The sequence below is a fragment of the Abramis brama genome (genome assembly GCF_963993115.1).
Source record: "Abramis brama genome assembly, chromosome: 3".
Lineage (NCBI taxonomy): Eukaryota > Metazoa > Chordata > Actinopteri > Cypriniformes > Leuciscidae > Abramis > Abramis brama.
Window position 1 is genome coordinate 62,041,093 of NC_139965.1, and position 72,089 is coordinate 62,113,181.

The 72,089-nt window shown below is 39.3% G+C and overlaps 6 protein-coding genes across 10 annotated transcripts in view; 3 read left to right on the plus strand and 3 right to left on the minus strand.

Annotated features, from left to right (window-relative positions):
• Nucleotides 1-1,959: 1,959 nt before the first annotated feature.
• On the minus strand, nucleotides 1,960-8,644 carry mrpl15 (mitochondrial ribosomal protein L15). Its single transcript, XM_084108779.1, has 5 exons — nucleotides 8,464-8,644; nucleotides 7,267-7,424; nucleotides 6,198-6,363; nucleotides 3,024-3,147; nucleotides 1,960-2,379 (listed from the first exon to the last, which is right to left on the minus strand). The coding sequence occupies exons 1-5, from the start codon at nucleotides 8,569-8,571 to the stop codon at nucleotides 2,042-2,044; spliced, it is 894 nt and encodes a 297-aa protein (XP_083964905.1). The 5' UTR covers nucleotides 8,572-8,644; the 3' UTR covers nucleotides 1,960-2,041.
• Nucleotides 8,645-9,480: 836 nt separating this feature from the next.
• Nucleotides 9,481-17,113, plus strand: lypla1 (lysophospholipase 1). 4 transcript variants are annotated; one of them, XR_014605402.1, is made up of 9 exons: nucleotides 9,481-9,703; nucleotides 9,793-9,824; nucleotides 9,901-9,966; nucleotides 12,342-12,389; nucleotides 13,317-13,387; nucleotides 13,465-13,538; nucleotides 14,256-14,357; nucleotides 15,181-16,381; nucleotides 16,600-17,113. XR_014605402.1 is itself a non-coding variant. In XM_084108785.1 (9 exons), the coding sequence occupies exons 1-9, from the start codon at nucleotides 9,662-9,664 to the stop codon at nucleotides 16,928-16,930; spliced, it is 666 nt and encodes a 221-aa protein (XP_083964911.1). In that variant the 5' UTR covers nucleotides 9,481-9,661; the 3' UTR covers nucleotides 16,931-17,113. The 4 variants fall into 4 exon arrangements, 2 of the variants coding, with proteins under 2 accessions (XP_083964911.1, XP_083964912.1); XR_014605403.1 differs by having other exon boundaries at nucleotides 15,181-16,122; nucleotides 16,874-17,113; XM_084108785.1 differs by having other exon boundaries at nucleotides 15,181-15,354; nucleotides 16,874-17,113.
• Nucleotides 17,114-17,779: 666 nt separating this feature from the next.
• Nucleotides 17,780-27,680, minus strand: LOC311079947 (regulator of G-protein signaling 20-like; the record flags this gene model as incomplete). Its single annotated transcript, XM_084109673.1, has 4 exons — nucleotides 17,780-21,813; nucleotides 23,149-23,383; nucleotides 25,344-25,424; nucleotides 27,550-27,680. Coding segments are annotated over 4 exons (633 nt in total), but the record flags the coding sequence as incomplete, so codon positions are not given.
• A 4,234-nt stretch (nucleotides 27,681-31,914) lies between these two features.
• Nucleotides 31,915-48,013, minus strand: hacd1 (3-hydroxyacyl-CoA dehydratase 1). 2 transcript variants are annotated; one of them, XM_084108782.1, is made up of 8 exons: nucleotides 47,859-48,013; nucleotides 44,280-44,397; nucleotides 42,975-42,993; nucleotides 42,796-42,884; nucleotides 42,539-42,660; nucleotides 35,371-35,549; nucleotides 33,320-33,415; nucleotides 31,915-33,196 (listed from the first exon to the last, which is right to left on the minus strand). In XM_084108782.1, exons 1-7 carry the CDS (start codon nucleotides 47,975-47,977, stop codon nucleotides 33,333-33,335), a joined length of 729 nt encoding a protein of 242 aa, XP_083964908.1. In that variant the 5' UTR covers nucleotides 47,978-48,013; the 3' UTR covers nucleotides 31,915-33,196; nucleotides 33,320-33,332. The 2 variants fall into 2 exon arrangements, with proteins under 2 accessions (XP_083964908.1, XP_083964907.1); XM_084108781.1 differs by having other exon boundaries at nucleotides 31,915-33,415.
• An 8,374-nt stretch (nucleotides 48,014-56,387) lies between these two features.
• LOC311079387 (transmembrane protein 236) lies at nucleotides 56,388-62,885 on the plus strand (the record flags this gene model as incomplete). The annotated part of the gene is made up of 4 exons (XM_084108776.1): nucleotides 56,388-56,887; nucleotides 58,203-58,275; nucleotides 58,594-58,717; nucleotides 62,080-62,885. Exons 1-4 carry the CDS (start codon nucleotides 56,625-56,627, stop codon nucleotides 62,883-62,885), a joined length of 1,266 nt encoding a protein of 421 aa, XP_083964902.1. The 5' UTR covers nucleotides 56,388-56,624.
• Nucleotides 62,886-71,400: 8,515 nt separating this feature from the next.
• The window catches only part of mrc1a (mannose receptor, C type 1a), a 32,510-nt gene continuing 31,821 nt past the window's right edge, over nucleotides 71,401-72,089 (plus strand). Inside the window, exon 1 of the mRNA XM_084108755.1 lies at nucleotides 71,401-71,559. Coding sequence (XP_083964881.1) covers nucleotides 71,487-71,559 — 73 coding nt within the window. The 5' untranslated portion in view covers nucleotides 71,401-71,486. The remainder of the gene's footprint in view (nucleotides 71,560-72,089) is intronic.

Here is a 72,089-nt window from a genome sequence, read left to right on the forward strand (position 1 = left end):
GGTTCTGACGTCAATCAGATGCAGGGTTCTGACGTCAACCCGACTTTCATTTCCAACCAAAATGCAACCCCTGCAACTAAAATCATCCTCTGACTGATGTTACTTTCTACTCAAGGACCTTGACAGAATTGTAGTGGAGTAAAAAGTACGATATTTATCTTTCAAATGTAGTGAAGTTAAAGTAAAAAGTTTCCAGAAAAAATAATACTCAAGTAAAGTACAGATACTCAAAAAGTGTACTTAAGTACAGTACTCAAGTAAATGTACTTTGTTACTGTCCACCTCTGATTAAAAACGGAATAAAACTTCTCTTTAATAACATAGTGCAAACTCAAAACTGAAATCAGTGTTAGCTAAATTAAACAAATAACAGGCAGGCCTAAGTCAAACAATGATGAGGCATGCCCATCTCCTTACTTCTCAAGATTATCCCCTGTGAGTATGTAGGTCTAGGTGGTCTGGATCTGGCACAACTTAACCCAGGCCCTTTGGCACAAATCACCCCGGACCCACAAGTTTGAAAAACTAGCATGATCCAGCAGTTAAGAGCTAACATCATGCTAACTGTATAGACTCATTGTGTAGCCTACTAAAGCACTAAAACATGTGTGAAATGTTTTCAAACTTGTCTATAATTGTTCAGACACTACAATCAAAAAACCTTAATCATAGAAATTTTACTTTGAAAGGGAAAAAAGTTTTTTGCACTAAAATATGCTCAACTCTCATGCCATGTGTCTCTCTTCTTTGGAGGACGAGTAAAAGTGATTGCTTTTCAAAATGATGTGGTCACATGACCAATTTCTTATATGGTTTTCCAGAAACAAGGGTGGAACTACTTCCCCCCCCTGGCACAAATCACCCCACTCTCCCCTACAGAAATTACAGAAAGTAAGCTAATGTAAAAAAAAAAAAAAAAAAAAAACAACAACAAAAAAATGCATATTTTTTACTTTATAAACTAAACATCCTTATCAATTAATCCTTATTAAAGATATTCAGTCAAGAGTAATGAGTGATTTTTTCTTTGTCCATTAGTGTTTAATTAAGTCCCCCTGTAGTCAATTATTTTATTCCTTAAAACTAATCTTTAATCACCAAAATGTCATATTGGAATGTTTTTTCCTTAAAATATCTTGAATGTAACTCGACACATCATTTAGTATGCGCAGTTCTATGAATATGCAAATGAGCCCCGCCTCCACTCACTCGCTCAGCTCAGAGATCCACTGGTTGACGATCACACGTTGATCTGATTGGTTACAAGGTAGTTTGTGACGTCAGAAACACCAGCGATTTCAAAGCGTGTTTTTGAGACTGTCTTTGGTTCACTGCAGTTTTAAGGAGGAAATACTCAGCAATGGAGTCGACTTATGAATTTACACATGGTTTGTCTTAAAGCACATTAAAAACACCACATAGACACATAAACAACATTAAACGCTGTAGTTTCACCACAGGGGGACTTTAACATTAAACACACAGACAGTAGCAGGAATATTAGGCTGCTGTCACTTTAAGACCGAATGCACGGATCTTCTGACACACATGCGTTTACTTTCTCAACCGTTTACGTTCACTTAAGACATAACCTGGGTTTACTAGGCAACTCACTATTCTTTTACATTATTCTTTACATTCTTTTACAACTTAATGTGAATTTGTCCGCTCAAGTGCAAGAAGACGTGCAGTAGTTTAGTTCAGTTTTGTGCGCACAGCTTTCCTCCCCACGCGAGTAACGAAACGAGCCCTTTCGCGTCTTCTTGCGCTCGAATATTTAAATTGTCAAGGCTTAACCTGTCCTGAGCGTCGTTCACGTTTGTTCACGTTCATGCATTGTCAGAGTTCATAAAAATAAAAACGTTTCATATACTCATTCATTGCACTCGCATATGGCGCTTGACGAGTGTTCACTTTAGGTCACGCCGGTTTACAGACGTTTCAAACTGAATACATTCATGAGGACAGAACACTTTTTATTACAGAAATTTAATTTAATCAGTTCTTCAACATTGACTTTATACACACAGACACGCAAGACTCAAGAGCCGTAATAGCGCAGGACTTTATCATCCGTGGGTTTGAGGATCTTCTTGTCCGCCATGTTGACGACCCACCCCGGAGACAAGCCGAAGAAGATCTGCCGCGGGTCCTTCCTCTGCGCCAGCATCTCGAGGCGCTCGTCCGCGCTGACGTCCGGGAGCCTGTAGCCGTACTTCTGCGCCAGACTCGCGCGCGCGCACCGCACCTGAGCCGGGTCCGCCAGGTAGCCGCGGTTATTAGCGTCGGTGTAATACGGCAGAAGCTCTTCACCGGGGAGCAGGCGCTTGGGGATGGGTTCGCCAGACATGAGGAAGGGCACGGGTTTGATGAGGACTTCTGCAACACACACACATTCACAAACACACACAGAAATCTTATCAGTACCACAGATTTGATCTATTACCACGATGATCCCATGAGCCAGTGGATTGTAAAGCTGGGCGATAAACATATCATATCAAAATGTCGATAACAATGATAAGATCTGGACTTTTGTACTCAACATGGATTCATCTAAAGCCAATCACACAGCAAATAAATAACACTTAAAAACAGCTTTTCACTGTTTCATCTGAGAAAAACTACCATTATATTCACCCTGAAACTCAGATCTTCACGACAAACCGGCAAGATAAAAGTTCGGTTTAACTTGAAGAGATTATGACAGAAATATATCACTACCGTATTATAAAATATACTTCTCAAAGTAATAATAATAATAATATTATTAAGTAATATCATACGTCATGCATTGGTAAATTAATTATATTTTCACTTGATTACATTTTAAAAGCTTAACTAAATTGTTTAAGTTTATGTAAAAAGTGTTCCAGAGATCGACTTGCGCTACCAGTCAAACGGGTTAGTGTATGTTTCATTGCGGTCTCGATATGATGTTGTTTATCGCCCTCTTGGACTGTAATGGATCTGTGTTGCTCTAAATCAGGGTTAGCGTGGGGTTAGCGTTAGCGTATACTGACGGAGGCTGCGCGGGTCATAGTAGCTAGTCGTGATCACACCGCCGTTCCTCTCGATCGCAGCGATGGCTTTCTCTGACGCCACCTGCACCTCCAGGTTCACCTTCGCACAGAATATATCAGCACCCTGAAACGCACACACACACACACACACACGCTTCAATGAAAACCACCTGGATGAATAAACAGTGTTTTACAGAAGTCCACAGAAGTCCACAGATCTTAAACCCGAGATCTTCCACCGTGCTCCTGTCCGGCGAGCTTGGTTCCAGACGGCTTCAGCACAGTGAGATTGTTTTAATGATCAGAAGAGTGTGATTAGCTGGTTCAGGTGTGTTTGATCAGGTGACATGAGCTGCGTCCCAATCCAGAGGCTACAAAAGCATTCTTCATTTTAAAGCTGTTCAAAAGCGATTTAAAGCGGTTTAAAAGCGGTTTAAAAGCGATTTAAAGCTGTTCAAAAGTGGTTCAAAAGCAATTTAAAGCGGTTTAAAAGCGGTTTAAAAGCGATTTAAAGCGGTTTAAAGCTGTTCAAAAGTGGTTCAAAAGCAATTTAAAATGGTTCAAAAGCAGTTTAAAGCAGTTTAAAAGCGATTTAAAGCTGTTCAAAAGCGGTTCAAAAGTGATTTAAAGTGGTTTAAAGCTGTTCAAAAGCGGTTCAAAAGCGATTTAAAGCGGTTTAAAGCTGTTCAAAAGTGGTTCAAAAGCGATTTAAAGCGGTTTAAAGCTGTTCAAAAGTGGTTCAAAAGCAATTTAAAATGGTTCAAAAGCGATTTAAAGCGGTTCAAAAGCAATTTAAAATGGTTCAAAAGCAGGTTAAAGCAGTTTAAAAGCGGTTCAAAAGCGATTTAAAGCAGTTTAAAAGCGGTTCAAAAGCGATTTAAAAAGGTTTAAAGCTGTTCAAAAGCTGTTCAAAAGCTGTTCAAAAGCGATTTAAAGCTGTTCAAAAGTGGTTGAAAAGCAATTTAAAATGGTTCAAAAGCAGTTTAAAGCAGTTTAAAAGCGATTTAAAGCTGTTCAAAAGCGGTTCAAAAGCGATTTAAAGCGGTTTAAAGCTGTTCAAAAGTGGTTGAAAAGCAATTTAAAATGGTTCAAAAGCAGTTTAAAGCAGTTTAAAAGCGATTTAAAGCTGTTCAAAAGCGGTTCAAAAGCGATTTAAAGCGGTTTAAAGCTGTTCAAAAGTGGTTCAAAAGCGATTTAAAAAGGTTTAAAGCTGTTCAAAAGTGGTTCAAAAGCTGTTCAAAAGTGGTTCAAAAGCAATTTAAAGCGGTTCAAAAGCAGTTTAAAGCAGTTTAAAAGCAGTTCAAAAGTGGTTCAAAAGCGATTTAAAGCGGTTCAAAAGCAGCTCAAAAGTGGTTCAAAAGCGATTTAAAGCGGTTCAAAAGCAGTTTAAAAGCGGTTCGAAGCGATTTAAAGCGGTTTAAAGCTGTTCAAAAGAGGTTCAAAAGCTGTTCAAAAGTGGTTCAAAAGCGATTTAAAACGGTTCAAAAGCAGTTTAAAGCAGTTTAAAAGCGGTTCAAAAGCAGTTTAAAAGCGGTTCAAAAGCAGTTTAAAGCAGTTTAAAAGTGGTTCAAAAGCAGTTTAAAAGCGGTTCAAAAGCGTTTTAAAACGGTTCAAAAGCAGTTTAAAGCAGTTTAAAAGCAGTTTAAAGCAGTTTAAAAGTGGTTCAAAAGCAGTTTAAAAGCAGTTCAAAAGCGATTTAAAACGGTTCAAAAGCGATTTAAAGCGGTTCAAAAGCAGTTTAAAAGTGGTTCAAAAGCGATTTAAAACGGTTCAAAAGCAGTTTAAAGCAGTTTAAAAGTGGTTCAAAAGCAGTTTAAAAGCAGTTCAAAACCGATTTAAAACGGTTCAAAAGCAGTTTAAAAGTGGTTCAAAAGCGATTTAAAGCGGTTCAAAAGCAGTTTAATGCAGTTTAAAAGCGGTTCAAAAGCGATTTAAAGCGGTTCAAAAGCAGTTTAAAAGTGGTTCAAAAGCGATTTAAAACGGTTCAAAAGCAGTTTAAAGCAGTTTAAAAGTGGTTCAAAAGCAGTTTAAAGCAGTTTAAAAGTGGTTCAAAAGCAGTTTAAAAGCAGTTCAAAAGCGATTTAAAGCGGTTCAAAAGCAGTTTAAAGCAGTTTAAAAGTGGTTCAAAAGCAGTTTAAAAGTGGTTCAAAAGCAGTTTAAAAGCAGTTCAAAAGCGATTTAAAACGGTTCAAAAGCGATTTAAAAGCAGTTTAAAAGTGGTTCAAAAGCGATTTAAAGCGGTTCAAAAGCAGTTTAAAGCTGTTCAAAAGCGGTTCAAAAGCAGTTTAAAGTGGTTTAAAGCAGTTCAAGAGTCGACTACTTACTAAGCTGCAATTTTATAGATAGTTTATACTCTTTATACAGTGCATTAGTGACGCCCACTTTCTCAGCGACGTTCTGTACGTTTTTTTCCCATTCATTTCTCCCATAGGGATTTTTTAAAAGTCTTGGTCAAAGCATTATAAGCCATGAACTGAACCAATCAGCTACAAAGAGAATCACAACATTACAAACTTTGATTTGAAGCAAAAATGTCTTTTTTTGCTGAACTTAACAGCTACAATCCCATGAAGCATTGCGAACAGTGTAATCCATGGAGAAATATAAAACTACTCATTGATTATATTTATATAAAAACAATACATTAAGTTTATTGGAAAATAGGCATATATATATTTAAGTATTTTGAGTGTAAAGCAATAGTCTTGATTACTCATTCGCAGGGAGTGGGCGGAGCTAAAGAGCTCTTGGCGTGTTTAGCCTGTTTCGACTCTCTGATTGGTGGAGTTTTCTGTACAGCATCATGGGTAATGTAGTTTTTCACCATTAATTGTGCTATTAAACATGATTATTTTAAAACTAAGTTGAAGTAATACAAATACCATCGATTAACAACCTCATAGCTCAGACTTTAACAGTTTATAATTGATCAATTTCCGCATCTAGAAAATGAATTAGCGTCCTGCGAAGGAAGCAGCCTCTGAATCGGGACGCAGGTTAAGATCCTCTGGCTGAAAAGATTGACTTCCCATGAATTAAGAAATGCTTAAACAATAAATGAATGTGCAAATGTAACAGGCTTCAACAAACACACACTCAATCACTCACTCAAACACACTCTCTCGCTCCAACACACTCTCTCTCACACACACACACACACACACACACACACACCTCGTCAGTGAGCTGAACGCCGTGGTCTCTCTTCAGAGGCTGGATGGTGACTCCGCGGCCGTTGACCAGTTGGGTCAGATCGATGGGCAGTGTTGGGTCGAGGCGACCCAGATCGATGAGGTACTGGAGCCTCCGCAGGGACAGAGGGGGATACTGCGGCCGGCGGCTGGAACACACACACACACACACACACACACACACACACACACACACACACACACACACACACACATCAGATCAGCCTACGGAAGAGTGTGTGTGTGCAGCGGTTCACAGCATCACTGTTATTAGTGGTGGAACGTATCACAAAATTCATGGTTCGGATCATTTTTCGGATCAGCAAAAAATGAATGAATGAATAAATAAATAAATAAATCTATCTATATATATATATATATATTGGGGGGGGGGGGGGGGGGGGTATATTTTAATTTATTACGTAAATCTCACTTGAAGTTCTTCGATAAAATATCAAAAACTACTAGCCTAACTGATAAAGTTGAACATTTGTGAACAGTCAGTGATAAAATAAGAACAAATACACGAATTACAAGCAGAGATGAACACTTAATAAAGTTACAAAGTCTAATAGTAATAGTCAGGTATTAATAATTAAGTCTAAATGTAAAATACTTGTTCAATGAAGATATTAAATATAGTTTAATCTTTGTTAAGCTGTATTTTGTTGTTTTATTAACATTAATGACAGACGACAGTGGAATATTAGACTACTGTCACTTTAAGACCGAATAAACCGACACACATCCGGTTTCGACAGAACCGAGAGAACACTCGCCGAGGCGGTGTTTAGACATCATTGTGTGTTTATGTGTCTGTTAAAGGGCACGGATCAAGCTCTCTCTCTCTCTCTCTCTGTGTGTGTGTGTGTGTGTGTGTGCGCACAGATAATGTGCGAGACCCAATTTTCGCCTCTTCTTCCGCGTTTAAAATTGTTTGAATGTGTAAATTGGCGAGACAAAACACGTACAAATGATAAACTTTCACTCTATAATGGTTAAATTTAGCAGTTAATCCACGAATCACAACCGTTAACCGCTAGCCGTTATACCTGTGATCGGCGTTGTATCCGTATTTGGGGATGATGAGGTAGAACGGGGTCTGTCCGCCCTCAAAGCCCAGTCGCGGGCGGTTCCCTCGCTGCCGCTCCCCCTTATGCCCCCGACCGCTGCGGTTCCCTCCGTGCAGCCCTCGACCTCTGCGCTTCTCCTGTGCCGGAACAACACCCTCAGATCAACACCGTCTCAAGACCGAGCTCAGAAAACGAGGAATAAAGCGAAGGGAACGCGATGTTCTCAAGTAGAGCTGCACGATTTTAATAGATTTAACATTTAGAAGGTTTTAAGTCGCCCTGTAGTCTATAACTGTATCCCTGAAAACTCACCTTTAATCACCAAAATTACATATTTAAATGTTTTTTCCTTAACATCTTGAATGTAACTCGACACCCTTGCCTCATTTAGTATGCGCGGTTCTATGAATATGCAAATGAGCCCCGCCTCCACTCACTCACTCAGCTCAGAGATCCACTGGTTGACGATCACACGTTGATCTGATTGGTTACAAGGTAGTTTGTGACGTCAGAAACACCAGCGATTTCAAAGCGTGTTTTTGAGACTGTCTTTGGTTCACTGCAGTTTTAAGGAGGAAATACTCAGCAATGGAGTCGACTTATGAATTTACACATGGTTTGTCTTAAAGCACATTAAAAACACCACATAGACACATAAACTACATTAAACGCTGGATTTTCACCACAGTGGGACTTAATAGACAGAGATCGTCAAAAGATTAATAAATCAAGATAATTTAATGGACATACAAAATATGAAGTCTTGTTTACTGTGAAACTGATCAAAATAAAGTGACTTTGTGGTTAAAATGAGAAGAACGGGCTCAGAATACACTTCACAGGGAAGTTTCCATATCTCAGATATTTGTTTTTGCTCGTTTTGTTCTGCATTTTAGCATCTCAAGTAACTGTATCTTGATTAAAAGAGGTTTGTATATTTATATTGGACAAAAATACTGATATTAAAGAGATATTAATTTTTATTTCACAACTTTCTTACTAAATAAGTATAATTAATCCTTCATAAATGTCCTACCTACAACGACTACTTTAATTATAAAACTTATAATGTAATTTTAGAATATTATAAGAACGTGTCGCTACAGTTTTGAGCATCTGATCATGCTAGCACGCTAATCAGCTCCATGATAACGCCTCGCGGAAGAGTAAACTCACATCTTTCGTCGCACCGGGATTCGGTCGCAGGTTTGCGAGTGTAATGCGAGGCAGATTCTTCACGATGTCGATGGTTTTCCCCGCTGTTGTCTTGCTCACAGACATCATAGAGCAGGAGAAATGCTAGTCAAGGGCAGGTGACATGGGGAGGCTCACGTGGTGCGATAAACCGGAAGCACATGCGGGAAAGAACAATAATAAAAGTCACATGACATATTTGGATTCACTGAAACATCGGTTAAAATGAAGTTACAAATCAGTAGTGAACAGAACTGTGAAAAATAATTATTAACCGTTAATTGTGACGCATCCTCAGTAAATCATTATGTCATAATTATGGTTGAGGTGCATTAATAATGTTAAAAAACAGAACTTACAATACAAATTTTAATGTTTCAATATTGCTGCAATCCTTCACGGACTCAATTCTAAATAACTATAACAACCGAATCATCACATGAATAGTATAAAATTTCGATTTCCAATACCAATAAAACGGACAGCATTTACACTAGGGTTGCAGGTTCTGACCTTAAACCTGTAGTAGTGGGAGAAACGAAGCGTTTTGAAGCTTTGAATCAATTGATTCGCCAAATGATTCACTGTTCCGCTGATACGCTGGCGACCCCTGCTGGTCAGAACAGTGTAAATACAGCGAAAACTCATGCAGAAAAACACCTTTTACAAACCAACTGCAATGTTTCATTGAAGCTATCATCTATTAAATGCAATTAACATATATATATATATGAAGTATCTCTATTTATTTTATTATATTATAGGGCTTGTTTCGTTTGTTGTATGGTGAGTTTGGCTAATCAAAACAGACTTTTAACTATAACTCTTCCTTTTTGTTATATTATTTGTCATTAAATGTGTCATTAAATGTCTACAAATGTATAAAACTGATCAGAGATCAGGTAAAATCATATACAGAGACTGGTTCATGGGTTCACGGAGATCATCGCCCCCCCCCCAGACGAAGACTCTGGAATCACGTGACTTTGCTCCGACTCCGAGTCACCGGTTCAGAACAAATGATTCACACAGGATTCGAAGCTTTGAAGCGTGTTTCGAAAGCGCCCGTCAGTGAGTGAGTGCGAGGCAGAATCATAAGTCGCTGTGAGTGTGAGCTGATGACATTGAAGCTTTCTGTTCATGAATATAAAGCTGAAGGACTCTTACGCGCGCTAATAACATGTCAGCGATCGTTCCCGCCGCTGGTAAAGCAACGGCTGCTGTAAGTGACGTCATCGGCGCTATATTGCCCTCAGATTTTGGGGTTTAAATGTTATATACTTTTAGCTTGTTGTGTGTTTCCCCCTCCAGGTGATATTCCTCCACGGCCTGGGAGACACAGGGTAAACCGTATCACGATTATGTGTCATGATTGAATGAAGTCTGATGAAGTGTTTGACCAGGTTGTGCTCTCCTCAGACACGGCTGGGCTCAAGCTCTGGCGGCCATCAGGGCTCCTCATGTCAAGTACATCTGCCCTCATGCGTATGTAATAAACATACATACATTTATATTTATTTAGCACATTGTCATATGGGTCATCCCTGTTATGCTGTACCACGTGACCTGATATTTGTAATCTGTGTTATTTTTATTATGCCTTTGCTGAAAAATGCTTGGCCCCGTGAAATCATAATTATTACATTCAACTAACAAGTTGCAGTATTAAGGAAAAACTGTTAATAATGATGAAGGCATATTAAGAAAGAATATTAACCCTCTGGTGCTCTTCGCGTGGCGGTCAAAAATGACAGAATTTTTGTTTGTTTTTTTCAATGAAAGGATATTTTAGTTTGATGTTTTTTTATTGAATATTTTGTATTTTTAGGGAATTTTATGGTACTACATTATATTTACGCTTTATTTATAATCCATTTATTCACGTTTTGCGCATAGACCTGAAAATTAATTTTCCAACTTAAACTGTCATAAATCTGAAGTTTGATCTCTTTTCAAAGACGACACCTGGCAGATTATTGCTGAAGTTAAAAAAGTTTACTTAAAAAAAGTTACAGAATTTTGTTTATTGTTATGATTTTTTTTACATTTTCATATGAAATCTATATTTTCAAAAACACGTTTTACTCTAAAACTGCAAGAAAATCAAAGCCATGAATCTAAACAAGTTGTGTTCCAAATTTGAGGTTGATATCTCAGTAAATGATCTTTCAGTGAGATTGTGTTCGGCTGCAGTACCAAACGCTTCCACTAGAGGAAACTCGTCTCATTCATTTCCAATGCGCTCATGTTTGACCGCGAGGAGCACGAGTGACTGTTGTTTACAGACCATTTAACCTGTTCGAATCATGTCCATGACTTTTTTGTGTTCACACAGCAAGTGCCAAAACCTTGCTTATTAATAGACATTAACAAGATTACTTAAAGGGGACCTGTAATGCCCCTCATTACAAGATGTTATAAAAGTCTCATGTGTCCCCAGAATGTTTCAGATCATTTATTACACCGTTTTTTGAGTAGAAGGAAAAACATGCTGATTTCTTGCATGTATCTTTAAATGCAAATGAGCTGCTGCTCCCCGCCCCCTTTCCAGAAGAGGGCGGAGCCTGTATGAATCAAACAACAAAAGAAACACAGAAAACCACTCGCTGCTCTTGACTGAATAACTTTAGTAGTTTTAATAAGAATTAATTTCTTACTTGAATGCTGCTGTGAAACGCTCTGGCGAGGAGATAAACATGGCGGACTCACTCAGGGCGGGTCTATGCTAATAGGGCGGAGTCCGACAGAAGTTGTGGGCGGGGCCTTAGCATTTATGACGTCACAAAAGCTACAATCTTCAAACAACTTTTTCTGAGACCCTGCTTATGATTTATGGGGATTAAGAAAAGAGGAGCGTGTGGATTTTCACCATCATCGCGTGGTTGTGTTCACACACTGCTGACACATTTATGTTCAAACTACTTCATTTCGCATAATAATTCAATTCTTGCTTGAAGATGTTAAAGTGGGGTTTATTTTTTAGTGTATTTACATTTATGAATGTAAACAATATATCTAAACTTGCTTCGGACATATTTTAGTCATTAATATAAAACCCCACAAAAGAATATGTGTATAAGATTAAAGCAAAATCACATAATACATTTAGGATAATTAAATCATTTTTATTATGATTTAAATAAGATTGAGTTAAGGGACACATGAGTTTTGGACAAAGCTTCACGAAGTGAGCAGGATCTGTCAGTGACGGGAACATCTGTAAATAATTTGTAAGATTTGTCTTTAACTTTATTCGTTACGAAAAAAGCAAGTGCAGCCAATTAATCGTGACCAGAGAAACGAAGTGTTTTTTAATCAATTGATTGGCTAAATGATCAGTTTCGCTGGCGACCCCTGCTGGTCTAACAGTGTACATGCAGCGGCAGCTCAGACAAGACATGCAGAGAAACAGCTTTTACAAACCAGCAATGTTTCATTGAAGCTGTCATCTATTAGATGTAATTAACAAATCACCTGATTACAGTAAATATGGCTTTGGCAGTTCGATACGCACTGATCACTGTGTTTCGAGTCCATCCATTAATCTCACCAGAAACATTATTCCAGATGTGGTGAAGGAGTTGCAGAATAGAGGGATCGTGCCCTTCATCACTCTCTACCCTGCACATTATAGAGGCACTGCAGCGACTCGTGCACTTACTGTGTCTCTCTCTCTCTCTCTCTCTCTCTCTCTCTCTCTCTCTCTCTCTCTCTCTCGCTCTCTCTCTCTCGCTCTCTCTCTCTCTCTTTCTCTCTCTCTCTCTCTCTCTCTCTCTCTCTCTTTCTCTCTCTCTTTCTCTCTTTCTTTCTTTCTCTCTTTCTTTCTCATGTTGTTGTTTTCCTGTTACTGACCATGAAAGTCCAGTCATGCCGGTGTCCCTCAACATGAACATGGCGATGCCTTCCTGGTGAGACACACACAACTCTACAACTACACACACTCCTCCTCTACAACTACACACACTCCTCCTCTACAACTACACAACTCTACAGCTACACACACTCCTCTACAACTACACACACTCCTCCTCTACAACTACACAACTCTACAACTACACAACTACACACACTCCTCTACAACTACACAACTACACACACTCCTCCTCTACAACTACACAACTCTACAACTACACAACTACACACACTCCTCTACAACTACACAACTACACACACAACTCTACAACTACACACAACTCTACAGCTACACACACACAACTCTACAACCACACAAAACTCTACAACTACACACACTCCTCTACAACTACACACACTCCTCTACACACTCCTCTACAACTACACACACAACTCTACAACTACACACACTCCTCTACAACTACACACACTCCTCTACACACTCCTCTACAACTACACACACAACTCTACAACTACACACACTCCTCTACAACTCCACACACTCCTCTACACACTCCTCTACAACTACACACACAACTCTACAACTACACACACTCCTCTACAACTACACACACTCCTCTACAACTACACACACAACTCTACAACTACACACACTTCTCTACAACTACACACACTCCTCTACAACTACACACACTCCTCTACACACCTCTACAACTACACACACAACTCTACAACTACACACACTCCTCCTCTACACACACAACTCTACAACTACACACACTCCTCTACAACTACACACACTCCTCTACAACTACACACACAACTCTACAACTACACACACTCCTCTACAACAACACACACTTCTCTACAACTACACACACTCCTCTACAACTACACACACTCCTCTACAACTACACACACAACTCTTCACTTACTACACACTTCCCTGATGTGCTTCTTAGGTTTGACATAATTAGCCTCCGTCCTGATGCCGAGGAAGATGAATCTGGAATCAGAAGAGCCGCTGAGAGCAGTTGAGTATAATATAAACTAGCGAAGGAACAACTGAATGCTGAATCTGCCAGTGTGAACGACTGAGTTTGTCCGCAGTCAAAGAACTGATCGATGAAGAAGTGAAGAACGGGATTCCGTCTCACAGGATTGTGTTGGGAGGCTTTTCTCAGGTTAGGACAATCTCCTAAAAATCCCATAGACAAAAATCCCAAAGACTTACATTGACGAAAAATTCAAACTCCAACTGACAAAAATGTTAGCAAGATGCTTAAACATGCTAGTGATGTTTTAATTTATGTTAAAATATGCTATCAAGATGTTAAATCATGCTAGAAACATGATGGCAATGTGTTAAATCATGCTAGCAACATATTAAATTGTGATAGCAGTGTGCCGATTCATGCTAGAAACATGTTAACGTGCTAAATCGTTAGCAAAGTGCTATAACACGTTAGCTAATGCTAAAACATACAAGCAATATGTTAAATCATGTTAGAAACATGCTAGCAACATGTTAGCACCATACTAAATTATACTAGAAACATGCTAATAATATATTAAATCATATTAGCAATGACTTAATTTCTGCTATAAACATGTTAATGTGCCAATTTATGTTTAGAAACATGCTAGCAATGTGCTAAAGAATACTAGCAACACGTTAAAACTTGATAGCAATGAGCTGATTTGTGTTAGCAAAATGCTAAATCATGGTAACAGTGTGTTAATTCTAAAAAACATGCTAGCAACAATCTAAAACATGTTAGCAACATGCTAAAACACCACAGCAACACCATATTTTATTTTTGATGGACTTTATTGCCTTCAAAACGGTTAAACTTCAATCTTTTAAAGCTTCTTCACACTGTGTGTGTGTGTGTGTGTAGGGTGGAGCGCTCTCTCTCTACAGCGCGCTGACGGCGCGGCAGAAGCTAGCGGGTGTCGTAGCTCTTAGCTGCTGGCTGCCCCTCAGGAACTCACTCTCACAGGTCGGGGAATAATATCAGCAAGGAGTCGTTCACTCCAGAATTAAAATGTCCTGATAATTTACTCTCCTCCTCGTCATCCAAGATGTTCATGACTTTCTTTCTTCAGTCGAAAAGAAATGAAGGTTTTTGAGGAAAACATTCCAGGCCATTTTATAACAAATAAACATTTACATACTTTTAACCACAGATGCTGGTCTTGCACTAGCTGTGATGCGACACACATTACGTGATCAGGTTGAAAGGTCAAGCGTGACGTAGGGGGAAGAACAGACCCAGTGTTTACAAAGAGAACATGCAAAGACTGAGTCAAACGTTTACAAATAAAAAAATAAATAAAAGATAAAACAATGATGTCGGACGATTTTGAAGTTGGAGGAGAAGATTAGATGGAGTTTTTCACCCTATCCTACATTCCTGAACCGCAACACGCTTGACCTTTCACCCTTATTATGTAATGTGTGTCGCATCACAGCTAGTGCAAGACCAGCATTTGTGGTTAATAAGTATTTTTGCTATAAAATGTCGGCTGGTTTGTCTAGATAAGACTCTTATTCCTCGGCTGGATCATGTCGAGACTTTGAAGCTGCGCTGAAACTCACATCTGGACCTTCGACCCGTTGGACCCCATTGAAGACACTATATGGAGAAACATCCTGGAGTGTTTTCCTCAAAAACCTTCATTTCTTTTCCACTGAAGAAAGAAAGACATGAACATCTTGGATGACGAGGGGGAGAGTGAATCATCAGGAGATTTAAATTCTGAAGTGAACTTCTCCTTTAATGTTGCTGTTATGTGTGTGTTTCTCCTCTCTCACACACTCAGTCAGTGATCATCAGTAATAAGGAGATCTCGGTGCTGCAGTGTCACGGTGAAGCAGATCCTCTCGTTCCTCCTATCTTAGGCAGTCTCACTGTGGAGAAACTCAAGATGATGCTCAACCCCTCCAATATCACCTTTAAAACCTATCCTGGGATGCCTCACAGCGCCTGTCCCGAGGTTCGAGGAAACCAGGATCTCTTTATACTGGAGTTAGAGCGGCACGATTCATCAGAGATCATGATCTCGATTCAAACACACACATGATCTTATTCCTGAATGACACACACACACACAACGTTCTGATCCGGAGAGAGCAGTTGTCATGTACAGATATGCTTCACAAACAGTCTTTTCAACCACACGGTATCATTATTTTTCTCTTACAAATATTCATATTATGACAGAAGAACTGGGATAAAAGTTAATAGTTCGGATATAAACACTGATGTTTACAGTAGTGATCAAAATAGAGCAAATCACCTTTTGAAAGTACTGTAACTGGACGCTTCAAATAACGATTGCATTGATTACTCTGTTACACCAGTAGGTGGCGACAAGAGACCGTTAAAGTATGTGTTATAATTCTTTTAAAAGATTCATTCAAAAAACACTGATTCATCCAGTAATGAAACAATGGCGTATTTATGAGTGAGTCATTGAATCATTCACTCAACCCGATTTGTTATTAATATTTCAAATATTTTGAATAGACATTTTGTCAGAACCTCTTGGATATTACGTTATTTTGTTAAGTTTGTTTAAAACTTAAAATAATCATGATTCTCAGTTCATCCAGAATCGTGCAGCTCTACCTGAAATACATCATCTCTGTTCCTAATCTATCGAGTCGCCTCACTAGCAACGGCATCAGAAGCTCATCAAGGCCGTTCTGGGATTCTTCATAACGAGGAACAGCCTTCATTTGCTCCCTGTGTGCTCGTTAAGGTTCGGAACAGAGCAGTTTGAATGCATTATTGGACCCTTTTCACATTTCCGAGGTTCGCAGAAGCCGTCATGCTTCGGGAACTTCTATAGCGATGAACGGGAGATTATTTTTCTATTCCCATTTTTTGTATTCTATGGAAGCTTGTTTCAGCCACAAAATAAAACATTTTAAAAGATAATTGCGACTTTTTATCTCACAATTGCGAGTTTACATCTCGCAATTCTGACTTTATTTCTCGCAATTGCAACTTTATATCACGCAATTCTGACTTTATAACACATAATTGCGAGTTTATATCTCACAATTCTGACATCTTTTCTCAAAATTGTGAGATATAAAGTCCAATTCGAAGGAAAAAAAATGACTTTTTTGTTGTTGTTTTTTTTTTTACCTCAGAATAGTTTTTATCTCACAATTCTGACTTTATAACACGCAATTGCGACTTTATATCATGCAATTCTGACTTTATATCTCAGAATTGTGACATTATATCTCTCAATCCATGATATACGGAGAGATTGAATTCAGCCGTCAGAAGAGAGAATGATGTGAAATGTGCCGTCACTCCCTCAACTATTATTAGAAACATTTTTGCTTTTTAGGTCATATAACAGTAAGTATAGTGTTATAAGTGTCTATAAAACTTTTTTTAATAGATTTTCAGTTGATAAGTGTTGAACAGTTTGTGAAAAGGGTCCATTTTAACATGAAACGTTTTCAACTGATTCTCTTCTCCGTTTCTCACAACAGGAAATGATGGACATCAAACAGTTCATTGAGCGGCAGCTTCCCCCAATCAGTCCATGAATCATCATTCTCCAATCAGACGTGCGACTCGATCTGACATGAACCGAACACTTCCAAACTCCACATGAACTGAAAAGAGTGTTTATAATGGAAATAATGTACTTTCAAAAAAATTATGATTAAGTGCAAACTGAATGTAATGTTTTGTAAATGTTATTTACAATTAAATGAAAATCTATTATAGTTTGATTTATTTGAGGCTCTATTTAAGGGTGTTTGATCAGGGTTGGAGAAAATCTGCAGGAAAGTGGATCTCGAGGGCCGGATTTGCCAAGCCCTGAATAATTATCTTTATATAGTTAAAATGCACTAATATGTATAGACAAGCATTTATGATAAACTAAAATATACTATTTTACTATGTGATTGCATACAGGAAGTCATGACATCACTTCCTGATCACTACGGTGAACTTAAACACACCATATGAATGGGAACATCCTTCAGTTTGACTTTTACTCTAGAATTTGAAGGGGTGCCAATCATTATTTTTGTTTTGGAGAAAACCATATTTATTCCACATTTATATTTTGAGTACATTAACTTCAATTAAAAGTTAGATTTTTGTGAATATTTTGAATGAAAGGTTAGAGGAGAAATGGCACAAACCATTTTTTAGTCAGTTTTGCTCATATTTACCAAGCGAGCCCACTGTATATATAATTTTGACTGCCAGCATTGTTTAATTGTGTTTGTAATTATGTTTGTTATGAGCAGATATCTTACATCCTACAACTTCCAGTCCATAGTGTTAAAATTAGGTTACATTTAGATGTAGGATTAATTCTGGATTAGTTTTTAATTCTGTTTTTAAATCAAGGATTGCACATGGGACATTAAAAACAGGGTTTTTTTTGTACTTTATTGTTACTTTTCTCTTTTTGTACAGTTTATACAGTATACATAAGTTTATAAAATGCATTAATTGCATCCAGTCATAAACAGATGAGATGGTGATCTCCACAGATCGATGTCAGTCCTGCTTTGGTGTGAGGAGGTGCAAGATCTCATTATCTCATTTCACATATAAATGGTAAATCCTCTAGACTGAGACTAATAGAAGCACCAGTGTTTCATGACTCCTGTTTAAGCCTATCCTAGTGTGTGAGGCAAGGCACAATCACGGTTCTGCCATTTTAAGTGTATATCCGAGCACAGATAGAATATCTTACATTGAACTATGAGTAATGCAACAACTTTTTAAATAGCGTGAATGACTTACAAGTGTGTCTAAGGCTTCATCTACACCTGGACCCAGTTGTTCAAAAGGAATCTGATAGGATTTTGGCAAAAAAGTATTCTGAAATAAGATTAGATCACAAAATCCAATCTTGGCTTTGATCTGGATCAAATCATCAGTTTGTGTTGATCAGATTGGGATACCTTTGATCCAAAAAATAAGTCATGACTGCATGGCTGGAGCTTTAAAAAAGCATCAACAACGAGCATTTTAAGATGATTTAATCATAAATACAGTCACTAGTAATGATTTAATGGTTTATCACTTTAAACCAATAGGTGGCGCTGTGACCAAACTGATGTGTGTTCAGAGTGAAGTGACAATGACACAAGCAAAGTTTGGTGTCGATATGCCAAAGCGTTGAGAGATAAAGCCTCAGAGCCGGTTTGGCATCATGCCATTAAATATGTCGATGCGGAATTCGACAACCGTTTCGTCTAGCGACGTGAAATCCGTAACATTTTGCCAGCATGGTCTGAAGATGATACGATTCAATTTTGGTGAAATTCGGACCAACAGTCTAAGATTTCGAAAAAGTATTTTTAAAAATAAAATCAAAATGGTGGACAGAAAGTTTGGCAGACTGGGGCAAAATTGGTATTAATGTTCTCAGCGTGACCCAAGGAATCAATTAAGACCAGTTTCATAGCATAATTTAATCAAAAGTTCTTAGCCTTTTTGGAAATTTCATTATAACTTATGATCACAGGGTGGTGCTGTCTCAAAACTTTTTGTGTACCTTCAGGGCATGGTGCCAAAGACACGTATAGAGTTTCGTTACGCTTTCGTAAAATATAGCATTTTAAGATCAAAATGGCTGATGCTCAAACTTCTGCACCGAATCTAAAGAGACAAATTTTGTGATTTTTTTGGCCAAACAAATAAGCAAACCTGTAAGTTTTCATATCTCCTGACCACTAGGTGGCACTGCCCTGAAACTGTCAATTCGAATCAACTTAAATTCATAACTTTTTGTTGGCATGGTCTGAAGTTGATCTGGTTAAATTTTTGTGAAAATCAGAGCAACGGTCTAGGAAGAGTTAGAAAAAGGTTTTTCAGGAAAATTCAAAATGGCGGAAGAATTTCCCAGACTGAAAATGACGTCATAGGCAATAGAGTCGCCTTGAGCCAAAGAATCGTTTCTAGCCCTTATGGTTCAAAAGTGTTTAGTTCAGACTGTCCTCTATCAGTGTGCCAAATTTCATAACTTTCCTGCAAGCGCTTCAATGGGCTGCCATAGACTCCCAGAGCGGAGGAAGAATAAGAATAAAAACGCCAACGATTACACACCTTCAGTGTTTGGCCCCTAATTAGCAGTAGACATTAAGCTTATCGGTAGCATACAGTAGAATAAAAAAACAGATTTTGGTGCCATGAAATAATCCCCAAACAGCTGTAGATATCAAACAAAATGTGTGTTTAATTTAAAGTGGGGTTTTTTGTGTATTTTTTTACAATCATAAGAGATGAACCAGTCAAAAGTTCTTTGTGAGCGAACGCAAAGTTTCGCGGGTGAACGCTACACAAAACTTTTCTGGGAGAACGCAAAAGCATTTAAAACTATTTTTTATCCCCCATCTCAAATTTTTTCCTATCACCATGTCGTAGAGCGTGATTTGGTAATCTGAAAAGGTGTGTTTCTGGATCAGGCGGATCCAATCCAAATTTGCTTTGAAAAACCGGAACAAATATCAAATGGATTCCCTGATCCTGGATAGCAAAACGTGGGATTTTCAAATCCAAAACCTGGTAGTAAATCCATTACTTTTTGCCAGCATGGTCTGAAGATGATACGATTCGATTTTGGTGAAATTTGGACCAACAGTCTAGGAATTTTGTACTAGGAGTATTTTTTTTTTTAAAAGGCACGAATATCAAATGGATTCCCTGATCCTGGATAGCAAAACGTGGGATTTTCAAATCCAGATCATTCTGATCCAGATGAATCTTTTTGAACAACTGGGCCCTGGTATGTAATCTATTCACAAGTTTAAATAGGGCCAAAGATATACGTATGTGACTGGATCACTCAAACCACATCTGAAGTTCAAAACTTCAATGGAAACATTGGGAGTTCATTTTGAGTCCAGGAATTCACTCCCTGGGGTCACGATCCTGGGGAATATCGATGCTCGATTGGACTGAGATCTGGGGAATATCGATGCTCGATTGGATTGAGATCTGGGGAATATCGATGCTCAGTAGTTTCTCAAAGCGTCCCTGAACGACACGTTCAGAGGTCTTGTGGAGTTCATGCTTCGGTTTCTGGGGACCTACATGAATATTAGGCGTGTGTTTTGCAGTACTATGACGTATGTAGCACGAAATCTGAGACCCTTCGGTCAACAAAATGCAATAAAAGTAGATGCATTTGAGAATCGTGTAAATACCTGGGGTCTCATTTATAAAACCGTGCGTACGCCAGAACCTGCGCAAAATCCCCTTTATAATCCCAGTCAGCGGAAGATTGTGAACATGCGTCTCCTCCCCGAAATAACCACATATGAGCTTACAACGCCTTGTTTTACTATACTTATCCTCATCTGCATATCATTTGCATATGCTTATTCATCCACGTGATACCACGTTTAACGGTACAAGACATTGGGAAAATATGAGATACGGATGTGCGTCACATTACATCGCTTAAAAGCATTTATTATCCTATCCTTGCCTTGTTTTTGAATAAATAAATCAAATAGTATAAAACACATTTCAGAGAAAGTTTTTCTCAATCTTTTCCACTGGCCGAATAGTATTTTTAATTTGCTTTATATTTGTAATGGAAACAGATAGGCCTTATTGTGCATTATTGATCATTATTTGCGTGAAAATATTTTCTCAGAGCACGAGTTCTGCTGTTATCAAGCGCTGAGCAAACATTAAAACTCAGCATGCGACAGGAAAAGTGTTCAAAAGCAGCGCATACACTACAAATACTTCTATTTATTAGAATTTAACATTTTTTATAACTTCTCGGTAATGATTTCATCTTATTTAAGTGCTTAACTCCATTAATGAGAATGGCATATTTAATCTAAATGTGTATATTAGATAGTTTAAATCTAGTTGATGTATTTAAACTGTTATTGTGAACATCACTGTATTTATGATCAGGACTCATAATGAATATTAAAGTGGTTTTCCTTCATCAGTCCCTCAGATCTCCATTGGTGTCGCCAAACTGCTCCGTCTCCAGAATGTTCGTACGCATGTCTCAGAGTTTACTTACAGATGTACTTGCACATTCTCCCGTCAAGTTTGTTTTTATAAATCACACCGTATGTGTGGGAAGTGGCGTACGGCTCTTTCTGTTTTGTGCGACGCAACGGTTATAAATGAGACCCCAGATGGGTCTTGTCTGACCTGATCACCTGGGATGAAAGGTACGTGCAAACAGGGATCTAAGAGGTCTACAGGGAAGCGTGTCTGAAGTGTGTATGTGCATAAGTGTGTGTTAGGACTCGCTGGGCGTCTGAAGGCTCTGAAGGAGGTCTGCGTACATGCTGGAGTTCATGAACCGAGGGAAGGAGTCTCTCTGCATGAGCACGTAGATCTGCTGCTGCGCCTCGTCAAACGTGCAGGAGGACGGCTGCTGCATGTTGCTGTGGATCACTTCACGCACACGCGAGTCCAGGCTCACCTGGATACACAAACACAGGTAATCATGAGCCGTGTTTCCACTGCAGGAATTTTCCCCGGGAACTAGGGACTTTAGGTGTGTTTCGACTGCAGGAATCAAGGTCTAAATGAAGTTCCAGGTAAGAACTTCCCCCTCAGAAAGTCCCTGCATGCGAGGTACTACTTTTTCAGGAGCTTTCAGGGGCGGGACTTGGGCTCTGAACATGCTGATTGGTTGAATTAATGCCGCATTTTGATTGGCTGACACCACGCAGTTTGACTCTTTCATTTCAACCGCCATTTTTAAAAATCTTTTTTGCGATGCGTGCAGTAAGAAGGAGCTTTCGCACCGGGTAGATCTAGGGTGGTTCCCCGACAACTAATGGTTCCTTTAGGAACGTTTTCCTGGTTGCATTCGCACCACCAGTAGGAACTCTGAAGTGATGTAAGACACGCTTGTTGTTGTGACCTTTATTTTGACGGCACTGAGAACGCCAGAGCCTGAGCTCAGTGTTTGCATTCTCTGTGTTCATCTGTCTAACAGCCCTGTCTAATACGTTATCAGATAGAACTGTTATACAAACAAAGTAGACAGTATATGAAAAGGTATTAGCGTTTGCCGTGTGTTTGATGTCCAGTGTTGCTAGTCGAACAGAAACACACATAATCATGTTTCTCTTGGTCTCCTCAAAGTTGTGTTGGATTTTCTCCTCAGCGTAAAGGTTGAGAGCTCCATCTATCACTATTTTACATGTTCGTAGAGTTAGTTTCTGGAGTAAATATATAGGCTATAATCTGTGTCTTTTTTTAAAATGGCGTGTGCTGGTGTTTCACGTGCGTTCGGCCAATCAGCGAACACTAACGTCACGGATAGTTCCTATAGAGCTGGTTCAGACCCGACTCTGAAGTAGGAACTAAATTAGTTCCTCCAAAAGGAGATCCTAGAACTAAAATCGTTAGTTCCTGCGGTGCGAACACGCCAATACCCGGGTACTTCCGCCAATAGTTCTAGAAACTATGAAAAGGTTCCTCCGGTGCGAACGCCCCTTGAGTTGTTTGCTATTCGAATCAACAATGGAGTTTAAAAGATATAACCGATGATGAGGTTCAGGCTTTATTACGCTTAAATTCTGAGGATGAAATCCACCGGGGACTGGAAAGTAGTCCTACGTCACTGGACTATTTGCCTAATCTTCACGGTACTTTACACCGCAACAGGTCTGGAGAAAAAGTTCCTGGGACAAATTGTTCGGGGTAATTTCAGTGGAAACGCGTCTATAGATATTCATGTTTAACAACAAAAGTTTAAGCAAAAGCACAGCATAGAGTTATCATGTGGAAATGAGCTTATATATACCTCTTTTGGTGACTTTACAGAGACGTAGTCCTCGTATATTTGTTTCACAGTCTGTTCAACCGTGGTTTTGTTGGTCTCTTTCTTTAGATCCTCACAGATGAGCCAGAATTTCAGGTTTTCTTCACTAAACTCAGACTTGAGAAACTGTTGGAAGTGCGAACGACCTTGAGCACTTTTTATCAAGCGCTCGAATGACTCTCCCCAGGACTGGACCTCCTCCAGAGTGAGCGGAGGCCTAGAGGAGACGGGACATCAGGACATGTGGAACAGATCTTTAACTCTTACCCATCGGTGCTCTTTAAGAAGTTGCCAGCCAGCGCCAGCATTGTTCATCATTTTCACAAAACTTTCATGGCTCCCAGAATATTGTGTTGTATGAATATCTGAACATGCTATATATACAGCAGGGGAAATAAGTATTGAACACGTCAACTCTTCTGATTATTCTTTTCACTCCTCTATCAGAAATCTTGCGAGGAGCACTGGTTGAGGCAAATTTATGGTGGAATGATTGTCTTTCCACTTCCGTATTATGGCCCCAAAAGTGCTCACTGGACCATTCAGAAGCTTAGAATGGCACCTATAACCAATGCCATCATTATGTTTCGCAACAATTAGGTTGCGAAGGTCTTGAGACAGCTCTTTGCTTTTACCCATCATGAGATGTGTCTTGTGTGACACCTTGGCAATGAGACCTTTTTGTAGGCCATCATTTGGGACTGAACCAGCTGCTATTAATTTCCACTGACAGGGGGCTGGATTGCTTTTTAATTACTGTAAGTTTTCAGCAGTTGTCTTGGCTTTCCATGCCTTTTTGCGCCTCCCTTTCTTCATGTGTTCAATACTTTTTCCCTGTGTCATTTCACATTATTACACATAACTTAATTTCTGAACTTATTTTTGTTTGTTTCTTTGTATGTATGGCTTACTTGGGTTGTTACCAACATCTGGTGAAAATTTCATGTCAATAGCACCTTTGGAAATATATTTACTGAGAAAAATGATGACGTGTTCAATACTTATTTCCCCCGCTGTATATATATAAAAAAAGAAAGAACAGATCATCTGCTTTTAAACAATAAAACAAACATTTTATTCTAGCTTCATGCATGAAAAAAGCTGAGAAGACTTCGTCCGGATGGGATTCAGAGCGATGATCAAACACAGATGGAGTCGATCGAGTCCATCAACACCTCAAAGCTTCAGTCGCTAACCCTTCACGGGTTCCACATTTCATTCAGGAACGTTACGCAGTTTTTATTTATACGCTGTTGAAAGTTTGATGATCGTGTTATTTTACTTCTATCGCTTTTTCTGCTTCTTCTTCGCTTGTTTTTGGATCTGGGGATTCTGTACTCTATCAGAAGATGTGTAATAACTCCCCCTCCCGTATAACAGTGAAAACACGGATCGCCGGAAAACACACTATCTCTGCTTTAGAACATAACACACCATCGATACATGTTCATGACTTTATTGAACACACAGTGTAAACATTCACCACACAGAGAGGAAAAAGGCTAATGGATTCTCTAAAGGAGAACAGGTGTCAAATTAATGAGCCGAGATTAGAGGTGTTGCCCTATAAAACACTGGTGAACACTGTAAACTGTTGGACAAGGTTTCTCTAAAGGTCCACAGCTGTACAGATTGTTCATCACTGTTGCTACTTTGCATCCTGGTAACAGTGCCGAACACACTTGAAGAACGTCATGAATCACTTTCTGACGCCATATACGTCTGTAGGTCCTCAATTCCTTTGGGAAGATTCCTGTGCCGGAGTGCATGTTCACACTGTGTCCAATAAAGACAAGGTCTTGTGTGTTATTTGCTATACAGGTGGAGCTGGGGAGGGAGGAGGGTTTCTGAAAGCGCTGCACAGCTAAAGCTAATGCTAAACAGTATTTGAAGGTTGAGCAGCGAGCTCATTCTCTGTAGATCTGCTGTGTTGTCATTCAAGAGACTCCCGTAACTGGGATGAATCACAATTCCAACCATTAGGCAAAATGAGGGTTGAAAATATTTTCATCTTCATGTTCAATATATATTTGTTTGTTCAAAACAAACTTTACTAACATTAAAAATAAACCTCAAGGAACATTAAATAAATAAAAAGGCATGTCATGACCCATTTAAAATTCCCAAGAGGGATGTACTTAAAAGCGACTACTTTTTTAACTTATAACACAACTCACATCTGTTCGATATCAGCCTCCTCTTGTTCTTCTGAGATCGTCGTCATAGTTCTTTCCTCCTTAGCAGAGCGTACTGTCAGACTACACACACACACACACACACACACACATTATAAAAACATGTTTTCTGTGACGCCTGAATGTCTCCGGAGAGGCTCCTAATGAATACGAGATGTACTCCTAAGCTCAGTCTGCATTAGCCTTAATGAAGTTCTCTAGCACACAGTGAAATATCTCAACCACACTAGACTTATTCTTCAGTGCGCTTAAAATCCGCTGCAAAAAAATGTTTCACCTGAATTGTACAGAGAATATTATGTATTATATCAAAGTTTACCTAAAGTTGTAAAAACAATGTTTTACAAAATATTAATCTTCAACGAACATTCACAAAACAATGTCTGCTCTTGCGTCAACACAACACCCGTGTCGTCGTTCTCTCATGAACACACGTTGGAGATTAAAGGGATAGTTCACCTAAAAATTAAAATTAGCCCCTGCTTTACTCTCCCTCAAGCATCCTAGGTGTGTATGACATTCTTCTTTCAGACAAATACAGTCGGAGTTATATAAAAAAAATTCCTGGCACTTCCAAGCTTTATAATGGCAGTGAATGGCCGGTTTCTGTTTTGAAGTCCATAAAAGTGCTAGCCTGGATGCTAGGTCTGGACTTGATCCGTTGTGGAGCAATTATGCTCGAACCAGAGCTGTTTGGACCAATCAAATTGTCAGGGCGGGCTTTATACGATGATGGACAGATGATCAACAGTAACGTAATCATCCACGTCACCAACGAGCGCTTGGGTTGAATTCGTTTACAACAAAGATGGTTGCCGCTGGAGAATTGAGATTTCACGAGTTCACACTTACAAATAAGTCAGATATAATAAATGCATATTTGGCGTGCTGTCCGAGGAGAGGGCGGGATCGGTATTCGGCCCGAACCCAAAGTTCTCCCCCCCGTATTCCTGGCTGTGGAAGAACAAGCCGAGAGTGAGTGGAGGGATGCTGAAAACTGTCAAGGAATGTTAGGTGAGTTGACAGAGTAAATATATATATGCTTCCTCTCATGCTGATAGGGTAGACATGGTAATTGTTTGATGACAAGCTGATTGGATTGATTATTTGAACGTGCTCCTCCTGAACTTTGTTTATGAAACATCATGTGTAGATTCTGCCATCGCATCTGTTATGAAGATATCGACCGCGCATTCATTTTAAAAGAGGAACAGAGAACCGCGATCAAGGCATTTGTCGATCGGAAACATGAATGAAGAACACACGTCACTTACTCTATTGGCTGTAGGTCTATCCCATTGAGTGCAGAGGCATTTTCTTTCCTGGTTCAGTTGAAACACGCTCCTTAATCACAGCCCAATGGAGCAGATCAGACTCACATTCTGACTAGAGTCTGAGTATGACGACGTCAGGCTATAAAAGTGCATCTATTCATGATAAAAGTGCATCTATCCATCATCTATCCTTCATAAAAGTGCATCCGTCCATCATAAAAGTGCATCCGTCCATGATAAAAGTGCATCTATCCATCATAAAGTGCATCTATCCATCATAAAGTGCATCTATCCATGATAAAAGTGCATCTGTCCATCATAAAAGTGCATCTATCCATCATAAAAGTGCATCTGTCCATCATAAAAGTGCATCTATCCATCATAAAAGTGCATCTATCCATGATAAAAGTGCATCTATCCATCATAAAAGTGCATCTATTCATCATAAAGTGCATCTATCCATGATAAAAGTGCATCCATCCATCATAAAGTGCATCTATCCATCATAAAAGTGCATCCGTCCATCATAAAAGTGCATCTATCCATCATAAAAGTGCATCTGTCCATCATAAAAGTGCATCTATTCATCATAAAAGTGCATCTGTCCATCATAAAAGTGCATCTATCCATCATAAAAGTGCATCTATTCATCATAAAAGAGCATCTATTCATCATAAAGTGCTCCACAGGCTCTCGGGGGTTAATAAAGGACTTCTGAAGTGATGTGTTTGTGTAAGAAAAATATCCATATTTAAAACTTCATTGACTAAAATAACTAGCTTCCGGTCAACATTTTTTAATATAACTCTGATTGTATTCGTCTGAAAGAAGAGTGTCATGGATGACTTGAGTAAATCATGGGCTAATGTTCATTTTTGGGTGATCTATCCCTTTAAAGACGAGTGTTTCCTCACCAGGAGCAGCTGCAGCAACAGCACCAGCAGAAGCAGCAGGCGTTCGCCGGAGTGTGTGACGAGTCCAGGGTTCGGGCCGGAGTGTGTGACGAGTCCAGGGTTCGGGACGGAGTGTGTGACGAGTCCAGGGTTCGGGCCGGAGTGTGTGACGAGTCCAGGGTTCGGGACGGAGTGTGTGACGAGTCCAGGGTTCGGGCCGGAGTGTGTGTGGAGCCGTCGGGGTCCTGCGCTCCACTGGTGTGTTCAGCGCTCTTTCCCATCTCCACCAGTTCAGAGCCCATCAGCTGCAGACACAACTTTCAGCTCACCAGATGCTTTCACACAGGAGATGTGCAACACATTTAACACTTGTAACGCTTAATCATGCTTAATTAAATGAATCAGGCCTCAGGTGTAAGAGGCCTGCATGCCACAACACACCGGAGACACACAGCAAACACTCTTATCCCGAGAGAACAATTACAACACAACACCTGAGATCAACAGATGCTGTTTACACCCACAGCCATTCTTTTAGGATTATAATCATCATTTAGAAACTGTTTATTACGGGGTTTTTTTTGTAGTATTGATCAATTACTGCCAAATGCCTCGAATAAGGACTGTCATGCACATAATGTCTGTTTAATTAGTCAAATCAGCTGCATCTTTCATTATGAACATTTCATTAATCATAATGGATTTCAATTTATTTATTGAATCATGATTATCTGTATACACAATGACTGACATTCGATACATTTTTCTGTCTCTGTTTATTTTATTATATTTGTATGTGGAATGCTGTTTGCGCGACATAAATCAGCCTATAGACGAGCCGCATGGATGCAGAATCTCATATCATATTAATACCGATTTGCCTCACAATACGCAATAATGCACACGTACATTACAACAAAATAACGAAACTCACCTTTTCACCATGTGTGTTGCAGAAAAGACGAACACACGGCTCTCGTTCTGTGCGCTCGCAGCTCTCTCACGCGCGCGCGCATGCGCGTGTCAGTCTGCTTCAGATGCTCTGGCGCGCGCATATCATCACATATGGTGTTTCATGCAACGCTTAAATTGTCTTATTGGAAGGTTTTGTGCAAAGTAATAATGCGAACCCTTATTAGTACAGTCAGTATCATAATCTAATATATCTAATTGGTGTTTTCTTTTCTTTTCTTTAAATGTACTGGAATGTTTCCCCTGGGATCCCTCGAAAACGAGATGGTACATCTCAAGGGGTTTATCCTAAAAAATAAATATAAATGTATCGATCTTGATCTTGAGGATATAAATAAAACTTCTTCTTCTTCTTTTTCTAATTAGCTGAAAATTGCATTGTATTCGGGATAAAAATTGTCTAAAATTTAGCATTTTCAGTCATGCATAAATTATTCGTTATCCTCTTGATTGTGAAATAATTTTACTTTAGTTAATCAGCAAACAGCGAGGGAGAGAAGAGAGAACAATAAAGAAGAATTTAAATAATGTTACCTGGAAGCTAGAGCTGCAGGAGAATGAAAAAAAAAATCATTAATGTAAATTTCCTTTAATATTTTAATTACAATTAGTAACAAATTAAACACCTCTGAATTACCACTGTATGAAAGTTTTTTTTCCAGTAAATTTTCAAAAGGAATTGCAAATTGTATTTTTCAATATGTGGGCCAGAATTATACCATAATTCCTTATGACAAATTATTTAGATTTTTAGAATACTTTTGCACCAACCGGTTAAAATTTACAGCACTGCATGTATTCTGCGTTTTCAAAAAAAAAAGACATACACACTCTAATGTAAACACACACCAACACAGATATCATTAATGTCATGTTTTAGTCCAAAGACAGAGTCTACAAAAAGAAGTGTTTTTACTAACACAAAATAAACTCAAGATAATCCGCAATGATGCGGGACAATTTGGAAGCAGAAACACACAAACAATAATGGGCCAAATACTGAATGCAAGGAGGAACATAAAGGGTTAGTTCGCCCAAAAATGAAAATTCTGTCTGTAATTACCCTCAAGTTTTTTCAACTTCTGTGTTGTACGTCAGAGCGTAGACTCACTATTGGCCGACGCTGGTCATGTGTGGGATGCTGGCCAATCGTGAGCCTACGTTCTGACGTACAACACAGAAGCGCTGTGCCGTTACACTACGTGAACTCAGAGGAAAATGAAGAGTTGAATAAAATGAAGAGTTGAATAAAGTCATTATTTTTGCTTGTTTTGCGCATAAAAAGTATTCTCAACACTTGATAAACTTAAGATTGAGCTACTGTATTCTTGGACTATTTTAACAATGTCTTTACTAACTTTTTGGGCTGGCAAGTTTCAATAACAGAGAAGCCTATGGAGGAGTGATCCAGCTCTCAGACTTCATCATAAATATCTTAATTTGTGTTCCGAAGATGAACGAAGGTCTTACGGGGGTGAAACACATTAGTGTAAATGTGTAATTTATTTGTTACTATGGCCTATTTATTGCCCTACTTTCTTAATTAAATTGTATTTTGTACTAAATTTTGCTTTTTTGTATATGGATTGGTTTATTGATTGTATGTTTATTTATTTCTATGTGTAACTCTATGTTGTTGTTTTCGTCGCACTGTTTAGCTTTGTCTTGGCCAGGTCGCAGTTGTAAATGAGAACTTGTTCTCAACTGATTTTATCTGGTTAAACAAAGGTTAAATAAAAAAATAAAAAACAACATGGGTGAGTAATTACTGACAGAATTTTCATTTTTGGGTGAGAGACGTTCCCTGGTTTTCTGTTTCTTGGGCTGAATCCGAAATCCCCCCTAAACCCTCACTCACTATTCCCTACACTTGTCCACTAATACTGTTCACTTGAAGGAGTGAATGAAAACGAGTGAGTGAATTCGGACAGCCGTTGAGCCTACATCAGTTGTTCACTCGTTGATGCAGTGCATTATGGGATTGAATGTGCGCACTCGATAAGTCCACTATGGTTTTGGACTCCTCTACAAATGGCCCATTATAGGGTATAATATTTTTAATATTTCAGCCTTGGTTTTGATATATGGGCTTTTTAAGGGTATTTTTCTGTCCCCTTGTTCCAGTGTTTCACTTCCTGTGTTTAGTTCCAGTTTTTTAATTTTTGTTTCAGTAGCTGCCTTGATTGTTTCCATAGTTACCCTCATTAGTTCCCATAGTGATTCATTGTTCACACCTGTTCCTTGTTAGCGCCTTGTTTCCAGGCCCAGTTCTAGGCACCTATGGAAGGGTGGGCTGGAGGAAAGATAGATGGATTTAACTATATTTATAACATTTTATAACACACTCTCCATGACATGACCATTGTTATCTTATTTTCACTTCAAATAAAATGCTAATATTTGATTTAAAGTCCAGTGATAATTTGGAATGAAAACACGATGGAAGCCTAATGTTACTATAGCAATGAATGCAACTTTAATTGCGTGGAAAGGGACAATTAAATAGCCAACAACTCTCTCGTTTCCTGTGAATTAATTGAAGCCCAAAGTTTTATCACAGAGAGGCAAATTACTGTCTAATAGTGTTTATGTCTGATAATGTCTTTCTCTCAATATTATGAACTTATCAAATAAACCTTTTATTTTCTTCCTAAACTATTCTTTGAGAGTGCTTACAGTATAAACATTTCTCAACGAGAGCAATACTAAGGCTTAAAGCGGTGGTATAATGCCCTTTTCACAAGGTGTAAAATAAGTCTCTGATGTCCCCAGAGTTTGTGTGTGTGAAGTTTTAGCTCAAAATACCCCCCAGATATTTTTATATCGCATGTTAAAATTGTCACTTTTTGAGGGTGAGCAAAAACGCACCGTTTTGTGTCTGTTCCTTTAAATGCAAATGAGCTGCTGCTCCCGGCACAGGGGGCGGAGCTTCAAGAGCTCATGTTCTTTTACCTCACACACACATGCACTGAACATTTCAAAAACTTTTAGCCTTTTTATGTTCAAACTGGAGTCAGACAAAGATGGAGAGACTCAAGAAGAAGAGACGACATGTAGAAGCAACAGGACATTTCTGAATGATTAGTTGATGAATTAATGAAGCTGATGTGTAGTTATCTTCTAGTCATTGATTAGCATATTCTGTCTTGATAATCTATAAATCGTGTTCAGGGGGCGGGGTTTATGTAAATTCTAGGGTTGGTGATGTCACTAACCCGTGAGGAATGTTGTGTAGTCTCTACCAGCCGTTTGTTGTAGTCCTTAAACAGCGATTTCTGTAAAAGCAAATATCTCCCTTTGCTTTGAACTTTGAGCGTCGTAACTTTGCAGATGTTGTTTATGCTCAAACAGCAACATTACACACTAACTAAAGTTAGAAAAGAGAAATCATAATCAACCACCCCTTTAAGAACATATAGTCATAGTTCTTTTTATTGTTTCTTTCATTCTTTCTTCAAGACCTTTATTCAATCAGAACAATTACCAGGTATTGATTTAAATACATGAAAATGTTCTTCAGAATTCTATCTAGTGATGTCCACTTCTCTCCTCAGCTGCACAGAAGAACACAATAATGAAGCACCGTTGAGAGAATCTACTCAAAAGAGAGCTGTGAACTCAAGTTTCTTACAGAAAAAAATAAAATAAAATTATAAATAAAACAAACAAAACAACAACACAGAAGGTCTGAGAGCCAAATGAGCAAAAGTTTTAGCAACAACTAGTCTTGGATGAACCGAACATGCGCTGCTTGTTTTCCAGAGCACTGTACAAACCTTTCCCAGTTTATTTCCTCTAGTTTGGATTGTAAACACTGAAGCAACAAAGATAATCATAGTGCATACTAGCGGAAGAAGTGTAAAAAATGTGTCCCAACATAGCAAGTCATTTTCTGTCCAAACTAAATGCCAAACTGCTCATATATTGGGCCAAAAGTCACACTCATATGATGTAAATGAGGAGTGGGTAACATGATAAAAACAGAAAGCGATCAATGGACCAAATGTTGTGTTGCTTCTCACAGTCTCAGCGGCAGGTTTGGACAAAACACTGAACATGGTTGATGAGCTTTTATCACATTACACCTGGTGTTATATCAAAACGTTCTTGAAAATTACTATTAATTCGAAAGAATCAGTTCTCAGACTTAAGATAATCGATAACCTTCAACATGATATCTAGATAATGACGATACTTTCATAAACACTAAACAGATAAACCCCTTAAAGTGTATATTAATACATTTATGTTCATTTGAGTTACATGCTTTTTTAATACCAGTTGCGTGTGAATGACATTGTGGTAGCCAAGTGATACAAAAATAACAGTCTATACATAGTTTTGTCAGTGCCACAGGTTTTGCTATTGTACTGAAAGTTCTGCTATAACACCACCTTCCGATGGATAAAGATGAAGAAGTATTCATTATTTTAATCTCTAATCTGTCATTCCAAGAACATGGATGAGAAAACCAAAGTGAATTTGTGGAATGGTTCACCTAAGCATCGCTGCAACTACACAAACCACAATACAGTCCAGATCAGGGGAGATTACACCGAGGGACGGATGATCGTTAGTAATGCCAGATTCCAGTCCAGTGCTCTTCCTCAGACCAGACGAGGATCCTCCATCGTCCTCGAACTCCAGATCTCCTCTGACCAATGAAGTGATTCCGTCCTTGTGAAATGAAACACAACTGGAAGAGTGGAGAACCTTAATGAAGGGTTCTGCTGGGAATATCGACCGGAACTAATAGTAGTAGAATTGATTCATATTTAATTGTTTTATTATAAACTTTTCTCAAATATCTGACGGCTACCTGGGGATTGCTTCTACTCATCTTTCTCTACTATGACTTCTCCGTGAAGAACCCTCCTCCTCTGACGCAGCATGTGGAAGAAGAGCTGAGGAAACACTGGAAGAGAAGCACACAACATTGACAACTTCATCGGGACAAACTTTTGTGTTGGCTTCACAAAGCCGTATTAAAGTCTGAAAGTTTTAAAAGCTCTGAATTTAGTGAAGTGGAAAGGGAAAGAACGACATTGCTAGCATGAATTAGCATGTTGTTAACATGAATTAACATGTGGGTAGCATGTATGATCATGTTTTGCTAACATGTTTTAACATGTTGCTAGCATGAATTATCATGTTTTTACTAACAAGATAACACATTTCTAACATGTTTTTGCATTTTGTTAACATGAATTAACATGTTGTTAACATTAATTATCATGTTGCTAGGATGTTTTAACATGTTTTTAGTATTAAAAAGCATGTTGCTAGCATGTTTTAACATGTTGCTAGCATGAATTATCATGTTTTTACTAGCAAGTTAACATATTTCTAGCATGTTTTTGCATTTTGTTAACATGAATTAACATGTTGTTAACATTAATTATGTTGCTAGGATGTTTTAACATTTCTAGCATGTTTTAACATGTTGCTAACATTAATAATCATGTTTTGCTAACGTTTTAACAGGTTTTTAGTATTAATTAGCATGATTTAACACATTGCTAACATGAATTAACATTTTGTTAACATTAATTATCATGTTTTTACTAGCAAGTTAACACATTTTTAGCATGTTTTTGCATTTTGTTAACATGAATTAACGTTGTTAACATTATCATTTTGCATTTTACTATCATTTAATATGTTTTAACATTTCTAGCATGTTTTAACATGTTGCTAACATGAATTATCATGTTTTGCTAGCATGTTTTAACAGGTTGTTACTATTAATTAGCATTTCCTAACATGTTTTAGCATTTTGCTAACATGAAATACCATGTTTTAACATTACTAACATTAATTAACATGTTTTAACACATTGCTAACATGAATTAGCACATTGCTAACATGAATTAACAAATTGCTAGTATGTTTTAACAGTTTGCTATAATGTTTTAGCACGTTGGTAACGTAAAAAGACCTTAAACTAATCAGAAAATCAGCCTTGGCTTCCAAAGCTTTAACACCATCCCACAAGTTTATCTACACTAAAATCAAATCATTGCAAGCAGCAATCATAACAGAGATACTGTCATTTACATAGTACTCAGCAAAAGAGCACTCGGTACATTTGATGTTGAGTCAGACAAAATGGCAATGATCTCGCACTTATTCATGCCACTAGGTGACAGAACGAAACATCATGCAAAAGCAATAGTTTATAGTTGCCAATGCAACTGTAGACACTCAGTCATGCTCAGTTTATTCAGAGAAAGTGTAGCAGATTATTAGCAGGATTAGAAGGTAGCACAGGTTGTTAGTATTAATTAGCATGTTTTAACATTGCTAACATGAATTAACATGTTTAAACACATTGCTAACAAATTAGCACATTGCTAGCATGACTTAACATGTTGCTAGCATGAATTAACATGTTACTAGTATGTTTTATCAGTTGGCTTGCATGTTTTTGCACGTTGCTAGCATTAATTAGCACATTGCTAGCATGATAGATAAATTTGAAATATTAGATAGAATGGCAGCTTAAATAAGGATAGACAGACCGATAGATAGACAAATGAACAAGTTTTAACACGTCTAATTGACATGTCTAACATGAATTAACATGAATTAACATGTTTTAACACATTGCTAACATGAATTGAATTAGCTGCTAGCATTAATTAACATGTTGCTAGTATGTTTTATTAGTTGGATAGCATGTTTTAGCACGTTGCTAGCATTAATTAGCACATTGCTAGCATGATAGATCAAATAGAAATATTAGAATGGTAAATAAGCTTAAATAAGGATAGATAGATAGACAAATAGATAGATAAATAGTGTGTAGCAGATTATTAGCAGGATTAGACAGTAGCATTCAGCTGGTCTTGTGTTTCATTGAGTTCTTACATGGGATGTAGGACAGCATGACGATGATCAGGAAGTAGTAATAGTCAAAGGACACGTTGTATTTGTTGGGAAGCCTGAGGGAGAACATGCCTGATCTCCGGACATACGGTAAGGCAGCTTGTATGGTCAGCAGTTCACCAACGACTCCCAGGGGGTACATGACAATAAACATGTTATACCTGAGGAAAACAGGAGATAAGAAAAAGACAAAGCAGGAAAATAAATGCGTCATCACACATTTTAACCGCACAAACACACACATCAACAATTATTATGTAACTCAGTGTTGGGGAAAGTTATTAATATTGCGAGACACATGCATATTGGCTGGTCCTGGTCCACCGACGTAACAAAGCCTTGTTTACTGAAATCACGTGACTTTGTCAGTTTGAAATTCGCTCAGAATCACTGGTTTACAAACAAATGATTCGCAAAGGTCTTCAAAGCAGTGTTTCTAAACTACAGAACTCCAGGATCAGGGTTGGTAACCACTGTTTTGGAGAATTAGCAGTGTTAGGGAAAGTTACTTTTAAAAGTAATCTGTTACAATATTGCGTTACTTCCTAAAAATGTAACTACTTGCTTTACTTGGTTACTTTTTGTGAAAAGTAATGTTACAATATTGAGTTACTGGTAACACTTTACAATAAGGTTCATTAGTTAACTACATTAGTTAACATTAACTAATAATGAACTGCACTTATACAGCATTTGTTCATCTTTGTTAATGTTAATTTCAACATTTACTAATACTTTATTAAAATCTTGTTAACATTAGTTAATGCACTGTGAACTAACATGAACAAACAATGAACAGCTTTATTTTTATTAACTAACATTAACAAAGATTAACAAAAACAGTAATAAACGTATTGCTCATTGTTAGTTCATGTTAGTTAATACATTAACTAATGTTTAATAAAGGAACCTTATTGTAAAGTGTTACCGAGTTACTCCCTAAAATGTAACTACTTGCTTTACTTAGTTACTTTTTGTGAAAAGTAAATGTTACAATATTGAGTTACTCCCTAAAAATGTAACTAATTGCTTTACTTAGTTACTTTTTTGTGAAAAGTAATGTTACAATATTGAGTTACTCCCTAAAATGTAGCTACTTGCTTTACTTAGTTACTTTTTGTGAAAAGTAATGTTACAATATTGAGTTACTCCCTAAAAATGTAACTACTTGCTTTACTTAGTTACTTTTTGAAAAGTAATGTTACAATATTGAGTTACTCCATAAAATATAACTACTTGCTTTACTTAGTTACTTTTTGTGAAAAGTAAATGTTACAATATTGAGTTACTCCCTAAAAATGTAACTAATTGCTTTACTTAGTTACTTTTTTGTGAAAAGTAATGTTACAATATTGAGTTACTCCCTAAAATGTAGCTACTTGCTTTACTTAGTTACTTTTTGTGAAAAGTAATGTTACAATATTGAGTTACTCCATAAAATGTAACAACTTGCTATACTTAGTTACTTTTTGTGAAAAGTAAATGTTACAATATTGAGTTACTCCCTAAAAATGTAACTAATTGCTTTAGTTACTTTTTTGTGAAAAGTAATGTTACAATATTGAGTTACTCCCTAAAATGTAGCTACTTGCTTTACTTAGTTACTTTTTGTGAAAAGTAATGTTACAATATTGAGTTACTCCCTAAAAATGTAACTACTTGCTTTACTTAGTTACTTTTTGAAAAGTAATGTTACAATATTGAGTTACTCCCTAAAAATGTAACTAATTGCTTTACTTAGTTACTTTTTTGTGAAAAGTAATGTTACAATATTGAGTTACTCCCTAAAAATGTAACTACTTGCTTTACTTAGTTACTTTTTGAAAAGTAATGTTACAATATTGAGTTACTCCCTAAAAATGTAACTACTTGCTTTACTTAGTTACTTTTTGAAAAGTAATGTTACAATATTGAGTTACTCCCTAAAAATGTAACTACTTGCTTTACTTAGTTACTTTTTGAAAAGTAATGTTACAATATTGAGTTACTCCATAAAATATAACTACTTGCTTTACTTAGTTACTTTTTGTGAAAAGTAATGTTACAATATTGAGTTACTCCCTAAAAATGTAACTACTTGCTTTACTTAGTTACTTTTTTGAAAAGTAATGTTACAATATTGAGTTACTCCATAAAATGTAACTACTTGCATTTATAAAAATTAACTACTTTTTTCCTGACCTGGGCTGGGCTTGCTTGTTTTTCAGTAACAAGAAAAAAGAAAAGTTTAATTTTGGTGAATGTAAAGGCCCTTTTGCACCAGAAGTAAAATGGCTGAAATAAATTGCAGATTTTGTACGCTCAAACACACCTTTCAGCTGTGCTGCTGTTCTGGATCTCAGAAGAAGAAAGTTAAACACTCTTACTTCAGCAATAAACACAACAAACTGAAACAAATGTGATGGTTATTTAAAATCATGTTTGCTTAATCCTATGGTTGAATTGGATCATAAAAGGTCAACAGCAAAAACACTAAAATATACTAAAGTATATTTATTTGTTTGCATTTGACTTTTAATTTATTTTAAGGAATACTGAATGTGTTTTTGTGCAAGTGAGATGAAAGGCTGCCCAGACAGCAACATAGTGTCGGCCCAGATCCGGGCCACATCTGGGCCATGTGGATTCCACGCGTGTCAGATGTGGGCCGGATCTGGGCGACACAATGTCTACGACACTCGGCCTGGCTCGCAATCTTCGCTCTAATTCATCCCGAAGCTGTTCTATCGGGTCGAGGTCAGGACTCTGTGAAGGCCAGTCCAGTTCCTCATCCATGTGTTTATGGACCTGCTTTGGGTGAATGCACTGGTGTGCAGTCATGCTGGAACTGGAACATCCCCAAACTCTTCCCACACAGTTGGGAGCATGAAATTGTCCAAAATGCCTTGGTATGCTGAAGCATTAAAAGTTCCTTTCACTGGAACTAAGGGGCGACCCCTGAAAAACAACCCCACACCATAAACCCCCCTCCACCAAACTTTACACTGGGCACAATGCAGTCAGGCAAGCACTGTTCTCCTGGCACCCGCTAAACCTGGACTCGTCCATCGGATCGGCAGACAGAGAAGCGTGATTCGTCACTCCAGAGAACACGTCTCCACGGTTCTAGAGTCCAGTGTCTGTGGCTGTTGACCTCAGCATGACCCGCTCTGGGACTTTACGTGGCCTACCACTTGAGTTGCTGTTGTTCCCAATTGCACCCACTCTGTTATAATACCACTAACAGTTGACCGTGGAATATTTAGTAGTGAGGAAATTTCACGGATGGACTTATTGCAAAGATGGAAACCGATCACGGCACCACACTTGAGTTCACTGAGCTCCTGAGAGCGACCCGTTCTGTCACAGATGTGTGTAGAAGCTTCTGCATAACTAGTGCTGGATTTATACAACTGTAGCCTTGGAAGTGATTGAACACCTGAATTAAATCATTTAGAGGGGTGGCAATTGGCAATATAGTGTACAAGGAATTTATCTTGGTGACAGAAGCTTCCACAGCACATGAATGACAGTGACAAGACACAGATAATTAAAATATATAGAAATACACAATATAAAAAACAGACAATGTGTATGTACAGTATGTTATATACAAATGTAAGGGAATAATAAGTGTTATGGTGTGTTAAATAAATATGAGTATAATTAGTGTCCGTCAGCAGTCGTGAGCGGGGAATGTGACATGACATTGTACAGAAAATAAAAAATGCTTATATTTTGAGACTGTTGAGGTTTTATGGGGGTCACAAAAAGGAGTGGGTGGATTTTTATCATTATAGGGTGGCTGTGTTCACACACTGCAAACACACATTTATGCTCAAACACCATTTAAAAGTGAATTTTGCATAATGGGTCCCCTTCAAAAAAGGCCACAAAATTAAATGTTAGTTGCTCAATGAAATCATTTTAGTATTCTGAGCTCATTTCTACTACAACAGCTGAAATAAGACTTCAGCTGTGTCTGAAATCACACCCTCTCTTGAGTAGGTACTTATTTTGAATAAGTAATTAATTTGAAACCACTAAATAGTATGAATGTAATCCAGATATACTACATCCGCCATGTTGTTACTATGGGTGTAACGAGACCCTCATCACGATATTGAACTCACGATACGATATTATTGCGATACTCCAAGACATATGGTAAAAGGTTAACAAAAAATGTACTGTTGATTAAAATGGTAAATTTGGTGTTACATTGTGTGTGTAAATGAATAGTCTTGGACTTGGTGCTGAAACCCAAAGCACAGGACAATAGAGACACCAGAATAACAATATTCATGATTCTGAAGCTGAAAATACAGAATTATTTTAGACGAATATGCTTGTGCTCTGTCACTGACTAGATATATTTAAAATAATGTAGGACACTTTTACTGGTAACAAGATATAGGCATTATCAGCACCCACAAATATCCACCCTTTGCTTATATATATATATATATATACATTATATTCAACATTATATATAGTAGTTTAATGTAGTACTGACACTAAAACTCTGAAAACTTGATTTGTTTTCTCACACAGTCATTTTCGTTTTGGGTGAACTATCCACGATACATATTGTTGCATTTTTGTATTTCGATATATTGTTACACCCCTATTTGTTACTGTTGCGTCGCTTCACTGTCGTTCATAAATCCTCTCCCGTGGCCTTATGGGATAGAAAAGTGTCCGTCGGAAGAACACTTCAGAATCTCACCGGAAGTAGTAGAGAGGACTGAGTCCAGAGACTGTTTTACGAGTACTGTGAATTTAAACACTTCTTTTGCCACACAGTTTTTACCCACTATATAGTAGGGAAGTAGCAGTCAAGCAACAGGAGGTGACAGTAACTGTAAGTGTTTTGTATCTTTTTCTCATTTGATTTAAGTGCAGATGTAGTCACTAGGAAACAGTGTTTGTTAACCCTAACAGCGGACAATTTTGCCACATTCTTCATAAATAAAAGAACCACCATCAGCGGCCAATTTACCAAACCACAAACTGACACACACATCTTAGCAGCTAACACACACATTCTACCCTCCTTCTCTCGGCTTTCAGAGGCAGAAGTCTCCAAACTCCTGCTTTCCAATCGCCCCACCACCTGTCCGCTTGATCCTATTCCCACTAACCTACTTCAAGCCATTTCTTCCTCAGTTGTACCCGCACTCACACACATCATAAACACCTCTCTTCACACTGGTACCTTTCCCACAGCATTTAAGCAGGCTCGTGTAACCCCACTGCTTAAGAAACCCAGTCTAAATCCAGCACATCTGGAAAATTACAGACCGCTATCTCTCCTTCCATTCGTCGCGAAAACACTTGAACGAGTTGTTTTCAACCAGATCTCTTCCTTCCTTCCACAGAACAATCTCCTGGACGACAACCAGTCTGGTTTCAAAAGCGGACACTCAACTGAGACTGCCCTGTTCTCGGTTACTGAAGCTCTGAGACTGGCAAGAGCAGCTTCCCGATCCTCAGTTCTCATCCTGCTGGACCTGCTGACTTTGACACAGTTAACCACCAGATCCTCCTGTCAATCCTAAAGATGAAGGGCATCTCGGGAACCACACTACAATGGTTCAAGTCTTACCTCTCAGCAGGTCCTTTAGGGTATCGTGGAGGGGTGAGGTGTCTAAGACCCAACATCTAGCTACTGGAGTGCCTCAGGGCTCAGTGCTGGGGCCACTGCTCTTCTCCATCTACATGACATCACTAGGATCTGTGATTCAGAAACATGGCTTTTCCTATCACTGCTACGCTGATGACACACAACTCTACCTCTCATTCCAGCCTGACATCCGACGGTAGCTGATCGTATCTCAGCCTGACAGACATTTCTGGCTGGATGAAGGACCATCACCTTCAACTAAACCTTGCAAAGACAGAGCTACTCGTGGTCCCAGCCAACCCAACACTTCATTACAACTTCACCATTCAGCTAGTTTCATCATCCATAACTCCATCAAGGTCAGCCAGGAACCTTGGTGTGGTAATTGATGATCAATTGAACTTCACAGACCACATTGCTAGAACTGCCCGGTCATGTAGATTTGCCTTGTACAACATTAGGAGGATCAGGCCCTTCCTATCAGAACATGCTACAAAACTCCTTGTCCAAGCGCTAGTTTTATCCAGACTGGACTATTGTAACGCTCTCCTGGCCGGTCTTCCAGCTTGCACGGTCAAAACTCTGCAACTGATCCAGAATGCTGCAGCTAGAGTGGTCTTTAACGAGCCGAAGAGAGCACATGTCACTCCTCTCCTCACAAACCTGCACTGGTTGCCAGTTGCCGCTCGCATCAAATTCAAGTCACTGACGTTTGCCTACAGAACAACCACTGGCTCTGCTCCCTTTTCCCTAAACTCATTACTTCAGACTTATGTGCCATCCAGAAACTTGCGCTCTGCAAGTGAATGCTGTCTTGTGGTGCCATCTCAAAGAGGCACAAAATCTCTGACCTATTTCTGGACTGTTCCCTGCTGGAGGAATGATCTGCCTAACTCATACCTGTCAACACTCCCGTTTTTCCCTGGTTTATTCCGTTTTTTAGCCCTATCTCCCGGACCCCTCCCGGTTTGTTATTTCTCCCGGGAAACTCCCGTAATTTGCATGGCCCAAACTCCTTTATGAATAATCGGACCAATATGTTTGTCTAATGTTGACCAGTTGCCAGATCTTGTATTAAATGCATTATATTCACACAATCCACACACTATATACAATTTCAACCCGTTTGTCACCTCAACCTGGCAACCTATATATCTCAACTTTAGTTGCGCAGTCGCGGAGAGTTTAACCCGAAAGCGAGCCGATAGACATCCAAACACCCCCCCAACACTTGATCCATTAATACTAACACTTTATCTTCTATTCTATATCTATTATCTTTAAAAAAACAAAAGTACACGTACGGCGTTAGATTAAACTGGGAAGGGTCATAGCACTTGCATACTTGTTGTCCTATTGTTAGTTTAACTGCTTCTAATGTTCTCATTTGTAAGTCGCTTTGGATAAAAGCGTCTGCTAAATGAATAAATGTAATGTAAATGTAAAGTATGTGATTTCGGACGCAGCCATATTGTGAAACTCTAAAGCATATGCTTGTGAGTATCAGCATGCTCAATAAACCACACCGTGCAGTGTCTCGAGTACCTGGCCCACTTGATGAAGTACGGCAGATGGTGGATCAGGTTGAAAGTGTAGAAAGAGTAGCGAGTGATCTCTGTAACGGTCCACACCACTAAGAACAAGATCACACTCTCCTCGTTCTGAATCTTAGCATGCGTTTCAAATGAAAGAAAACAATATTTAAAATTGAACAGCCCATTTAGAGATTGGCGAACAGTGAAAATGTCCCATAATTCCCATTGGGAACATTATTAGTTAAAGTCCTCATCATGCACACCGACCTGTCTGATGCTGTTTGTAATAAACCAGACCATGAATATCCGAGAACATACTTGGACCCCAGTCACAATTACAGATGTCCGCACAATTCCTTTAACACACCAAAAACAACACCTGAAAAATATCTTTATATACCTGGAATCAAATATGTTAGCATTGCACTTTAAAATATAGTACATACCAATTGCACAGTGTCCGATCTGAAATAAAAACAGCCAAAGCGTATGAAAAAGAAATGAAGATAGATCAGAACATAGATATAAGCATGCTAAAAGACTCAACTGATGTTTCATGTCTTTTTTACCCAGTCCCATAAATTGTTGAACATCATTGCAAAAAAATGGTATATAGTTCATTAATGAGGCTATTATTGACTACCTAATAACTACCTCAGTCCTAAATGTGATATTACATACTGATTAGTTAATTATGTTTCCATATTAGTGAAGCTGAAGTGTTAATGTAGTCCTACTCATTAGTCCTGCATATTTACCTATTAATGACAGACCAGTATTTTGAAGTGTTACTGATTTTTGTAGCAAAAATAAAATAAAATAAAATGCCAAATTTGTGTCTTATTATTTATTTGAATATTTTTTTTTTTTTGTGGCGCTTGGTAAATACATTTATTAATAAAAAAAAATAAAAAAATTATAACTGGTTTTAAATGGGTTTAAATCCCAGATACTTGTAAGACACTCAAATAAATCACCAGTTTTCACTCAGTTATCAAAATGAATCATGAAATTACTTCTATGAAGTGACCATAGCCTTGTGGATTGGCCATTTGTGAAGTGATTTAGTCGCTCACTTTTGTTTGGAACATTGAGTAGTGGTATGCCTCTATCTAAAGGACATTTTATGTCGTAACAAGGGAATATAGGGAATTTTCCCTCTAAATCGGCCGCTTTAGTTTGTGGCGTTCCTCAGGGCTCGATTTTGGGACCATTGTTATTTTCCCTACACATGCCCTCTTTTGAGTTCTGTTTGTTGGAAGTTCAGTACCTCTTACCACTGCTACCATGACAATTTTCAGTTTTATTTTCCAGTGAGTTTAGATAATTAGACAATGCTTGCAGTTAAAGGGCGCAAAAGTGCTGTTTAAAACAGGGCGAGTGATGATGAGGAAAGATTACTGCGAGACAGTTTGACATGCAGATGATTCGGGCTAATAGAATTTGCCATTCAAAAACTGGTTTATTTCTATTGTGGTTACGGAAGACTTTGAGCAAGAGGAAACTTTTTCAAGAGGAAAAGTTCTTTTTTTTTTAAAGGGCACATATTGCACTGTTTCCTGAGAATACCTCATTCAGCAATTGTTAATACAAATAGTAAAACAGTAAGAAATGGGTTCAGAGAAAGTTTTTATTTTTTTTCGAGATGGTGTTGATTGACTAATAGACATAAAGATACTGCAACACTGGAAAATAAAATAAAGTAAAAGTTTATATCACATATCATGGTAGTTAAAGGCATTTGATCTTACCTCCAATAGTGCAAATGTCTGGAAACATTTTAGTGTCCTTGCTATATGTTTGTACAAGCCTTTATGGGATCCTTTCTGAAGGTAAAAGCGGACCATGGAAACAGCCAGTACAAGCCACCTGCAATAAACCATCACATACAACGTCTATAGAAGTGACATTCAGTTAACCGGCAAACTCAACTAGTCACCAAACATGACACTCACAGTGCATTATGGGCATTATATAGTTGCTGAGAGCACATGGGTTGTGCACTTCTCATTGCAATGCATTATGGGACTGCACTAGATTTTCTCCACTATGATTTTGGAAATGATTACAAAATGGCTGACAATGGAAAAAGAGCACCATATAAGGGCTTGTCTTGTTTACTTAGACAAATAATAGATATTTAACTAAAGATACATAGTAATAAGTATTTAATCACTTAAGCCACACTTACATGCATTTAAGTCATTGCATATGAGAAAAATATCAAACTAAGTGGCATTTATATTAAGGAGAGGGAGCACTATTGGCGCAAATCATTTAAAAAAATTTTTTACAAAAAATACTTAAATGATTTTAACTTAACAATAAGGTGTGTCGTTCAAAACCACTCTATGATTTTCTGTCAAACGTTAGTGGAACGTTTCCGTAGTTCATGTTACCATCAGAACACACGTGCGCTTGACAGGAAGTGACTTCATCTACTGAATTTTATTTTTTTATCTGTGCCTTAAGTTTAAAAAAAGATTTGGTGAAAGAAATACATAAATGAAGAAAAAGACAAAATATTAAATGTAATGAATGTAGATTGACTGAGTAATACACTGTTTTGTTTGGGTCAAAATGACAATTTTTACATGAGATTTGGAGCCAAATTACAGGGCGGAGTAAAAAAGACTTTAGAAAGATGGCATCATCATCATGTTATTTTCACACAGAGATTAGTAGATCTATTACTGAAATCTGTTGACTTTAGCAAGATTAGTTTCATTATATGCCAACAGTGACCGTTCAAAAATGGGAAAAAGCACTTCTTGTGTTTTATGCCCCAGGTTTGAATGCCTGTAAATCAAGAAGTATTAAAGATATCTTAATATCCTTTCAGATTCTGGTTCTTGATAAAGTTGTATTTTGCTATCTTCATTTTAAAGGCTCTGTATGGTTCAACGCCAGAGATGTGGAGATCTAAATGTGGCTCCGCGAGTAAATTGGTCAATTGTGCACATTTTCAGTGGTCAAGAACCAGATGTAGTTCACTGTGCACACAGCTGAGGCTTTTTATTTAAAGGGGAATATCTGAACAACAAATATTGTTGGAAATAGAATTGTATCTTGTTTGTTTTTTTCTATCAACATGCACAATTGCATAGAATATGAGTGCCATAAATATTGTTTTTCCAAAGTTTGCGTGCCTGTAACTGGATCTGTTGAGATGTCTCAATATCCTTCTATTCTAATTCTTAATAAACTTGTAAGGCCCTATATGGTTAAATCCCAGAGATATTGGGATGTCAATGTGGTAACACGTAGTATTTGAACTCTTGCCTGCTTCAGAAGCTTCATGAACAAAATCCTTTCATTCAAATAACACTGAAACTGATTAAAATATAAATACACTTTTAAGAGCAAGTTAATGTCCCTCAACTTGACAATTTCTGTGTATTTTTAGCACTCAGAGAAGTGTGTTGACTTGTGTGCAATAGTTTTGACATTTCTAATTTCCACAATCCACATCATTTATTCTTCCCTTTAAATAAAAAGCCTCAGCTGTGTGCACAGTGAACTACATCTGGTTCTTGACCACTGAAAATGTGCACAATTGACCAATTTACTCGCGGAGCCACATTTAGATCTCCACATCTCTGGGGTTGAACCATACAGAGCCTTTAAAATGAAGATAGCAAACGACAACTTTATCAAGAACCAGAATCTGAAAGGATATTAAGATATCTTTAATACTTCTTGATTTACAGGCATTCAAACCTGGGGCATAAAACACTAGAAGTGCTTTTTCCCATTTTTGAACGGTCACTGTTGGCATATAATGAAACTAATCTTGCTAAAGTCAACAGATTTCAGTAATAGATCTACTAATCTCTGTGTGAAAATAACATGATGATGATGCCATCTTTCTAAAGTCTTTTTTACTCCGCCCTGTAATTTGGCTCCAAATCCCAAAATTGTCATTTTGACCCCCTTGACCAAATAGTGGATTACATCCGTGACATTTAATTTTTTGGCTTTCATCACTATTTATGTTCGTCTTTCTTCAGGAATGTTTTGGGTTTTTTTAACCTTGGTTGATTTGACATGGAATGACCCTTTAATTTAATTTCTGCTGAAACTTGTATGTCATGTAATAAAATATATTTATTGCACATTTGTAATGGCGAAGTTGCGATTTAGCACATTTAAAATACATACATTTTAAATGTAATACTGAATAATAGTTACAATTATAATCAGGCTGCATTTGCTTAAGTATGTTAGTCAAAACATCACAATAAGTGTACTTAAGCATGACGAAAAATTATTAAAACACAATGATTTAAAATGTAATTTGACATTAGTACAAAGTAAACTTTATAAAGGAGAAAGTAAGTGTATTTTCATTAAGTAGCCGACATTTCAGATGTGCATTGATAGCCTTTCACCGGTAACACTTTAAAATAAGGTTCATTAGTTAACATGAACTAAGAATTAACAATACTTCTTCAGCATTTATTAATCTTAGTTAATATTAATTTCAACATTTATTAATACATTATTAAAATCAAAGGTTGTATATGTCAACATTAGTTACTGCACTGTGAACTAACATGAACGAACAATGAACAGCTGGATATTTATTAACTAACATTAACAAAGATTAATAAATACTGTAACAAATGTATCGCTCATTGTTAGTTCATGTTAGTTAATACATTACATAATGATAATGAACCTTATTGTAAAGTGTTACCCAATAGAATTAAGCGCATTGTTTTTCACAAGAATCGAGAAGTTTACACTGGATGAAATCGCGCTGAAGTGAATAACGGTTTCATGATTATTATCGTGCATTTTATTCTTCTTTGTTGAATTTCGCCAGTCGAGCGAGTTCTAAACATATCGCGGTGACGCGCGCGGATCCGTATTAGGAAACACTGAGCTTCGGTTTCTGAGAGGAAAATCCCAGTATAACCAACAGCTGACCACTATAGAACACAACTAACAGTTGCACCCAGTGCGGGTTTAATGCAACAGTCCGTAACACTTTATTTTACAGTGTCCTTGTTACATATGTTACATACTTACCATAGTAATAACAGTAAATTATGCATAATTACATAACCTAAACCCAATCATAATCCTACCCTATCCCTAGAGTAAGTGCATGTAGTTAATTAATATTACTCAGTACTTAAATGTATAATTACACTGTAACAATGACAGTGCAACCCAATAGTCTCTCTTAGAGCTTTAAAAGTAGCTTTAAGTAACAACCAGTCGAGTGATTTACAATGCGGCGAAACTATAAACAGACACAAGAGTGTATTCAGAGACACAGGAGTGTATTCAGTGAGTAAAAGCAGCTCAAAGCGGTCTGTTACCCGGCTGTCATGGCGATGTTGTAGAAGGTGAGCCATGCCGTGGCGATTGTGCCTTTAGTTCTCTTCTTGTTGTTGGTTTGTTTCTCATCGACAGACCCGTCCTCCTCTCCGGACGCCATGACACCACACGCACGAGCCACGCGCGTGCACACTGCACAGCTGGAGAGTCGTGGGGGTGGGGTGGGGTGGGGTGTGGGGGGGTCTCCTGTTCAGTCATGCACATCTGGAGATATCATGTAGACTTATGTTATCACAATGAACTAAAAATAATAATTCATTTGTCATGATGAGGTGGACAGGTTGAAACTGGTCTTTTTTTAAAAAATAGAAAATTCAAACAAATTGGAAGTCAATACTGGTTCTCACTTTCCACCCCATTGTGTTTTGTGTTTTTTAAGTATTTAGATCTATACCCATCACATAAAAGGTTGCAGTGATGAGCACTGAGCAAAGATCACGTGAATGAAGATCTTATCATTGCAACGCAGTTTCTGCACTCTCACTGATGATTTCACCAATGCAAACATGATGTACGTACAGTAAGAGCTTCGTTGTGCAGTGTAACAGCGTCATTGATTTCATAACGAGTTTTGGCAAGTGTCCAGATAAACTTGCGCTGTGTGATTGACAGCTTGGGCGACTGGAAAGGGATTGTTCTTTGATCGCTATCTGTATATTAATCACAGTTTAAGTAAGATTACTTTCATCCTACTAAGAGAAACGACGTGAAGTTGATCGTTTAGTCACTGGCTTGATTTACTGATGCATAAACAGTATTGAACGACTTTGAAAGAAAGACTATCTGTCTGAACTTGAACAATTACACATCAGACATAACCCCCTGGTTCTTCAGAGGCTCTGATGAAGGAACTAAAAAAATACCTTTGTGTTCATTTGTACATCCAAACACTGAGCAACTGTCATGCTTCTCGAGGAAAAACCAATATCGCGCTCGCGCAGCTAATTTTCTCATGGGCGGGCAAATTCTTTTTGCGGGCAAAGAAGAGAAAGGGGAGGTGACCTTTCCCCTTATGACGACATAAAGGGAAGATTTCTAGATTCGCCCGTCTGAGCTTTAATTTTCTCAAAAATACCCAGGGCTTGGTTTACACCCATCAAAACGTCCAGCCACTGGGGGACCATAGGCAGCCTCGGGAAACTCATATTAAGGTTAAAAAACCTCATAAAGTGAAATTTTCATGCAATGGGACGTTTAAACTCTCCTTGAAGTCATAGTGATATGCCTTTGTATTATTTTAACATGTTTTTTTTGTTTTTTTTTTACTTCACTTACCTTATAATTAATAAACTTTTTGGCAGATTATTTTCTGTAATGTTTTCAAATAGATCTAGAGGAGAGCAGGGCACAACCTAACGCTTTTAGACCTTCTCAGTTTGTGTAAACCTACTTGAGGTTTAGAGAATACATTTTTTTCCTCATTAATTTCTCACATGTCTAGTACAAGTATGTGGTTTTGTTTCATTAATACAGTGTATACTTTTTTCTTGATTTACCCCGAAAGAATGGAAGTGAAATGTGACAACATGCCCCATAGGTGGAGTATACTGTAACGACTATATGACAGATTAAAATGTTATCTGATAAATAAAAAAATACACAAAACAAACAAAAATATTTTTCATTTACTATTTTCTACATGGTGAATGTCAGATTGGGGCGAATGAAGTCGCAGCTCCAGAGACACGACACACAGAACGGATCATATGAAACTGCAGCTTTAATGAGGTCAACGGCTCTGTGATATAAACCAAATGCTATTGGCTATTTAAAAAAAGGGGAGGAGCTGATCGATATGCTCCGCCCTGTCTTCCTGTTTCAGTGGAAATGACATCATCACATTGAATAACGCTGTGTGTTTCAAGGTACTTCAGTGGGACTTTAAAGTCATTATGATATGCTTTTTTATTATTTCAGCATGTTCTTTGGGGTTCACTGATAATGACAGTAAACTTTTTGGCAGATTATTTTCTTTAATGTTTTTTAAATAGATCTGCGTCATGTTTGCTCACCCCTATTTTCTATTAAATTCATGATTATCAATCAATGCATTGTGTGTATTAGTTAAATGTGTTGTCACATAAGTAATATCAAGGCATATGAAGTATATATATAATATATATCCCACTGTAAATGTTAAAGATCCTGCAACATACTTGCATCCAACCTGGACACTATTTCTGTGCACACGCAGAGAGGAGATTATTGTGATAGAATCCTTTCTTCAACCCCAAAGGCAGATACAATAATTAAATTCATAAATTGTAATGAATGTTTGTGGTGTTATTTCCAATCTGACCGCGCGGTGGCGCCCGAGAGCGCGAGAGCTGTAACCGTACCGCAGTGAGTGATAAGAGCTAGCGATGAAATATTACCTCTCTTACTCCTGTAAAATTAAACAATCTGTTGCTTTTACTGAAATTTTACATACACAAATGTAAATCTTTCAAAATTCCTCCACGCTTATTGGTTTTTAAAGAGGATTTTCTGACATATTTGGAGACACTGAGAGGGATGAAAATTTTCCCAAAGCAATGTATTTGTACTCTTTATTGGAAGACGTTGATTTTAGTATAGAAAAAAAAAAAATCCTACTCCCTTACTTTTCTTTCTTTCTTTCTTTCTTTCTTTCTTTCTTTCTTTCTTTCTTTCTTTCTTTGTAATTAACTCACTTACTGTTGTGTATAATATGACGGGAAATTGGATTGTAATCTCAGTCTTTGTTTGTTAATCTCTCAGTTATGACTGGCTTTCTGTTACTGTTCAACATTTAATAAAAAAAATGAAAGTACGTATATAGATGAACATTGGTGTTCTACATGTAGAAAGTTTTTTTTCTGTTCACAATATTTTGGATTTGATGTCCTGGATTATTTGACAACATTTGTAGTGACTGGAGAAAAACTCCTAATTAAACAGAACCAACTTTTTAGCTAAATAATTCTTCTTTTGTAACGCTCGAAACGAGAACAAAACTCAAAACATGCATGACACTTTACAAACCAATTGCAAATGATTTATGAGTGTGTAATCTATTAAAAATAATTAGGCTACAACTATACAACAAATTAAACATTAAATATAGAGTGTCACTTGCCTTTATTGCCTTGACTACAGACTTTTCTGATTTGAATTGTATAATTTACTCGCTGGAAAACATGTAAATTGTGTTTTTTGCTGGACTGTTTGGGTATCTTTGTGTACAATGGACCTCCTTAAACATCCTTATGTGTGTGTTTTGAAACTTTAAATAATTCCTAATCCATGTGAGAATCTTCGGCAACACTTTATAATAATGAATAATCATGTATTGATACCTGAACTAATACTTCAACACTAATGATTAGTGATAATAAAGAATGAATAAAGAGCTAACTATGACCGCAGTCATACAGATTCATAAGTCAGCCTTAAAGTGATAGTTCACCCAAAGAATCTGTCATTAATTACTAGCCTTCATGTCGTTCCAAACTCGTAAGACTTTTGTTCATCTTCGGAACACAAATGAAGATTTTTTGCATTCACGCTTTATCCCACCACTGCATCCCACTCTTTTACATCACTGCACCCCACGCTTTACACCACTGCACCCCACTCTTTACACCACTGCATCCCACGCTTTACACCACTGCACCCCACGCTTTACACCACTGCACCCCACGCTTTACACCACTGCACCCCACTCTTTACACCACTGCATCCCACGCTTTACACCACTGCACCCCACGCTTTACACCACTGCACCCCACGCTTTACACCACTGCACCCCACGCTTTACACCACTGCATCTCACGCTTTACACCACTGCATCTCACGCTTTACACCACTGCATCCCACGCTTTACACCACTGCATCCCGCGCTTTACACCACTGCACCCCACGCTTTACACCACTGCACCCCACGCTTTACACCACTGCATCTCACGCTTTACACCACTGCACCCCACGCTTTACACCACTGCACCCCACGCTTTACACCACTGCACCCCATGCTTTACACCACTGCATCTCACGCTTTACACCACTGCATCCCACGCTTTACATCACTGCACCCCACGCTTTACATCACTGCATCTCACGCTTTACACCACTGCATCTCACGCTTTACACCACTGCACCCCACGCTTTACACCACTGCACCCCACGCTTTACACCACTGCACCCCACGCTTTACACCACTGCATCCCACGCTTTACATCACTGCACCCCACGCTTTACATCACTGCATCTCACGCTTTACACCACTGCATCCCACGCTTTACACCACTGCACACCACGCTTTACACCACTGCACCCCACGCTTTACACCACTGCATCTCACGCTTTACACCACTGCACCCCACGCTTTACACCACTGCACCCCACGCTTTACACCACTGCACCCCACGCTTTACACCACTGCATCTCACGCTTTACACCACTGCATCCCACGCTTTACATCACTGCACCCCACGCTTTACATCACTGCATCTCACGCTTTACACCACTGCATCTCACGCTTTACACCACTGCACCCCACGCTTTACACCACTGCACCCCACGCTTTACACCACTGCATCTCACGCTTTACATCACTGCATCCCACGCTTTACTCCACTGCATCTCACGCTTCACACCACAGCATCCCACGCTTCACACCACTGCATCCCACGCTTTACACCACTGCATCCTACGCTTCACACCACTGCATCCCACGCTTCACACCACTGCATCTCATGCTTTACATCACTGCACCCCACGCTTTCACCACTGCATCCCACGCTTTACACCACTGCATCCCACGCTTTACACCACTGCATCCCACGCTTTACTCCACTGCATCCCATGCTTTACTCCACTGCATCCCACGCTTCACACCACTGCATCTCATGCTTTACACCACTGCACCCCATGCTTTACACCACTGCACCCCACGCTTTACACCACTGCACCCCACGCTTTACACCACTGCATCTCACGCTTTACACCACTGCATCCCACGCTTTACACCACTGCATCCCGCGCTTTACACCACTGCACCCCACGCTTTACTCCACTGCATCCCACGCTTTACACCACTGCACACCACGCTTTACACCACTGCATCTCACGCTTTACACCACTGCACCCCACGCTTTACACCACTGCACCCCACGCTTTACACCACTGCATCTCACGCTTTACACCACTGCATCCCACGCTTTACATCACTGCACCCCACGCTTTACATCACTGCATCTCACGCTTTACACCACTGCATCTCACGCTTACACCACTGCACCCCACGCTTTACACCACTGCACCCCACGCTTTACACCACTGCATCTCACGCTTTACACCACTGCATCCCACGCTTTACACCACTGCATCTCACGCTTCACACCACTGCACCCCACGCTTTACTCCACTGCATCCCACGCTTCACACCACTGCATCTCACGCTTTACACCACTGCATCCCATGCTTTACTCCACTGCATCTCACGCTTTACTCCACTGCACCCCACGCTTTACTCCACTGCATCCCATGCTTTACTCCACTGCATCTCACGCTTTCACCACTGCATCCCACGCTTCACACCACTGCATCCCACGCTTTACACCACTGCATCCCACGCTTCACACCACTGCATCCCACGCTTTACACCACTGCATCTCACGCTTCACACCACTGCACCCCACGCTTTACTCCACTGCATCTCACGCTTTCACCACTGCATCCCACGCTTCACACCACTGCATCCCACGCTTTACACCACTGCATCCCACGCTTCACACCACTGCATCCCACGCTTCACACCACTGCATCTCATGCTTTACACCACTGCATCCCACGCTTTACACCACTGCATCCCACGCTTTACTCCACTGCATCCCATGCTTTACTCCACTGCATCTCACGCTTTCACCACTGCATCCCACGCTTTACACCACTGCATCCCACGCTTTACACCACTGCATCCCACGCTTTACACGACTGCATCCCACGCTTCACACCACTGCATCCCACGCTTCACACCACTGCATCTCATGCTTTACTCCACTGCATCCAACGCTTTACTCCACTGCATCCCACGCTTTACTCCACTGTATCCCACGCTTTACTCCACTGCATCCCACGCTTTACACCACTGCATCCCACGCTTTACACCACTGCATCCCACGCTTCACACCACTGCATCCCACGCTTCACACCACTGTATCCCACGCTTTACTCCACTGCATCCCACGCTTCACACCACTGTATCCCACGCTTTACTCCACTGCATCCCACGCTTTACTCCACTGTATCCCACGCTTTACTCCACTGTATCCCACGCTTCACACCACTGCATCCCACGCTTTACACCACTGCATCCCACGCTTAACACCACTGCATCCCACGCTTCACACCACTGTATCCCACGCTTTACTCCACTGCATCCCACGCTTTATACCACTGCATCCCACGCTTCACACCACTGCATCCCACGCTCTACACCACTGCATCCCACGCTTCACACCACTGCACCCCACGCTTTACACCACTGCATCTCACGCTTCACACCACTGCACCCCACGCTTTACTCCACTGCATCCCACGCTCTACACCACTGCATCCCACGCTTCACACCACTGCACCCCACGCTTTACACCACTGCATCTCACGCTTCACACCACTGCACCCCACGCTTCACACCACTGCATCTCACGCTTCACACCACTGCATCTCATGCTTTACTCCACTGTATCCCATGCTTTACTCCACTGCACCCCATGCTTTACACCACTGCATCTCACGCTTCACACCACTGCACCCCACGCTTTACACCACTGCATCTCATGCTTTACTCCACTGTATCCCACGCTTTACTCCACTGCACCCCATGCTTTACTCCACTGTATCCCACGCTTTACTCCACTGCGTCCTGTAACAATCTGTATTTTAAAAAGCACTATATAAATAAAGGTGACTTGACTTGACTTCTGTTTTTAGTCTCTTTGTAGTTCTATTGTTTCATTGGTTGCCCTTGATTGTATCTGCAGGTGTTTTGTTTCCATGTTTTGTTTCTGTGTATTAATGTTTTAGTCAGTGTTGTCAGTCATTGTCTTTACCTGACCATTTGTGTTTGCTTTTTTTTCATTAATAAATACTGTTTGCAATTTGATCCAAGCCTCGTCTCTTTTTGCCACTACAAAACTGACACAGGAAACTGAAATTAGAAATACAACATAGTCCAAAAAAACTGGGAACATTTAACAAATAGGGTTTCTTTTGCAGTTTCAGTTCTTGAGTGCTAATAATAATAATCCTTAAGAAAACAGCATGGTTCGTTTCAGTGTTTGAGCCCTAATTATGAAGCTCCATTGATCAGAAGGACAAAATCTAAACTAGAGAGGAGGAACTGTCAGTGTATCTATCATCTGATAGGTTTTTAAATTTCACACGTAAATACACATCTAGTTTGTTTTTTAAGGTATATAATGTTATAATAATATTTATATTTGTAGCAAGGTGAGGCCAAAGACCTTCCGTTTCTGAACAAGTGTTTCAGCAGATTCTAAAATTAGTCCCCCTTCGAAGAAATCCATGTAAACTGAAGACGCCACCAAATATAGGAGGATCTTGTTACACAAACACTCTCTCTCTCTCACACACACACACACACACACACACACACACACACACACACACACACACACACACACACACATACATACATACATACACATACAGTAAGAATGCAGCCAAGTACAGAACAAATACACACAATTGTACACTTGAAGACATCCTGACATTTTTAACTTATACACAGACTTGTGGCACCTTTCGTCCACCTTTTGTCCTCTTGAACTCATGGGATGTAAATGCTGCTTTATTCGCAGATGTTTTATGCGATACTCCAGGTTTATGCAACTTTCACACGTTTGCATGGAAACACAGCTATTGTAGTTTGTCAACTCACCTTTATTTCTATAGCGCTTTTTACAATACAGAGTGTTTCAAAGCAGCTTTACAGAGATAACAGGAAAATAATGAAACAAAGTTTGTTTCTAGAAGAAAATAGCATCACAGTCCAGCTTAAATAATAATAATAATAATTATATATATATATATATATATCTCTGCTCTGGAGAAAACGCTGATTGTCATTGTCCAGTTCAGTTCAGTTCTCATATAATGGTGTCAATGCCGGCAGATCAATAATATTTACATTTACATTCACATTTACATTTAGCAGACGCTTTTATCCAAAGCGACTTATTGCATTTCAATGTACACATTTTTACATTCTTATCAGTTCTTTAATTTAATATTGTTGAATATTAAATGAAATGTCCCCAACTGAGCAGCCAAAAGCCAGAGGCGACAGTGGCAGGAACCAAAACTCCATCAGTGACAGAATGGAGAAAAAACCCTTGTGAGAAACCAGACTCAGTCGCTCAGTTCTCCTCTGGCCAATGAACGAACAGTGTGTGATTATGATTCAGGCAGCATTACAGGTCAGAGGTCAGATTGGATCAGAACATTTAGAATATTATCCAGTTCCATCTGGTTGAAGATCGCTCTGGCCTGGAGTGTGTGTTAATGTAGTGTGTGTTCATGTAGACACACAATAGTACAATAGTGAGTGCAGAGTCAGCATTATCCTCCAGTGCTGTGGTGGAATATGCCAGTGCTTCGGCACAATACACCCCTCCCCCCCTCCAGTTCGGGGACCAGAGGCCGACAGCAACTCTTTTTTTTTCTTTTTCTTTTCTTTTTTTCCCTCGCATCCCTTCCTCAGCATGGGCTCGGGGAGCAGGATTAAGTTTGCTGTGTGTGAGGTGCTTCAGTTCTCCAGCTTCTGTGTTCCTCTCTTCATCATCATGCAGCGTTTCGCCCTGATCGTGGCTCGGGTGAAGAGACAATCTCCCAACTACTCCACTGCGTACTGGCTGATCGTGGCTTCGTCTGTGGCCTACGTGACATCAGTGGCCATGTTGATCTGGCTGCCCATGAAGTATATGGTGTTCATGAAGAAGAGGGCGCTGGTTGCTCGGAAGAAGTGGTGAGAGAAAACATGAGTGACTTTTCTTCTGGGTTTCATGCAACATACAAACAGCTTCACAGAGAAACATGAAAAATATCAAAAAGTATGGATATGTTATCATTGTAAAATCACTAGTGCGCGTGCACATGAAGGGGGGTGTGGGGGGTGTGGGGGGTGGAGGAGAGAGAAGCATGAAGAGGGAAGTTAGCTAGAGGAGAGATGTCCTAGACAACGACTAACGTTAGAATTATATTCTCTTGAATTTTGATATGGCCGACACGCGACCAAAGAGACGACGTTCCGATGAACAAATAGCAAAGAAGAGGGAAAAAGGAGAAGGAACGCGCAAAGTCCCGAATTTACATCGGAAAAGCACGGAAGGGAGGGGGAGGGGACAGGATGAGGAGGAGGGAGGAGGGTCGAGCTAGCCTTTTGTTTGACAATACATGATGTTTTATTAACAAAGTTCGGGAGGAGCACGTTCAGATAATTAACACAAGTGGAGAGCACTCAGCAATCAATGGTAAGAGGTGTATACATTCAGCAGTCTCACCTCAATCCATTGACAGTTTAGCAGCAGTTTAGCAGCATCTTGGTTCGCCGTTTTGCTACCATGTCAAACGTCAAACGCAACGTCAAAGATCTTCATCTGACGAAGAAACAAACACCCCCTGGGATCCGCCTTCACATTCCACCGGCCCCAGGACCATTCCTCCTACACCGGGCATCGCACCTGAGCCCCAGCGCTGCGCTCGCCAAGACGACAAGACTTCCATCTTCCTCCCCGGCCTCCTCCTACCGCTCGGCTGTCCCGACGATCCCACCTATCGGGAAGTGGACCGTAGCAGGATTGAGAAAAGCGCTGGGTAATTCGGACGTACAGGCTTCGCGAAAAATGAATAAAGCAGAGCTGTATGATTTGTACGTTACCTTACAGTCAGCCAACCACTCTCCAAAGTCCACACCAACTCCAAAGTCGGCTCACAGGCAGAGCAAAGCCAGCAGTTAGTCCGGCGGCTGTCTTCTGCTCTTCAGCCTTTTGGGGAGTACTCAGAGCTCGGAGCCCTCCCCCCGGACAGCCAAATACACATTAAACTTTACCCCCTCTAATTGTATGTAAGTGTGAACTCGTGTATTTGAACGTCAACAAGAAGTGACCCAACATCTCTTAGAGCATCTTTAAGGGATAAAATCATTGACTACAGGGGGACTTTAACACAATGCCAATGTGCAGCAATAGGGGTGTAATGCAATGCATTATGTCACTCATAACTGTTCTTTGATCAAATCTCAATATGACACCATGGCATAATAACAGTTTTTCTGCTTTCAGGAGACCTGTTGCGTTGGCCTATGTGGTTCTCTCAACACTGCCGTGTTTCGCCTTCCTTATAGCCAGCTCTGAGGTAAAATCATGTGTGACTATTCACAGAAAATGTTGTTATCCTTCATGGTCTTGGGATTCTATGCATGATGTCAAATGTTTATTTCACTATTGGAGAATCAAACAGATGCTTTTTGCATAAATAGGGATACTTTAAATTCACCAGTTGTGTGCTCAAAAGAAGTGACTGAAAAAGTTTTACATGCAATTCTGACCTTCTCTATTCAGATTATCCAAGGCATGTGTTTGACAAAACAAACAAATCTGATGTGCAGAGAGAAGAACACAACTGGACAGCAATCATCTCTATGTTTTACTGTCTTTCTCTCTCCCTTTTAAGGTACAGATTAGAAATGGTCTGAGGATGGACACGTTTGCTGAGCTGCCTGTGTCTTTGGTCCTTCTCTCCCTGATCTGCATCGATATAGTGGAAAGAATCCGATATTGCAGACTGACTGGTCGAGGTGAGTGTGAGGTCAAGGCGAGGAAGTTTGGAAATCTCTGGTCTATACCGTAAAACCAGTCCAGATACACAACTCTCTCGTATGGCCTCAGAAGACTTGGAATGATGTCTTTATGATGCCTTACTTGAGTTTTTACTAAATGTGCTTCACTATCTCTTGCCATTTTATGGAGCAGAGCTTCAGTTGTGTAAAAATCACAGTAATCATTAGGGGTGGGAATTTTTCAGTGCATGTCTATACTAAAATATTTGAAACGGTTTAAAAGCCCCGCCTCCTCTCACTCACACAGCATCACTCGTCTCATTCGGTCCAGATGAAGGCTGTCATTGCAGATTAAAATGCTAGGAAGTTGAAACGTTTGCAAGTAAAATTGTTTTTTTCTTATGGCTTTGATGGTTAATAATTGATAAAACAAAATTGTTGGTCAACTATCCCTTTAAAGTCCCCCTGTAGTCAATAATTTGATCACTTAAAGCTCATCTTTGAGCACCAAAATGACATATTAAACGTTTTTTTTAGTATACACGGTTCTATGAATATGCAAATGAGCCCCGCCTCCACTCACTCACTCAGAGATCCACTGGTTGACGATCACACGTTGATCTGATTGGTTACAAGGTAGTTTGTGACGTCAGAAACACCAGCGATTTCAAAGCGTGTTTTTGAGACTGTCTTTGGTTCACTGCAGTTTTAAGGAGAAAATACTCAGCAATGGTGTCGACTAATGAATTTACACATGGTTTGTCTTAAAGCATATTAAAAACACCACATAGACACATAAACAACATTAAAAGCTGGATTTTCACCACAGTGGGACTTTAATTAATTGCTCTGAAAATACTGATTGTGTCCAGCAGGGGGGACTGTTGAAGCAAGAGTACAAGAGAAGAAGAGCAGCTGGAATAAAGTGTGAGAAGTAAAGCCTCCAGGTTTCTGCTGATATGAAATCACAATATAACAGGAAATCAGCAACTTTTTTATGTTAATATGAGCTCAGGAAATTCTAATCCACACAGGAAAAGATTCTAAAGGCAAAACAAAGATAATATAAGAATGAGACGGGAAAGGTGTAAATGCACAACAGCGCAACAAATATTGATATTAAAAAGTAGAGAAATAGTAATTTGTTTAGAAGAACACTGTGCAAAAACTGTTTAACAATGTTTACATGCAGTATAAAAAATAAAATAAAAAATGTATTCTCATGATTAAACCAAACTCTTTGAATTTAACTCTGTACTCAAGGGTATATAATTGGTGGGGATGTATACTTTTTTTTCTTGGCTATACTTAGATATTATATTGAAAGATTTGTACTTTACTCTGGTGCAATTAAAACTGAATACTTGAACTTTTTTAATTACATATACACACACAAAAAGTTTACCTTATGGCAGATTATTACTGCATTATTAACATTATTACCGCATGGCGCAAGCTGATTGGCCCCTGCTGATCCTGCAGCCAATGAGATCGCTTGCTCAACATTCAAATCGTCTGCTTCAGTGTTCCGCTATGAGAAATTCATAAGGCCCTCATGTCATTCCAAACCCGTAAGACTGTTGTTCATCTTCTAGACACAAATGAAGACCTTTTTGATGAAACATGAGAGATTTCTGTCCCTCCATTGACAGTCTACACAAATACCACTTTGTTGCTTCAAAAAGGTCATAAAGAGATTGAAAAACGAATCCATATGAATTGAGATATTAAGTCCAAATTTTCTGAAGAGACTCGATCGCTTGATATGCTGGATAGATTTATTTTAGGCTTTTACTCGCATATAAACATTGATCAGCAAAATAAAACAGAAGCTCAACCGAACATGCGTGATGCGCGAGAGCAAACCTCTTGTGAACCTCATTGGTTCTTTGCCGAAGGTCAGAAGTGCTGCGTAACACGAGAATGAACCTCATTGGTCTTCGCACGTCAAGCAAACATGCTTGAGCTTCTGTTTACCACAACCGATCTCTGAGTTGATGAATTTTTATGTGAATAAAAGCCTAAATTAAATTTTTTCATCATATAAAGCAATCGTGTTTCTTCAGAAAATTTGGACTAAACCGCTCAATTAATATGGATTAGTTTTACAATATCTTTATGAACTTTTTTAAAGAGTCAAATTGTCAGTTGCATAGACTGTCAATGGAGGGACAGAAATATCTCAGATTTCATCAAAAAGATCTTCATTTGTGTTCCGAAGATGAACGAAAGCTTTACGTGTTTGGAACGACATGAGGTTGAGTAATCAGAGGTGGACGAAGTACACAACTTCCTTACTTGAGTGAAAGTATAGATACTACTGGTCAAATATTACTCCGTTACAAGTAAAAGTTGTAAAGACCTATTTTTACTTAAGTAAAAGTACAGAAGTACTCGTTTTTAAAAATACTTAAGTATCAAAAGTAAAAAGTAATTGTCAATGCATTGTTTTATTATTGTTGCATTGTTGTATGTAATACTTAAAGTACTGTATGCCTCTGAATCTATGCCTGCATACCTACCCTCATATCAATATCAAATTTCAAGAACACAGTTCCAGTAGTGGGATTGAATGTGAGATTGAATAAGTCACTCAATAACGTCCACAATGGTTTTGGACACCCAAATGGCTGTTCCCTCAAATATTGCCCTATTTAAAGTTTTTTGGCTTTTAGTATGAATATGTTAGCCTTACTGTTATCTATGAGCTAGTGTGCTCCAAAAAAGTGACAAAAGTCAACATTTAGAAGACCAAACCCAACGTTTAAAATGAAAATCAGGTTTATGTCAGAATCCAATGTCAGATTGACGTTGATCTCCAACGTTGGACAGACGTTGTATTGTGGTTGAAAATGAAAATCGGGTTGACGTCAGAAACCAACATCAGTCGGGTTCTGACGTAAACCCGACTTTTATTTTCAATCAATATCCAACGTCAATCTGACGTCGGGTTCTGATGTCAATCAGATGCAGGGTTCTGACGTCCACCCGACTTTCATTTCCAACCAAAATGCAACCCCTGCAACTAAAATCATCCTCTGACTGATGTTACTTTCTACTCAAGGACCTTGACAGATTTGTAGTGGAGTAAAAAGTACGATATTTGTCTTTCAAATGTAGTGAAGTTAAAGTAAAAAGTTTCCAGAAAAAATTATACTCAAGTAAAGTACAGATACTCAAAAAGTGTACTTAAGTACAGTACTCAAGTAAATGTACTTTGTTACTGTCCACCTCTGCGAGTAATTAATGACAGGATTTTCATTTAAACCTTGAATATCTGTACTTTCCATTTAATAATGTGAAAGAATAACGTGGTCAGTCACGTGTTTCTTTATATTTCACCAACTGGGCTTTTTGTGTGTGTTTCTGTGTGAATACAGCTAACGAACTGGCTCGAGATGCTGACATTCCCACCTTGCAGACACACATTGGAAGAGTTACTCCGGTGGCCACCCGTATGACGGGTCCTGTTCCTGCAGCGACGGCTGGCAGTGCTGCCGCAGATCAGAGTGCCGGGGCAGCGAACGGGACTGGTACCACTGCTCAAGGCACACCGGGCAATGGGACAGCCCAGGGTCCCTCAGGCAGTGCAACAGCTCCAGGACTGCCAAACAATGGAGCAGTTCCAGGATTGCCAAACAATGGAGCAGTTCCAGGCCATCTTGGCAACACAACCATTCCAGGATTGTCTGGGAATGGTGCCATGCCGAGAGCACCGGGACACAACGGACAGCAGCATGGCATTGCCGGAACTTGCCCAAATTCTGGTGTACCCTTCCAAAACATTCCCTCTCCATATTCCGGACCTCTAGGCTTCCTACTGGCTAGCGACAGTCGTGCCGAAGTCTTTGCTGACAGTTTCTTGTTCTGGTTGGACACGGTGGAGATGGTTCGGGTAGCAGGCCACACTGCTGTGTATTTTTCAGGCTGGGCATTTCCAGTTTACTTTTTCTGCTTCCTCTCTACAATGCGATTGGTCCTAACACCTCACAGTCCCCTTCTCTCGACCCTGGGCATGGTCTTTCAGGACCTCCCCTTCCTAGTCTTGAGGTTGGCATTGATTGGCCTTTTTGGTTTTGTAACGCCAGTATTGTATGTGATCAAGAATATACTGGTGTGTCTGGCCTACATTTACTTCAACTTCATGACAAAACTCAGGATCTTCAACACTGAGAGGATGTTTTAATGGAAAATAACCAATCAGAATAGTAATGTTTGTTAGCACGGCCCATCTGGGCTGGATATAACATTGGCTCAGCAAATGTGAGTTTGGGGCGAGGCATTATTTTTGCAGTTCATTATAGTGGTGCAGAAATAAAAACTAACTATATATGAATGTTAAATGCTACACAGGTTTCCATTTACATATCTTAAAGGGATGGTTCGGAGTAAAATCAACCTAGGGTCCTTTGCACCATGACCTCGAGCCAAACACCCCCCAGAAGCCTTTTTTCCCTTGGTTGAACATTTTTAAAGTTAGAGCTTAATTTGAGATATCAGCCGGATGGTTTAGTGCAGGCGCTAACGGATCCAATTTGTATCTCGTAGATTACCCCACTAATAATGCCCAGAATGGTGCCAAACTTCTACAGTAGTACAAATAGGTTCTGTACTCATAACACGAGGCATTGGAAAGTTTGTAAGTACAACAGGAGTTTATTTAAATAAAACATCCTTATGATCGCTTTCTGCCAGGACTTTTACATGCTTTTCCCAAATCACTGAAGTGACGTCGACGTCCGGGTTAGCGGTAGCATGAGCCGTCAGGCAAGTGTTATTTAAATAAACTCCTGATGTACTTACAAACTGTCCAATGCCTCATTTTATGAGTACAGAACCTATTTGTACTACTGTAGAAGTTTGGCACCATTCTGGGCATTATTAGTGGGGTAATTTACGAGATACATCATTGGATCCATTAGCGGCTGCACTAAGCCATCCGGCCGATATCTCGAATTAAGCTCTAAAATACTAACATAGCAATACCAGTGGCTCTTATATTACATTGCAATACATCGCATAACCCAGCAATCCACAGACAGCATTGACATATTTCAAAATATACTTTTGTCTTTGTGACGGGGGAAAAGGGGACAATGGAAACATTTCTTGGACAGCGATATTTTTGGTGGTTATGGAATACATTTCTGGTTTCTTTGACTTCAGGTACTTTCATGCCCCAGGTTTTTTTTTTTTTTAACATTTATTTTTGTTATATGGAGATTACAATGAATCTGTCTTGGAAACTTTTTAATAATGCAATTATTATTTATTTTTGCTACTTTTCAAATGCATTTTATGTATAAATATTGTTTACTTTTGTACCAGATCCAGACTTATAATCTTCATCTATGAAAATTCTTCACATAAGTTTGAAGAACTACATGTTTTTAAAAAAAGTTCAGAAACATGACCCATCACAATATTTATTGTGTAAAAACTATTTTAAAAATTGCACTTTTTTACGACACTCACTGTTGTGGCATAATTTCCACTACATTGAACAATTTTGCTTCTAATAAAGTTTGTTTTCCTAATGTTTGTGTGGTGTTTGAAACAACAGTGATATGGGAGGAAAACTAAGAAAACAGAGATAAAATGCGTCATGTTTAGTCCGATGAAGAAGATAGGCATTGCAGATCAAAGTAAAAGCGTTGTTTATTAAATAAAGTAAATTTAGGTAATCCAACTCGAGGAGAAAGCAAAATAAATGTGTGCAAGCACAAACAATACCGGACAACTGAATGAGTGTAGGTGAGGAACGTCTCGGTTACATATGTAACCCTCGTTCCCTGAAGGAGGGAACAGAGACGTAGTCGACGTGTCGACTGATTGGGATCACGCTTAGGGAGCCTGTCATCTTCGAGTATTGTTAAAACGAGCCAATGCACGTTGGCGTGCGAGAATTGCATCAGACGCTCTGCCCCGCAGTGCGGGAATAAATACGGAAGCGAATGCACGCACCAGTTGTTTTTCGCTGAGGAGCCGAGCGGAGCCCGGGGTCAGCGGTGGTCCAGCAATAGTGGCGACGGGACTATGTCTCCAATCCCTCCTTCAGTGAACGAGGGTTACATACGTAACCAAGACGTTTCCTATCAGTTCAGTCACGTTCGACGTAGTCAACGTGTCGACTGATTGGGATCCTCTATTAAAACACCACTAGAGCTGCCACCTTCCAATGCCTAGACAGAAGCATCCTGACCCGAGGCGGAGATAGGCCAGGGCTTAGGCCAGGGAAGTCACTTCGTGCCGTGGAGAGCGAGGTCGGTTGCAGTGCGGAGCTCACCCATGAGCTCATGGTCTGGGCTACCCTCGTGCATGTTCATGAGTGCCTGGGCCTAGTGGACCTGAAGCAGCGCCATGGCATGCAGAGAGGAAGCGGCTTGCCCACAGGCTTTGTAAGCCTTGCCTGTAAGGATGCACGAGAACTTACAGGCCTTAGAGGGTAGACGAGGATCCCCCTTCCATGAGGTAGCGGTCGCCGGACACAGTTGCATCGCGACAGACTGCTCCACTGGAGGGATAGCCCAACCCTAGCCTCGTAACCCTTCACCGCGACTCCGTCAAGGGTAGTGAGGGGGGAGGAACTACTTAGGTGGTTTCTGGCAGAGAAAGGTGCCGTCCACGACCTAGTAAGCTCCTCATGCACTTCAGGGAAGAAAGGTACTGGGGCGGTCCGCTCAGATCACCCGACTCACGCGGCACTACAGCATTCTGCTGGGTGTTCTGCTATAGTCACAGTGTACAAATAACAAGGTCACATGAGACACAGCCATCTTTTAACCGTATACATACTAGGAACTATATTCTCAGAAGGCGAAGCACTGCTACTTCTGCTGAGTGATTTACTCCAACTCTGAGTGAAATCTCTGCTCCCCATATAGCGTCACCACGGGGCTTCTCAAGTGCTGCGAGCAAATCACTCCGTAGCAGTGCTTCGCCTTCTGAGAATATAGTTCCCAGTGTGTATACGGTTAGAAGCCCAGCCATTCGGGCTCAAACAGCCCAGCGTGCCCGAATGCCCGATGGTCCATGTTGGAGCCGAGGGAGGAAGGATGGTGCACTCAAGTCCTCCTGGGAAGTTCGTACTGATGAGGTGGGAAGTCGTATTTACGACGGCAGGTGCGTTCAAGAACTTTCATCGGAGTAAGATGGCGGTGTACTTTCTCTTAATTAATTACACAAAAATAAACTTCTAGTTCTAGAAAATTAAGGGAAATAAAAGAAATGTGCATCAGGTGTTTTTGTTCTTTGTTTTTGGCATCTTTGTTTTTTTAATGTTTTTTATTAATTTATGAAGCCACTGCAAACTTTATTGTTACATATTATGCTGTTATATTATACTGCCATCATGTTTTGTGAAGGCAATTAGCTTACTGTGCTGTAAATAGAAAAGCCTGGATGATATCACTGCTAAATACCTTTAAGTATTGTGTTATTCTGCCATGTTTCTCACTGATACGCCCCCAACTCGTAAAGATCGTGGCTTAAAGAAAATCCCAAGCTTCCCACTTGTATTTATGACATTGTGGTGGTGTTCATGTGCGTTCTACTCGTAAATACGATCTTCACGAGATGACTTGAGTGCAACAGGAGTGCAGGAGCCTGGGGTGGAGGTGGTCGAGGTGGAGCGGAGCACTCAGATTTACTATTTGTTATTTTTATGTACAGCACTTTGATACCCATTATGGTTTTTGAAAATGCTCTAGAAATAAAGTTGAGTTGAACTGAGTTGAGTTGAGTTGAGCTGAGTTGAGTTGAGTTGAGCTGAGTTGAGGAAATGGCACCCAGCAGTTCCAAGGTGTAGCCGTGCCACTGAGAGGAGGCTGAGGTGGAACTGAGGGACTGATGGGAGGTAGCTATGAGTGTGTGGCAGGAGTGGATGAGGGCTGAAATGGAGACAGGAGAACAACACAGAGACTGGTGGTAGCTGGCTGGGCTTGGCTGTGTGACTTGTGTGGGGTGAATCTTGATGATGATGGTGATGGTGTCTTCGTCTGCTTCGTCTACTGTGAATGAGGCGCAAAGTTGATATACTTCCCAAGAGTCCAACTGGGGTCTCGTTGGGGCATGATGAAGCAGATCTCGTCATCCAGCCCACACCTAAATCCCTCCATGAGGCAGAGGTCCTCGCAGGTGTCTGATGTTGATAAACTCCATGTAGTCCTTCAGACATCTGCCTCCTTGGAAAATAAAAAGTCATTCCTTCCATCATTTCAGTGCCTCTCATAGGGGCAACATTAATGGATGTAATATCCATCTTCATTTTAAGGTCCGGTATTCTGTCACGTTTAGTCCGATGATGAAGAAGAAGATAGGTGTTGTAGATCAAAGTAAATGCATTGTTCATTAAACAAGTAAATTCATGTAATCCAACTTGAAAAGGACAATAGGAACTAGATAAACATGGTGATGAGAAATTAATGAATAACAGCTGTGATGATTAAGGAGTGTCCATGAAAACTGATGAGTGGCGGGAAATTAGAACAAAGGAAACACAGGAAACAAGCAATGGATGAATACAAACTAAAAGTCCATGAAAATACATTAACAGAATTGTGACAAAATGTTTCTAGTAAACATAATTTATAGTCAGGGGGCCAAAACTGATATTAAAACTTTGTTGGACACTTTTTGGTACAAGTATACAACCTTTCCAGTATTAATATTTAACCCCTCAACATGTGTTCTAGCCAGGTTGTCAGCTTAGAAAATGTTTTTTTGTCCATTTTAACACTATATTCTTAAAAGTGGTAAAAGCGGATTTTTTTCCCAAAGTGCTTCCATTTTCTTCCATGTTACCTTTTGTAATTTTGGGCAAATGTGCAATATAATCCAACTTATGTGCAAGCATGATCATTAAAAAATAATAATCAATAAATACCACAAGAGAATCACACCACAAGGGGCACTGTTGTGTCAGCACAGCTGTGATTTGGATTGAGATTTAGGCAGCAGATCCAGAGAAGATGATCACAGCAGGTGTCAACAGTACAGTCTGAACAAAACTTTATAAAGGAGTGAATCACACAATCACACAACAGATTAACTTGATCTATTTGTCTACACAAACATTTACCTCAAGATTCTACCATTCTACCATCAAATGTTGCCAGAAACAGGTAAGCTAAACTGTTTTCCAACTAGCTATATACTTACCAGACATACACTCACCTAAAGGATTATTAGGAACACCATACTAATACTGTGTTTGACCCCCTTTCGCCTTCAGAACTGCCTTAATTCTACGTGGCATTGATTCAACAAGGTGCTGAAAGCATTCTTTAGAAATGTTGGCCCATATTGATAGGATAGCATCTTGCAGTTGATGGAGATTTGTGGGATGCACATCCAGGGCACGAAGCTCCCGTTCCACCACATCCCAAAGATGCTCTATTGGGTTGAGATCTGGTGACTGTGGGGGCCATTTTAGTACAGTGAACTCATTGTCATGTTCAAGAAACCAATTTGAAATGATTCGAGCTTTGTGACATGGTGCATTATCCTGCTGGAAGTAGCCATCAGAGGATGGGTACATGGTGGTCATAAAGGGATGGACATGGTCAGAAACAATGCTCAGGTAGGCCGTGGCATTTAAACGATGCCCAGTTGGCACTAAGGGGCCTAAAGTGTGCCAAGAAAACATCCCCCACACCATTACACCACCACCACCAGCCTGCACAGTGGTAACAAGGCATGATGGATCCATGTTCTCATTCTGTTTACGCCAAATTCTGACTCTACCATCTGAATGTCTCAACAGAAATCGAGACTTATCAGACCAGGCAACATTTTTCCAGTCTTCAACTGTCCAATTTTGGTGAGCTCGTGCAAATTGTAGCCTCTTTTTCCTATTTGTAGTGGAGATGAGTGGTACCTGGTGGGGTCTTCTGCTGTTGTAGCCCATCCGCCTCAAGGTTGTGCGTGTTGTGGCTTCACAAATGCTTTGCTGCATACCTCGGTTGTAACGAGTGGTTATTTCAGTCAAAGTTGCTCTTCTATCAGCTTGAATCAGTCGGCCCATTCTCCTCTGACCTCTAGCATCAACAAGGCATTTTCGCCCACAGGACTGCCGCATACTGGATGTTTTTCCCTTTTCACACCATTCTTTGTAAACCCTAGAAATGGTTGTGCGTGAAAATCCCAGTAACTGAGCAGATTGTAAAATACTCAGACCGGCCCGTCTGGCACCAACAACCATGCCACGCTCAGAATTGCTTAAATCACCTTTCTTTCCCATTCTGACATTCAGTTTGGAGTTCAGGAGATTGTCTTGACCAGGACCACACCCCTAAATGCATTGAAGCAACTGCCATGTGATTGGATGATTAGATAATTGCATTAATGAGAAATTGAACAGGTGTTCCTAATAATCCTTTAGGTGAGTGTATAGCTAGGCTAATTTACTTTCATAATTACTAGCTTACTTACTAATAGGTAAATTAAGTTTTGTGCAGATGTGTAATGGAAATATTATGTTTTTAATTTATTTGCTGCACAGCAGCCTATTTTACAGTCTGCTATAGCTAAAAGTGTTAATAAGTTTGTTAGATAGCAAAGCCCTCAGCTTATGTCAGAGGACATTGTAGTGATCCACTCAGAAACCAATCAGACTAGTGTAGTGAAAAATTTCTTTGCCTTCAGATAAGATAACATGGATCCAGAGGGAGCTGTAAGCCTAGCGTCCAAAGAAAAACAAATAGGAAGAGATATTGATTGGGAAAAATGTTTCATTTGTCAAGACAAATATGGAAAATACAGCCAAGATAAAGCCCTTTGATTGAAGTGATTTTTCAGGAAGTGGTGTCTTTGTGCTCTTTCTGGAGATTATTGTAGTATAATATTGTGCAATATTTTTGCAATATAATAGACACACACCATTATTTGCATTGCGCTTAGCTTGACCTTGCTTATTCAATCCATTCAGTCTCAAAGGGATGAGACTGACAACCTGAGAGCCACTGCTTTGATGGGGAAAACATACCTTTGCCATACGACTATTACATAGTTATTACTACTAACTAGTTACTAACCCCTAACCCTAAAGAAGTGAGAGAGCAGTTTTGTTAGGATGGAATTAATAACTATAGTGATATGTGAATTAAATATAATTTGTGTTACAACCTGGTACACTAATTAAGTCAAATAGCACCATAGACCATCATCTACAGTTCTAAATTTCCGCCTTGACATTAAAGTATTATAACTTGTGCAGCATTGCACTGTCTCTCCCTACAAGCTTTAAACTTGGCTTGACCCATTCCCATAGATATGGGTACTGATTGATAGAGGTTTTGGGATACTAGGTTTTGTTTCCAAGCTGATATTCAACTTGAAAACTGGTTCTCTTTAGGTGGAGATAGTTTTTTTCATGTTCTAGTTCTGTTGTCTCTTACACTGTACAATAAATGTTCATTCTGACACTTCAGCAGACATCCCATTTTTATGAATATGGTCCTTGTGGTTGTGGAGATATTCAACATTTACTGTTGGCATGTCGTGTTGAGCAGGAAACCAAAAAATTGGCCTGAAATTGCTTGTACAAGTCACAAAAAAAAAAAAAATCAGCTTGACAACCACCCTAATATCTTCTAACTAAAAAAATAGGGTGACAGCTTGTACCAAAACATGTCCGCAAAAGTCTTAACGGAAGCCCTTTTCAGAATTGGCCCCCTGACTATTACTAGAAATTTTAACTTCTAGTAATTTTAAACATTATTTAATGTTTATATTTTTTTGTGTGTGCATTTAGGATAAACTGTGAAATTTGCCTTAGTAAGACAAAGCAGTCATCCATTTTATTACAATTTAATGAATTTAGTGTGTACGCTGTTAAACATTGTTAGTAAACATATTAAATAAGCTAATGAGAGTGTAAATATTGATTTTTTTTTTATTTCATTTTTTTTTTATCTTACAAAAGTGGCCATAGTTTAAGAAAAACCCAAAAATGTGCCACTCTCACATGTCATGTTAGTTGTATTTTTTCACCTTGTCTCTCATTTCCTTATTTCTGATGTTTTGTGCCATTTCAGGGACTTGTCTTCATTGGACTTGGCAGGAAACAGGATTTCCCAGTGCCCAAATTTCAGACCTCTGAAGCTTGTAACTCTCATTTCCTTCTTGCTGAGCTTCATTTTCTCCAGAATTGCCATTGTGTTTTCCATCCGACCAAATCAGCATTTTTTCACATTTCAGAGAGAAATAACAAGCAAATTTCAATGTTTTTTCTCTTAAATAGGCAACCTTTGTACTTCAACGTCAATTGCACAATTCTTTAACCTGACTGGAATGGCAGGCATGGCTCACAAATCAGCCAAAAACTTTATGTAACAATGCTTGACATCATTACTTGTGCACATGTCAGGTTTGTCATGGCCACCCCATGAAAAGCAGCACATTAGAGATTTAAAAGAGTGTGCGCCCACTTCCACAAGACTTTCAGAGAATGACACTTCTCTTGGTCCACTAAGTAACTAAACACTGCACTTTTCGACCTGTTCTGACCTCCTCAGGAACTCTTTGTAAACTCATGCTTCTTGACACTTCCACATATTAACATCAACATCAACAGCATTGTTGCAGTCACAGCTGAAAAATGCAGGATAAAGAGGCATGTTATGCCACTGCATCAGAGAGTTGCTCATCCCCTTCATCCCCCCAGACTCCCAAATCTACACACCCCCAACCGCATGACAGGATACAATAATTTAACTGGGAGAAAGGTGTATATAAGTCTCACACACTTCAAACAGTCCATGCTTGGATTACTGCTTAAAGGACAAACATGAAGAAATGTGCCATTCCACTGTTTGTGTTGCTCTCTTTATTTTTTGCTTTACAACCTTCAATTCAAACAGGTACGTCACTGATTTAATGTTTATTAATGGGAATGTCACAGTGACTTGCACTCATACATAATATTTCCCTAGAATGAAATTGCATTGTAATACTAATTATTGTCGACTTCACAACCAGTTATGCTAGTCATTATTTTCTCTAATGTAGAGCTACCTTACACTCTATTGATGGTAAAACGATATAATACGCTTCAGAGAGTTTGCATTTTTTTAAATCTCATTATGTATGTGAACTTTGTCGCAGATGGTTATGCAAACATTTCCCAGGAAATTTGACAGCTGTTGACATGCATATGGATAGAAAGTCAAAATGAAATGGTGTTGGATGAATTTGAGAAATTTCGAGTTCATATGATTCGAGTTTGAGTGACTTTTTGATCACAGACCTTTTTTTGCGTTAAAAGAGTGTTGATATTTCATATCAGGTGTCGGCCATTTTGTGAGTATATACGGTCTGTCTGCAGATTCAGGACTGTCTCGAGCTGTTGAGGCCTGATGTAGACACAGTCTAAGTCCTTGAACCCTAAACA

What these genes read in the sequence shown, in the direction of transcription:
- lypla1 (XM_084108785.1), top strand. Translation starts at nt 9,662, where the DNA reads ATGTCAGCGATCGTTCCCGCCGCTGGTAAAGCAACGGCTGCT. An exon ending in TGTTGGGAGGCTTTTCTCAG is followed by an intron (nt 13,539 to 14,255) that starts GTTAGGACAATC and finishes GTGTGTGTGTAG; the next exon opens with GGTGGAGCGCTCTCTCTCTA. An exon ending in CTCACAGCGCCTGTCCCGAG is followed by an intron (nt 15,355 to 16,873) that starts GTTCGAGGAAAC and finishes TTCTCACAACAG; the next exon opens with GAAATGATGGACATCAAACA.
- mrpl15 (XM_084108779.1), bottom strand. Translation starts at nt 8,571, where the DNA reads ATGATGTCTGTGAGCAAGACAACAGCGGGGAAAACCATCGACATCGTG. An exon ending in ATCCCGGTGCGACGAAAGAT is followed by an intron (nt 7,425 to 8,463) that starts GTGAGTTTACTC and finishes GTTCCGGCACAG; the next exon opens with GAGAAGCGCAGAGGTCGAGG. An exon ending in CTATGACCCGCGCAGCCTCC is followed by an intron (nt 2,380 to 3,023) that starts GTCAGTATACGC and finishes TGTGTGTTGCAG; the next exon opens with AAGTCCTCATCAAACCCGTG.
- hacd1 (XM_084108782.1), bottom strand. Translation starts at nt 47,977, where the DNA reads ATGGCGTCCGGAGAGGAGGACGGGTCTGTCGATGAGAAACAAACCAAC. An exon ending in AACATCGCCATGACAGCCGG is followed by an intron (nt 44,398 to 47,858) that starts GTAACAGACCGC and finishes GGTTTATTGCAG; the next exon opens with GTGGCTTGTACTGGCTGTTT. An exon ending in TTACAAACAGCATCAGACAG is followed by an intron (nt 42,661 to 42,795) that starts GTCGGTGTGCAT and finishes ACGCATGCTAAG; the next exon opens with ATTCAGAACGAGGAGAGTGT.